The sequence below is a fragment of the Mesoplodon bidens genome (assembly GCF_964165515.1).
Source record: "Mesoplodon bidens genome assembly, chromosome: 2".
NCBI lineage: Eukaryota > Metazoa > Chordata > Mammalia > Artiodactyla > Ziphiidae > Mesoplodon > Mesoplodon bidens.
The window spans coordinates 55,869,625-55,941,713 of NC_138177.1; the positions used below are offsets into that span (position 1 = coordinate 55,869,625).

Here is a 72,089-nt window from a genome sequence, read left to right on the forward strand (position 1 = left end):
TGTTCATTATATTATACCCTGTAACTTTATACATGTTTGTAATATTTCATATTAAACATTTTAAAGAAAATAAGCTTTCAACTCAAGATTCTACAGAAAGAACAGAATAAACCAAAGAAATAAGAAGGAAGAACTTAATGAAGGCATACATTAATGAAAGAGAAAAAACTTCTAAGATAGAGGTTATTAATAAAATCAAAAATTGGTTCAATAAATCTGATGAAGAAAAAAAAGACTCCAATAAAATATGTAAGAATGAATTACGAACAATATGAGATCAAAAAATGTTAATAATACCACGGACAATTTTATACTAAATTTGAAAATGTAGATGTAACGGATACTTCTCCAGGAAAAAAATTTTAGCCCTTAAAAGGCACCACTTCCAGATGGCTTTAAAGATGAGTTCTTCAAAACGTAAGTAACAAATCATTCACATGCTATGTCTATTCCAGGTCATATAAAAAGTTAACCTGACTGATTCATTTTGAGACCTAGCAGAAACTGATATCAAAACTAGACAACTAAAGAAAACCATAGGCCAATCTCACTTATGAATATAGAAACAAAAATCCTAAATTAAATACACAGCAAATTGCATCCAGCAATGTAATGGAAGAACACATACTAGGATTGTAAGGATGGCTCAACATTAGAAAATCTATTACTGTAGTTCTATTATTGTAGAGTAATGGAGAAAAGCTGTATGATCATCTCTAAAACTAATACTGAAAGTATTTGGTAACTCTCAATACCCATTTCTGATTTTAAGAAACAAACAACTTGACAATCTAGGAAAATAACCAAATGCCTTAATTTTTTAGAGGTATCTACCACAAACCTTTAGAAAACATTATGAGCAAAACGTAGGATGCAATCCAAATAATTTCTGGAAAAAATAAAGTACACTTGAGGCTACTATACAGCGCTGTACTGGATTCCAGGAAAAAGCCCAAATTGTTATTAACACATAAATGCTCACCTACAAAATCCAAGAGAATTATTAAGAATACAGAGGTTCAGCGAGGTGACCACATAGATCAATATACCAAAAAACCAAATTATCCTGGGGTATAATAATAGTCCACTAGGAAGAGCAAACAAACGAGAACAGCAGCCAAACCGCTAGGGAAAAACCTAAAAGGAAATGTTGCAAAACACCAAAACTGCGAGCCTTCACCTGAATAACAAGGGAACACTTGAATTCACGGAGAAATAACCACCTTGCTCAATGGTAAGTCTCCATATTGCACAAGTATCAAATCTGGGCATATTAGTCTACCGAAAACTTTGCCATTTGGCAACATCTATTACAGAATTTGAAATGGAATCTCAAACACGTTGCGGGAAAACGCTGCCATTTGGTGACAATCTGTTACAGAATCTGGCCCTGGTTTGAGGTTCGTGATGTGCGTGGAAGCGCTCTGCGAAGAGTGAAGCCGTGACTGGAAGCCACCCCGCTACCCGCATCCCCCGCGGAAAACCGCGCGGCCGGAAGAATCACGTCGGCTCCGCCCACCTCTTGTGTCGCGGCCCGGGCGTTTCCGGTCGGCTGACGCGTACGCGCCCCGAGGCCCCGCGGGACCCACCTGGAGCAACAGGGCAGGGACGGGCGTCAGGCTCCGCGGCGCTGGCCGACCTGGTTCCTCAGCACCTGCGGGCCGGGGCTGCTGAGCCCTCCCAGAAAGGTCGTTTCCCTCGCAGTTTCCAGTAAGTGACGGTCCCAGTCGGAGCTGCGGCTAGAAAGAGGCCGCGCCGGCATTTTCTTCCCCTCCTCCCCTAACCCCCCTATGAAGTCCCTCCCTGGCGTCTGGGTGACTCCAGTTCTGTCCGCTACCACTTCCAGCGCTCGAGGTTTCCCCAGAAGATGTGTCCTTTCTCATGAGCTTCGTTGATCTTAAACGGGCGCCGACCTCTCACCTGCACACTGGAGGGTGTGTTCTTGGTCTGACATTCGTCTCAGCCCTTCCTCGTCCTGCCATAGTGACGGCCCCGCAGTTACACACCATGGTAATGCTCCCACAGTCACTTCTTCCCCACCTGCCTCGGGGATATACACTTGCTTTCTGCTTCAGAATCTTTCATCCTCTAACGAAAATCGGTTAAGGACCAGCCCTCTCAGCGCGGCGCCCCTCTTCCCCTCTAAAAACCCTTTTCTCATTAAATAATTGCAGCAGTTAAGGAAAAAAATGCGTTAAGAGTAGGACCCTGACGTAAATGACACGCATTCTTTTATTTAATCATCGCAACAATCCTTAAGTAGATACAAATGAGGAAACTGAGGCACAGAAAAGTTAATTTGCTGGAGGTGACGTAGTTTGCGTGGGATGGAGTTGAAATTTGAATCCATTCTGTAGCTCGCTCCAAAGCTGGTGCAGTCACCCCTTCATCCTTCCCCAATCCTTTGCATCCCCCTTTTCGTTGCTTCTCCTGAGGAATTTTTTTTCTGAATGCCGACTAGAACAGCGGTCCCCAACCATTTTGGCACCTGGGACCGGTTTTGTGGAAGACAGTTTTTCCAAGGACCGGGGATGGGGTGGGGGATGGTTTCGGGATGACTCAAGCGCATTACATTTACTGTGCACTTTATTTCTATTATTATTATATTGTAATATATAATGAAATAATTGTACAACTCACCATAATGCAGAATCAGTGGGAGCCCTTAGCTTGTTTTCCTGCAACTAGAGGTCCCATCTGGGGGCGATGGGACGGCCTCAGCTCCACCTCAGCTCTTCAGGCATTAGATTCTCATAAAGAGCGTGCAACCTAGATTCCTCGCGTGCGCAGCTCACAGTAGGGTTCGCGCTCCTATGAGAATCTAATGCCCTGCTGATCTGACAGGAGGCGGAGCTTAGGCGGTAATGCGAGGGATGGGGAGCGGCTGTAAATACAGATTAAGCTTCTTTGCCCTCTGCTGCTCACTTCCTGCTGTGCGGCCTGGTTCCTAACAGGCCACGGACCAGTACTGGTTTGGGGACCCCTGGTCTAGAAGATCCCTGCTTATGGAAATTTGACCTCTAAGAACTTTTTCAGAGCTTCTTCTCACTCAGACCCTTGAGTGTTCCATTTTATCAGGCATGTAAGCTCTGAGCTTAGTAATATTTTGCATCCCCAATGTGTGCTTATGCCTCCTTACTTTAAAATGTACTCTTAACCCAGTATGTACTCATTAATCAGCCTTTCTCCCCTGCCTCAGTATGACTATCATTATCATGACCACTGTTCTCAGCAAACATTTGAGCAGCTAGTTTTTGTGAGATAATAAAGATAATTGCAGTTTCAAAGAACTCTTGAGGTTTAGTTCCTGACCTCAAGGAAACATATGACATTTATTCATAAAAAGTCCAAGAAAATAGCAGATAAACACTAACTCATTTGCACAGAAAACAAATTCTACAGAAGTAACTTTGGACAAAAGAGTTTAAGTGCTAGACTTCTTTCCTCATCTGTAAAACGTTATGGTTAGGGGAGATTATTAAAAGTGTGTGAATCTAAATTCAGAGAAATGATTGTTCACTTTGTACTGAAGTGGGAACTGTTGGAGAGGCTATATAGTGTGTTCTTGACACATTATAGTAGAGACGGGGATTAGTTTGAAGATTTCTCTTAGCACTCTGAACATCTGATAATGGCTGTAGACCTTGCTCTGGAAATAAATTTCACATTTATACATCATTTTATACTCATTTTTTAGGAGATTCATGACCCACCTCTTCCCTCCAAAGCCTACGTGTTAAAAAACCCTGATTTAGGGAGATAAAATGAACTGCAGTTCAAAAGGCAAGGCTAAGCCAGCTGTGGAGGGCGTTTATCTTATAGGCAGTGTGGAACCATTGGAGGTTTAAGAAGATAAGTCTGGCAGCAGCATGAAGGATGAATTAAAGTGGAGAAAGGCAGTAAGACTAAGTAAGACCACTAAGGTGGCAGGTAGAATAATGTAGGTAATTCAGAGGTATTTAAGGACAGTGCCAAGCAGTAAGGGAATGGGGGAAATTGCAAGAAATGTTGGCAAAGACAAATCAAGAGGAGTTGGTATCTGACTGGATATGGAATTGGGTAAAGACAGGAAAGAGTCAATAATAACAAGGTTTGAGGTCTGTACAGCTGCAGATACATCCTTTCTCTACTTTGGCTTCAGTTTTTTATTATACTAGGTCATTCCTATAACATACATGCTCTAAGAGGAGATATCACTACTGATGATGGACACCAAAAAGCATAATGAGGGAATTCTACACACAACACTATACTCATAAATTCAACAACTCAAATGAAATGGACCACTATCAAAACTACCAAAACTCACTCAAGAAGAAATAGACAGGCTGAATAGCTGTATAACTTTTTTTTTTTTTTTTTTTTTGCGGTTCGTGGGCCTCTCACCGCTGTGGCCTCTCCCGTTGTGGAGCACAGGCTCCGGACGCGCAGGCTCAGCGGCCATGGCTCACGGGCCCAGCCGCTCCGTGGCACGTGGGATCTTCCCGGACCAGGGCACGAACCCGCGTCCCCTGCATCGGCAGGCAGACTCTCAACAACTGTGCCACCAGGGAAGCCCCATGAATAGCTGTATAACTATTAAAGAAACTGAATTGGTATTTAAAAACCTTAAAAAAAAAAAAAGGAAGCTCCAGATCCATATAGTTTCACTGGCGAGTTTTACCAAACATTTAAGAACAAAATAATAGCCATTTTACACAAGCATTTCCAGAAGATAGAAGAGGAAGGAAAACTTCCCCACTCATTTTATGAAGCCAGCATTACCTGATACCAAAACCAGATAAAAACAGCACAAAAAGAAAACCAAATCAATATCCCTCATGAGCAAAGATGCAAAAATCCTCAAAAAAAATTAGCAAATTGAATTCAGCTACATGTAAAAAGAAAAATACTTTGGACTGAGCTTCATTTATCCCAGGAGTTCAAGGCTTGTTCAACATTTGAAATCAATTAGTGTAATCCACCATATTAACAGACTAAACAAGAAAAACTACTTGATCCTATTAATAGATTCAAGACAAAACAAAACAAAAAACCAACTGACAAAATTCAGTACCATGAACCTGACAGGTTCACCTGTATTCCTTAAGAAAAAAAAAAAAAAGACATATTTTTTTCAGTTCAACCAAGATGAGAAAAATCATACTTTGAGCCCCAGAGTCTTATCCAGATAGAGGTCATTGGTTCTTTAATAGCTGTAGAAATGTCCTCCATCTGTGACCCAGAGGACTAGCTGGTGTGACTTGCTTCATAAGAGGACTCAGTGAGTGGAGTTCTGACTAGCCGAGCTTTGCCTGGCCTGATTTGGACTTGGTGAGCAAGCAGTCTTGCTTGCTCCCCATCAGAGAAACTACATTGCTGAAATGGCAGAGAGATGGTGAAGAGTGAGGATGGAAAGTACCATTTGATGTGGTCTTGGTAGTCTCTCCAAGAGATGGCACTCACTATTTATGCTTTTCTATCTTGAAAAATTTTGCACTTTGGGCTTCCCTGGTGGCGCAGTGGTTGGGAGTCCGCCTGCCGATGCAGGGGACACGGGTTCGTGCCCCGGTCTGGGAAGATCCCACGTGCTGCGGAGCGACTGGGCCCGTGAGCCATGGCCGCTGAGCCTGTGCGTCTGGAGCCTGTGCTCCGCAAAGGGAGAGGCCACAACAGTGAGAGGCCAGCGTACCGCAAAAAAAAAAAAAAAAAAATTTCACTTTTACAGAGAGCAAACAAATGGAATGTGTACATTAAGTTTCAGAAAGGATGTAGCTGTCTTCATATCAATGTTTAATACAAAACAAAACAAAACAACTCAGTGAACTAGGAGTAACAGGGAATCTGATAAAAGGCATCTACAACACCTAGAGCTAACATCATACTAAATGGTAGAAGGCTGAATGTCTCCAACCCCCAAGATTAGGAACCACACAAAGATTATGTTTTCACTACTCCTATTTCATATTTCACTAGAAGTCCTAACAATTGCAGTAAGGAAGAAAAATAAATAAAAGGCATTTTGATTGGAAAGGAAGGAATAAAATTATCCCTATTTTCAGGTGACATAATTGTCTAGTAAATCTCAAGAAATCTATAAAACTCTTAGTGCTAATTGAATTTAGGAGGTTGCAGGCTAAAAGGTTAACATACAAAAATCATATTTCTACACTAGCAGTAAACAACTGGAAACTGACCTTCCCTCCCCCACAGGTGTAATAGTTAGGTACTGTCTAAACCTAACAAAACATGTACAGGATCTATATGCTGAAAACTATAAAACACTGTTGAAAGAAATCAAAGAACATTCATACTGTGTTCATGGATTAAAAGAATCAGTATAATATGTCAATTCTCCTTAAATTGATACATGCATTTAATGCAATTGCAATAAAAAAACCCAGCAGAATTTTTGTAGATATAGTTGATTCTAAAGTTATAAGGAGGGGACTTCCCTGGTGGTGCAGTGGTTAAGAATCCGCCTGCCAATGCAGGGAACACTGGCTCGATCCCTGGTCTGGGAAAACCCCACATGCTGCAGAGCAGCTAAGCCTGTGTGCCACAACTCCTGAAGCCCGAGCACCTGAAGCCCGTGCTCCGCAACAAGAGAAGCCACTGCAATGAGAAGCCCGCGCACCACAACACAGAGTAGACCCTGCTCTCTGCAACTAGAGAAAGCCTGGGCACAGCAAAGAAGACCCAATACAGCCAAAAAATAAATAAAATTTAAAAATTAAAAAAAAATAAGTTGTAAGGAAAGGTAAAAGAACCAGAATAGCAAAAACAATTTTGCAAATGAATAGCAAAGTTGAAGAATTCAAACAATCTGATTTTCAGACTACTATAAATCTACAGTAATGAAGACAGTGTGGTATTGGTGAAAGCATAGACACATAGACCAATGGAACAGAATAGAATCCAGAAATAGACCCACACAAATATGACCAATTGATATTTTTCTTAAATAATTAACATTTATTTCTGACAGTCTAGGGGCTAGAAGTCTGAGAGCAGGGTGCCATCATGGATGGATTATGGTAAGACCCTCTTCCTGGTTGCACGTGACTGACAACTGACTTCTCACTGTGCTCCTTACTGGTGGAAGGGGTTAGGGAGATCTATGGGGTCTCTCTCTATTTTTCTTCCAGTTGTACTGAGATATAATTGATATACAGCACTGTGTAAATTTAAGGTATACAGCATAATGATTTGGCTTACATACATCATGAAATGATTATCACAATAAGTTTAGTGAACATCCATCATTTCATATAGACACAAAATTTTAAAATATAGAAAAAAGTTTTTTTCTGTGATGAGAGTTTGGGATTTACTCTGGTAACAACTTTCATGTATAACATACAGTGGTGTTAATTATGTTTATCATGTTGTATATTATACCCTAGTACTTATTTATCTTATAATTGGAAGTTTGTACCTTCTGACCACCTTTATCAAATTCCCCCTCCCCCTACTCCCACCTCTGGTAACCAGAAATCAGATCTCTTTTTCTAAGAATTTATTTGGTTTTGAAGAATAATTGACCTATAACACTACATTAGTTCCTGTTACACAGCATAGTGATTTGGTATTTCTGTACATTTTAAAATCACCACAATAAGTCTAGTTATAATATGTTACCATACAGAAATATTACATAGTTATTGACTATATTCCCCACAATTTACATAGCAATCGATCTCTGTCTACCCTATCTACCTATCTATCTATCATCTATCTGTCTATCATCTATGATTGTTTTAGATGGCTGACAGGTCCTAAGTTCAAATGAATTTTAACAACCCTACATTTTTACTCCCCCCACCCACGTTTACTGTTTTTGACATCATATTTTACATCTTTTTGTTTTGTGTATCCCTTAACTACTTACTGCAAATGATTTTACTACTTGGTCTTTTAACCTTCCTATTAGTTTTATACATGGCTGATTTACTACCTTTACTAATGAGATATTTCCTTTTGTAATTGTCATGTTTCTAGGCCTTTTCTTTTTCACTTAAGAGAAGTCCCTTTAACATTTCTTGTAATACTGGTTTGGTGGTGCTGAACTCTTTTAGTTTTTTCATGTCTGTAAAGCTTTTGATCTCTCCATCAAATGTGAATGAAAGCCTTCTGGTCAGAGTATTCTTGGTTGTAGGCTTTTCCTTTCCATCAGTTTAAATGTATTGTGCCACTCCCTTCTGGCCTGCAGAGTTTCTGCTGAAAAGTCATCTGGTATCCTTATGGGAATTTCCTTGTGTATAACTTGTTACTTTTCCCATGCTGCTTTTATTCTCTCTTTGTATTTAGTTTTTGCCATTTTAATTACAATATGTCTTAGTGTGGTCCTTTTTGGGTTGATCCTCTTTGAGACTCTGTGTGCTTCCTGGACCTGGATGTCTGTTTCTTTTCTCAGATTAGGGGAGTTTTCAGCTATTATGTCTTCAGGTATGTTCTCAGCCCCTTTCTCTCATCTTCTGGGATACTTATAATGCAAATGTTAGTACTCTTGATGTTATCCCAGAGGTTTCTTAAACTGTCCTCACTTCTTTTTTTTTTTTTTTGCGGTACGCTGGCCTCTCACTGTTGTGGCCTCTCCCATTGCGGAGCACAGGCTCCGGACGCGCAGGCTCAGCGGCCATGGCTCACGGGCCCAGCCGTTCCGCGGCATATGGGATCCTCCCAGACCGGGGCACGAACCCATGTCCCCTGCATCGGCAGGCGGACTCTCAACCACTGCGCCACCAGGGAAGCCCCCTTTTTTTTTTCTGTTTTCTATTTAGCTGCAGTGATTTCCACTACTCTGTCTTCTGCTGGCTGATCTGTTCCTCTGTATCATCTAATCTACTGTTGATTCCCTCTTAGCGTATTTTTCATTTCATTTATTGTATTCATTATTTCTGTTTGGTTATTCTTTATATTTTCTAACTCTTTGTTAAAAGCATCTAGCTTTTCAATCTGTTCAACCAATCTTCTCCCGAGTTCTTTGAACATCTTTACGATCATTACCTTGAACTCTCTATTGGGTAGATTGCCTGTCTTCACTTAGTTCTTCTGGGGTTTTATCTTGTTCCTTCATTTTTAACATATTCCTCTGTCACCTCATTTTGCCTGATTTACTGTTTTTATTTCTGTGTATCTGGTGGGTTGATTGTTTCCTGACTTTGGAGAATTAACCTTTTGTAGGAGACTTCCCATGCATCCCAGCAGCACACGTCCCTCTGGTTACCAGAGCTATATGCTCTAGGGGTGCCCCCTATTTGGGCTGCATGGGTCCTTCAGTTGTGGTGGGCTGACTACTGTGGGTGGTATGGTAGGTGTGGCTGGCCCCTGGTTCTGTTGGTTGCCAGGCCCTGCCTTGTGTGGAGGCTGCTGGCCATTGGCTGGTGGGGCCGGGTTCTGGTTTGGGTGTTTGCAGGGCTGGGAGTGCTGGATCTAGTGTTGGCCTGCTGGTGGGAGGGACCAGTTCCTGACAGTTCTGGCTGTAGGGTCTGGGGTGTCCCAAAGCTGGTATTGGTCTGCTGGTGGGCAGGGCTGGGGCCCAGGGGGCCCCAGGGCTAATGCCAGCTCACTGGTTGGTAGAGCCAGGTTCCCAGGTCTCTGGCTACAGGGCCTTATGGGTCCCAGAGCAGGTGTCAGCCTGCTGATGGAAGGGGCTGGATCCCAGAGCAGCTGGCTAAGGGGCCCAAGTTGTCCCAGAGCTGGTATTGGTCTGCTGATAGCTAGATCCAGGGCCTAGAGGGTCCAGGAACTGGTGCTGGCTTGCTAGTGAGTGGGCTGCGTCCTGGTACCACAGGCTGCAGGGCTGTGATGGTTCAGGGCTGGTGTCTGCCCACTGGTGGGCAGGGCTGGGGCCCAGAGGATCTTGGGGCTGGTGCCCACACACTCATGGATGAGGCTGGGTCTCATCCCGGCCCACACGTGGATGGAGCTGTGTTCTGGGGTCTCTGGCTGCAGGGCCCTGGGGATTCCAGAGAGTTGGTATTTCAGCCTACTGATGGGCAGGGCCAGGACCAGGGTTCCTGTGGCTAGTTCCTAGTCACTGTGTCTGCGTCTTCACCTAGCTAGTTGCTTGGCCTGAGGCATCCCCATACTGGTGCAGAAAGTTTGGTGGGCAGGGTTAGGTCCTGGCACTAATAGGCTAGAGGGAGGATTCCGAAATGTTGCTTGCCAGCACCAGTGTCCACATGGTAGGATGAACTCTCAAAAAGGGCTGCTGCCAGTGTCTGTGTCCCCAGGATGAGCTCCAGTTGCCTCCTGCCTCTCTGGGAGGCTCTCGAAGATCAGCAGGTGGGTCTGACCCAGGCTCCTTTCAAATTACTGCTTCTGCCCTGGGTATCGGAGTGAGTGAGATTTTGTGTGCGCCCGTTAAGAGTGGAATCTCTATTTCCCGCAGTCCTCCAGCTCTCTTGAAAGGAAGCCCTGCTGGCCTTCAAAGCCAAACTTTCTGGGGGCTCATCTTCCTGGTGCAGGACACCTGGTCTGGGGACCCTCTTGTGGGGCTTAGACCACTTACTCCTTGGGAAGAACCTCTGTATTGTAATTATCTATCCATTTGTGAGTCACCCACCTGCGGGTATGAGTTGACTATACTGTGTCTCTGACCCTCCTGCCCATCTCACTATGGTTCCTTCTTTATATCTTTAGTTGTAGAAGACCTTTTCTGCTAGTCTTCTGGTTTTTCTCATCAGTAAATCTGTAAACAGTTGTAATTTTGGTGTGCCTGTGACCAATTGATTTTTGACAGAGGTGCAAATGTAATTCAATGGAGAAAGGACAGCCCTTTCAATACATGGTGCTGGAAAAATTGGATATCCATATGTGAAAAGTGAACCTCGATCTACGTCTCACACCATATATAAAATTAACCCCAAATGGATCATAGACGTAAAAGTAAGAGTAAAACTCTTGAGAAAACACTAGGAGAAAATCTTTGTGACCTTGGATTAGGCAAAGAGTTCTTAGATACAACACCAAAAGCACTATCTATAAAGGAAAAAAATTGATAAATTGGACTTCATAAAAATTAAAATCTGGAACATATTTGCAAAGCGGAAATAGAGACACAGACGTAGAGAACAAACATATGGATACCAAGGGGGGAAGGGGGAGTGGGATGAATTGGGAGATTGGGATTGACATATATACACTACCATGTATAAAATAGATAACTAATGAGAACCTACTGTATAGCACAGGGAAATGTACTCATCATTCTGTGGTGACCTAAATGGGAAGGAAATCCAAAAAAGAGGGGATATATGTATACATATAGCTGATTAACTTTGCTGTACAGCAGAAGCTAACACAACATTGTAAAGCAACTATACTCCAATAAAGATTAATAAAAAAAAATTAAAATCTATGGCTATATGAAGGACACTACAAAGAGAATGAAAGACAAGGCATATTGGGAGAAAATATTTGCACACCACATACTTAACAAAGGATTTGTATCCAGAATATATAAAGAATTTTCAAAACCTGACAACAAAACAACTCAATAAAAAACGTGGAAAAGTTGAACAGACACTTCACTAAAGAAGATATACAGATGACAAAAAAGCACATGCAAAAATGTTCAATATTATTAATCATTAGGGAAATGCAAATTAAAATGACAAGAAACATTACAGACCTATTAGAATTTATTTTAAAAAAAATACCAAGTTCTAGCAAAGATGTGGAGAAATGGGAACCTTCATACATTACTGTACAGCCACTCTGGAGAACAGGTGTGCAGTTTCTTACAAAGTTAAGTATACATTTACCATATAACCCAGCAATCCCACATCTAAATGTTTATCCTAGAGAAATGGACACTTGTGTGAACACAAAAATCTGTACCCAAATATTTATAGTATCATTATTTGTAATTCTCCAAAATGTTCCAAATCAAAGCTGGCTCAACATTTCAAAATCAATCAGTGTAATCCACCATATTAACAAATTTAACAAGAGAAGCTACATAAACTAAATGCCCTTCAGTGGGTAAATGGAACCACACTGTGGTCCAGTCATACAGTGGAATAGTATTCAAAAACAAATAGGAACGGGGCTTCCCTGGTGGCGCAGTGGTTGAGAGTCCACCTGCCGATGCAGGGGACACAGGTTCGTGCCCCAGTCCAGGAAGATCCCACATGCCACGGAGCGGCTGGGCCCGTGAGCCATGGCCGCTGAGCCTGCACGTCTGGAGCCTGTGCTCCACAACGGGAGAAGCGACAACAGTGAGAGGCCCGCATACCGCAAAAAAAAAATAATAATAAATAAATAAATAAATAGGAACAAATGATTTGTATATGCAATAACTTGGATGAATCACAGAAGTGTTATCTTAAGCAAAGGAAGCCAATCTCAACTGGTTACATACTATACGATTATATTAATATGAAAGGCAAAACTGGGGAAGGCAAAACTAAAGGGGCAGAGAACACATCATGATTGCCAGGGGTTAAGGGTAAGGAGAGGGTCTGACTGCAAAGGTATTTTGGGATATTGTAATTGTTCTGTATAATGGTTGTTAAATAATCTATGCATCTAATAAAACTCATAGTACTATGTACACACACACACAAATTTTTTCTGTATGTAAATTTAAAAGAAAATTTTAAGTTAAAAAAAACCACCATAATTAGTTTAGAATCACCTTTTAAAATCCTACACTTGATCTCAATAATTCCTCCAAACACTATACCATTTTTCTGTTTTCAGAAAGTATAGTTGTTTATTGTCTCCATTTCCTTGCTTACCACTCACTCTTTAAAAAATATATATATATATATTTTAAATTTTGAAACATTCAGCAGCATAATGCACATGATTAAAAGATCAAGGAGTGTGGAAGGATTTATAATTAAAAACCAAAAAACAAAAAACAGTCTCCATCCCACTTGCTTTCTTCGCATTCTAGATCCAGCTCCCCAGAAACAAATGCTTTAAATCTTTTCTATGTTTAGTTTCTTTGGTGATTACAATAATATCTCTAAATAATATGCTTATATTTTCCTTTCTCAATTAATCAAATTTAGATGTTATCCTCTGACTTTCTGCTATGATAGATGAGGACCTGTATCACACTTCACTTCTGCTGGCCACCTTCTCCCTGGATTTGATAGTTTTAAGATGGTTTTGTTTTTTTGTTTTTTTTTTTTGTGGTACGCGGGCCTCTCACTGCTGTGGCCTCTCCCGCCGCGGAGCACAGGCTCCGGACGCGCAGGCTCAGCAGCCATGGCTCACGAGCCCAGCCGCTCCGCGGCACGTGGGATCCTCCCAGACCGGGGCACGAACCCGTATCCCCTGCACCGGCAGGCAGACTCCCAACCACTGCGCCACCAGGGAAGCCCTAAGATGGTTTTTATTTACTGTATTTTTTACCCTTATAATCTTAATATATTTAATCACATATTTCTTGTTCCAACAAGTCTTATCAGAATCTCTTGACTTTGTAGGTTATTAGCACTCCTACCTTTCCCTCTACCTTTTCTCTCCCTTCCCTTTTCATGTTCTGTCAGCTGTAACTTTACATTTCTAGCATTGCAATTAGATAAATTACTTTGTATTCTATAACTATGATTAAAATGTACATATTGTCTTCTAGAGTTGAATTTATAAGTTGAAACCAATTTAAAAAACATTTATATTATTGTAACTTTATAAATATTGTTCACTGAAAGTCCTAGTAATGTGCTTGGATTATATTTCTCTTAAGGTCCAGGATCATGTTTCTAGAAAATGTTGCTAGCATTAACTAATTATTGACCACATTTTTATTAGAACCCATTAACATTTTGTTCCAAATTGGACCAATTGCTTTTTAGTCCTTTGAATTCAGTTTTTTCATTTTACTTTTTCCTTTGAACTTCTGGGGTTTTCCATACCTTTGTATTCCTCACCTTCTGCTTTCTTTGTTTTCACTCTTATTTTGCTGGAGCACATACTCAAGTAACTTCTCAGAAAATATACATGTGAGATAAACTTTCCAAATATTTGCATGATTTGATTTTACCTGCCTATTTCTTGATAACTTAACTGAATATAGAATTCTAGGTTTAAAATAATTTTTCCCCAGAACTGCAAAGATCTTTTTCAATATGTCCTAACATTCGATGTTGGTGAAAAGATTGTTGCTATACTAAATCTTTCCTTGTGACCATTTTCCCTTTGGAAGCATTTGGGAATGTCTTTTGAAAATTTTACATAATGTGTCTAAGTATAGAGTTTTTTTGTTTGTTTGTTTGTTTTAATATTTATTTATTTATTTTGGCTGCACCGTGTCTTAGTTGCAGCCACATGGGATCTTCATTGTGGCATGAGGGATCTTTAGTTGCAGCATGCAGACTTCTCAGTTGCAGCATGCATGCAGGATCTAGTTCCCTGACTAGGAATCAAACCTGGGCCCCCTGCATTGGGAATGTGGAGTCTACCCACTGGACCACCAGGGAAGTCCCTGAGTTTTTTCCTTTGACCTTCTTTAGCAGTTAGGGGGTCTTTCAATTTGAAGAGTTCTTTTCCTGTTTAGCTCTGAGAAATTTTTAAATTTTTTATTTCCTCTCCTCCATTTTCTCTTCTTTCTTTCTGAAATTCTTATTGTTTATATATTTGGCCTCTTGGATTTTATTCTCTGTGATTCTTATTTTTTTTCTAAACTGATTTTATCTTTAATGCCCTCTTTTAAGTATTTTATTTCTGAATAATATTTTTAACTAAGAAGAATGTTCTTATTTTCTGAGAGTGCTTCTTTCTCAGCATCCTGTTTTTGTCTTATGAGTTCAGTATCTCCTAAACTTCTCTGAAAGAACATATCATAATTTTTAAAGTTCTCTTTTTTATCTTGATTGTTTCTATGTTTATCTTGGGTTTTATTATGCTGTAGATTTTCTTCAAATATCTGGTGCTCTTTGGTTGTGCATTCACACTGAAGAATGAGGGAATAAGAAGAATGACAAAACTTTTTATACATGGATGAAGATTGTTAACTTCAGGCTTTACTTTTTTTAATAAATAGATAAATTTATTTATCTATTTATTTATCTGTCTACTTATTTGTTTTTGGCCGCGTTGGATCTTCGTTGCTGTGTGCAGGCTTTCTCTGGTTGCAGCGAGCAGGGGCTATCCTTCGTTGCAGTGAGCAGGCTTCTCATTGCAGTTGCTTCTCTTTGTGGTGGCTTCTCTAGGCGCAGCCTTCAGTAGTTGTGTCACACAGGCTCAGTAGTTGTGTGAATGGGCTTAGTTGCTCGGCAGCATGTGGGATATTCCTGGACCAGGGATTGAATCTGTGTCCCCTGCATTGGCAGGCAGATTCTTAACCAGTGCGCCACCAGGGAAGCCCCAGGCCTTACTTTTAAGACTTTGCCACTTACTAGCTATGTAATCTTGGGCAAGTATTTAAGCACTCTGTCTAATGTGAAAAAAATGGAATGATAATGTTCTTTATTGTTTTAAGTATTAAAATGTAATGCATGTAAAGTGCTTAGAACAATGCCTAGGATATATCAAACACTTATGTAATGTTTAATATTATTAAGGAAGGTGGGCTGGCAGGAAGCTGGCTATTTTGCTTGGAACACAACCAAAAACGAGACTCAGGAAAGCATTATTCTGAGGCATCAAAACTTGTGTTTGCTGCCCTGGAGCCCTCCATGTTTCATTCATTTTCTTTAAAGAGTCCTTTGAATTTCTGCTTAAGAATAATCACTGGGTTGTATCATGGTACAAACAGATCTTCAATAATCCTCCTATTTTCAACACTGCTTCTTATTCCCATCCTCCATAGTCTCCCTCACAGTGCCTGTTCCAGGTTCTGCTAGGCAGACCACTCCTACTGTAATGTCTTTCTCAAGTACCCCAGACTACATTACTCTTAGTTTCTCATGTTGACACGCTTGCATCTGCTTTCTTGTTTTCAGATGTTTATTGAACCACATTTCCTTCTTGGATACTCTTTTATTTTTCCTATTATGAATTTATTAATTTTTATTGTTTAAATATCACTTTAATATGACTTCAGGACACTGTCTCTAAATATAGTCACATTGGGGGTTAGAGCCTCAATAAATGAATTTTGGAGGGTACAATTCAGTTTATAGCCTTTATCAATGAAGAAAACCAGTTTGACCCAATGTGATCCAAGAGTACTACCACATTAATACTAAATTCTTGTTCTTTCAGACTATAAAACAAAGTTCAACTAAAACAGGGTGTTTATTTTGGTAGAATCTGCATGAGATTTTTACCAAGGTTATGGAAATACATATTTGATTTTTCTTGTGATGACAGATACTCAAATTAGGTATATAAAAGTTTACTATTTAATAAAAATATAAAAACATTTTGTGGATAACTAATACCTTACCTTCTTTCCAGTCAGAATATGAAACATAATTTCTGTTTCTTTTGTCCAAAAAACATCACTTTCCTTTTTAAATTCTCTAGTAATTTGTCAACATTTTTGTTTTACAGACATGGCAGGCAGGTTTTATACATGGATAAGAAGTCCACAGAATGCAGAAGTTCTGAAGATGCCAGGACCGGCAGAAATGGAGGTAGAAATTTTACTTGCTTTAAGACCTTTTGTGTAATTTTAAGTGCATTTTATAAATTATTTTGTTTCTCACTCATTTGTTGCTAATATTTGAGAGTATGATTGTGTTACATTTTATATCATTCGAAGGTAAACACAAACAAAAGGAAAAAAAGCAAAAGCAAAACCACCACCAACCCCGACATAGATCATCAGCATGTCATTCTTCAGATGACTATGTGTTTCCTTCTCCTACATCATCTTCAGGAAGCCAGACGGATTCAACTGTCGAAGGTATGTTTATCACCCTGCTAGCAGTCTTTCCATTTATAAGTTAGATGATCTAGAAAAAAATTCATTAAAACTCCTTCATAACTTCTGTTTATTCAACAGAGTAATACCCACTATGTGCCAGGCATAATGGTAAGCATGACATGGTCCCTTCAGCCAAGGAACTTTTAAGATACTGGACAATAAAGACAAACTAATAGTCCATTACAATGCAGGTGAGTGCTATGACTTGGTAAGCACATGTTAAGGGGACAAGGAAAGGCTTTGGAGAGGAAATGATATCTGAATTGAGAATTGGAAGATGAATAGGCATTTTCTAGACAAAGCAAGGGAAGTGGAATTCAGGAAGATTTATTACAAGTTAAAGGAATTGCATGTGCTAACCATTGTTGACATATGCATTTCTGATTCTTTCTCAAGTAATATTCTCACACATCTATTTCTTGATTTATCAGTGGACTAATCAGAGTTTTTGGTTGTAAGCAAAGAAAACTGGCTCTGGCTGATATAAATGGAAAAGGAATTTATTGAAAAGATATTGAATAACTCACTCATAATTGCCAAGAAGCCTAGAGAACTAATCTCTGAATGTGAATAGGAACAAAGTGAAACTTAGCAGCTAGAACTGTAGGCAAAGTCAAACCACTGGTAAGGGCACACTGCCACTACTGAACCTGAATGCATCAACTTGCATTGTCCTGGTCACTACATGCTGCCACTGAAGAATGGATTCTTCACCATCTCTGCTTCTTGGTGTCACTAGCTCCTAGGCAGTATTGACTGAGCCTAGACCACATGACCATGTGCTAGCTGCCTAGGAAACTGGGAAAGCAAGTATTGACCTTTTCAGCATTGATGGCAATAGGCATTTAGAGAAGTATTCACCAGACATAGGAGGGAGAATCAGATGCTCGGCAGTCAAAATACAACAAATGTTCTCCACATTCAACTCTAGACAGTATCTATCAACTAGCTCACAAATTACTCCTTTGTCTCACCTACCTTTATCTTTTCAGTGTTCGTTAGTTGTATTATAATTAATTTTTCTATTAGTTAATTTGGTATCAATAAATGTTATACCGGTAATTCTACTTTTTGTTTCATCAACTTTAGTCCATTATTTTACTCTCTTTTATATAGGTAACACTACCCTTTCCTCCATCTTTTCTCCCCGTTGTCTTTTTTTTTTTAACATTTTTAGTAGTTAACATCTATAACCAAAACAAACTTTCATTTTTTCTCCATAGATTTACTTTAAAGTTTCCAAACCAGTAATCAGCATTTAAATTATTATCACCAAATAAATATTATTACTGCAGTGCCAAGTCATGTGCTAGGATTACATTTCCCTTTCATGAGTCTAATATCATGATTACTGGAATTCTCAAAGGAATGTTTCTAGATGTAGGTACATCATCAAGTACATTTATATTCCACCAGTTGCCTCAAACCGTGCCATGTCTTAGTATTGCTTCATATTGGAACCATGACTTTCTTGTACAGTCTTTTTCTTAGACTTTCTAGTCCTACCATTTGTTTTTTTTTAATTGACAGAAGGATAATGTGACTACACCATAATAAAAAGATTTTGCATCCTTTCAATCATACTGTTCCATGGAGTTCATTTTTTCGCCTGGAGATGTTCTTGCCTGCCTGTTGCAAATTGGACTACTTTGTACCCCAGAGGCCTGACAGATAGCTGTCACCCTAGGATTTCCTCTCACTTCTGGGTTGGATTTATTGTTTATTAGATCCATGTCTTCCTATCTCTTGGTTTTCTGCATTAACTGTTAGAGTACACTGTCAAATAACTTTTCCAAAATATATGTCTAAAAGGTAAACTGAGTCTTTGCGTATCTCAGAATGTCATTATTCTCCCCTACACTAGTTTGAAAACAATTACCCCTAATTCTGGTTTCCAGAGGCAGTAACTTCATTCTCTCTCTTTTTTTTCCCAATATTTTTTACTGTGATAAAATACACATATAAAATTTACCATCTTAACCATTTTTAGAGCGCAGTCCATTCTCTCTCTTAACAGTATGTTTTTTGGGTTTTTTTAACATCTTTATTGGAGTATAGTTGCTTTACAATGGTGTGTTAGTTTCTGCTTTATAACAAAGTGAATCAGTTATACATATACATATCTTCCCATATCTCTTCCCTCTTGCATCTCCCTCCCTCCCACCCTTCCTATCCCACCCCTCTAGGTGGTCACAAAGCACCGAGCTGATCTCCCTGTGTTATGCAGCTGCTTCCCACTAGCTATCTATTTTACATTTGGTAGTGTATATATGTCTGTGCCACTCTCTCACTTTGTCACAGCTTACCCTTCCCCCTCCCCATATCCTCAAGTCCATTCTCTAGTAGGTCTGTGTTTTGATATCTATCTCCAAATCTTAAAATAACCTTTAAAGAACCGGTTCATTTTTCAGTTTTAGGTTCTATGGAAGATAAGAATTTAGCTACTTCTTTTTACTTCCCCCCCAAATTCACTTCCTTTCTCCCATCCTTCTAAATAGGATTTCATTATCATAACTGATAATTTCACTATTCAAGAATTTCATTATTATGACTTTTTAAATGCTGTTCACAGCTGAGCCATATAATGGTTTCCTTTCTAGCACAACTTTTTGTTTATTTTCACTTAATAATTATCTTTTAAAAAATTTGTTTCATTTTCTGTGTTTGTGACATATAATAGTAGTCTAAATTGCCTTTCAAAATGTGCAAACACATTAGGTACACTGTTAATTTCAGTTTGGGGATTCTGTCCTGAATCCTTTTAACATGCTCCATCTGAAATTACTGCTCTCTAGGCCTGTTAAACAGCTGTGAAGTTAGAATCTTTCATCTTCCTTCTGAGATTTCCTTTACCTCTCTCTTCAGTTTGTTCACCTGTTTTCTGGATTCTGTGGGGTTTTTTCTTCCTTTGTTTTCTACTTTATTTTATTGGAACATCTCTCCTAGTAACTTCTAGGAAAAAGAAGGACATTTAAGTCCTATCTGTCTGTAGTTGTGGGTTTATGCCTGTAAATGAATTTCCTTTATTGACTTCTGCTTCCACTGAGATGAGAGGTTAGTAGCAAACCAGTGCTTCCACCATAAACAACTAGATAAAATGAAGAAAATTATCTGTTTAAAGGAATGAAGAGCTGCTAAGGCAATGAGAACTAGAAGGATTAAGAATCTAGAGAGGAAAGAACTATGGAGAGGTAAAATGATACAAAGATTAGAGTTTGGGACTCACCAGGGGCTGGAGAATACAATAAGCCCTCTGTTGAAAACACAGGAGGGCAAGGATGAATCAGAGGTAAATTGAGCCTTACCAGGATTGTAATATCATCTCAGTACAGCCCCTGACTGGGTTTAGATGATCATCCATCACTCTGTTTGCCTAGTGGAAGAAGGGTGAATCTTCCTGGGAGGAAGATAACATCATCTAGAGCCTCTAGAATTTTGTAACGCAAAATACCTTTCAGCAAAAAATGATAAGATATTCTAACATGACTAAAGAACAAGATTAGGCTACAGGTAACCCAGATATTTGAGTTATCTGACAATGATTTTTACATAATTATGATTAATATGTTCAAGAAAGTAGAGATTTATAAACTATAAAAATAATCAAATGAATATTTTAGAATAACAAGTGCATTATTTAAAATTAACAATTTAGATAGATTTGCCAGCAGATTAAACAAAAGACAGAATTAGCAAACTGGAAGTCAAATCAAGAGAAAGAAAAAAGAATAGAAGATACAGAAGAGAGCATCAAAAGCATGTGAGACACATGAAAAGATCTAACGTAGAATTGGAATCTAAGAAAGAGAGAAGAATGAGGAAAAAGAAATATTTGAAGAGAATAATGGCCAGATGTTTTCCAAAACATGAAAAACCTCAACTACAGATTCAAGAAACTTTGAATCCCCAAAGCTGGATAATACAAAAAGAAAATCACATAGAGAACTTTCATTTCTAATCAGGAATATGGTTGTCTCTTACAGCATGGAGTGGTTAATATGGCAAGCAGGCTAATAGTCTCCTTTCCCATTTTCTCATTGAAATAATTCACTTTTTATCTTTCCCTATAAAGTATTGATATTTAGTAGATGCATTCATGTAGTTCTTGTTGATAAGCATACCACCTATGCTTTCTAGATTAAATAGAAGTTGGATTCTAGTGGACTCACAGGAATATTTTCCCTCAGATGGGCTCCTAAGTGCCACATATTTATAATACTGGGATACAATTGAAATTAAATAATTAATTTAATTTTTTAATAATTAATTTTAAATTTAATAATTCATTTGTATCTTGCAAGATTTTTCCAACCAGCATAATAAAGTTAATTAAACTATCAATCTTTAGTTTGGATCAAGATAGTAGGAGGATGTGGAGCTCACCTCTCCCCACAAACACATCAAAAATACATCTAAATGTGAAACAACTTTCACTGCAGACTAACTGGAAACTGGCAGAAGGACTCCTGTAAACCAAGGTTTTAAGAAAGATACACATGTAACCTGGTAGAAAGGGAAGAAATATAATTGGGTCAAGACTTGTGCCCCTTCAAGGGAACTCAGAGGCAACAGGAGATTACACAGGAAGACCCCTGCCCTGGGGAGTGAGTAGTTCAAGTCACAGATTTGGTGCCCCAGTCCTGGGATCCTATGTGGGGGAGACAAGCCCCCTTGGCTGGTTGGAGCACTGCTGGGACTAACAGAAGGGTGGTGGGAAGCTTGGATTCTGCTCATGAAGGGTGCATATGTGTTGGCTTGCTTGCAGGGTAAGGTTCAGAGAGGTCTGCTCTAGAGTCTATAGAGTTTCCCACAACCACCTTGCCATGTGCTTGCCAACTCAAGCAAGCACTTTGGCTCTGCTGAGTCCATGTCACAGTGCAACACTGGATCTGGGGCAGCCACGACCAGGGAAAAGACTCGCCCATGGGACACAGAGGTGACCCAGTCCCAGAGCTGAGCCTGGGTGAGGTAGCGGAGGCCGTTTTTGGCACTGACTCAAGCAGCACCTCAGAAGCAGCCCAGATCTCTGATGGTGGTGGCTCTACCACAGCCCTATATATGCTGAAAGTCTACGTGGAGCCCACCTGCCTGGCAGAGTAGTTCCACAACAGGGCGGTGGCGGTGGAGGCTGGTGACAGTGATTGGCTGTAAGGGACAAGGAGATTTTCACCTGAGGCCACGTCTGAGCAGAGCCACAGGTGCATGCATATGCAGCGCATTGGACCTCTGTCTGTGGCCAACTCAAGCCAAGAGACCACACGAATCCCACTCGCTTCAGCACTAACCCCCCTGGGGCAAGCGTCCTGGTCCAAGGAGAGGGAAAAAACACACACTTAAAGGGAACAAAGCCAGCTTGGGCCTAGCCCTCAGGGCTTCTGTACCAGCAACTTGGAATCCGACTCCACCCCCAATAGGGCAGCGACAGTCACGAAGCAGAGGTGAAGTCCTGCCTCATACCTGGTATCAGCTTTAGCCCCTCAATCTCTAGCCTCACCCCCTACCAAGGTGATAGCTTGGTACATCCAGCACACCCAGGAAAGACATAACTTGCATACACATCAAACCCAGGTTTCCCACCAAAGGCATTGGGCACAGGCAGTCTGTATAGGAATGCTCTCATATAAGAACACTCTCTCAAGATCACATAGGTAACTGTTTTGCCTAAATTCATAGAAGTAGAGAAAGTTAATCAGAATGAAAAGGCAGAGTGATTACTCTCAATTTAAAGAGTAAGAGAAAACCCCTGGAAAAAAATAAATAATGAAATAGAAATAAACAATTTACCAGGTAAAGAATTCAAAGCATTGGTGATAAATGTTAACTGACCTAGAGAAAAGAATTGATGTATACAGGGAACACTTTAACAAGGAACTAGAAAATATAAAAAAGACCCAATCAGAAATGAAGAATTCAATAGCTGAAGTAAAAAATACACTAGAAGGAATGAATTGCATGCTAAGTGGTACAGAAGAACACATAAGTGATCTGGAATATAGAATAATGGAAATCATCCAATCAAAATAGCAAAAAGAATAATTTTTTAAAAATGAATAGTAAAAAGAATAATTTTTTAAAAATGAAGACAATTTAAGAGATCTCTGAGATAACATTAAGCATATTAGCATTTGCATTTTAGGGGTCCCAGAAGGAAAAGAAAGAGAGAAGGGGATCAAAGATGTATTTGAGGAAATTATGGCTGGAAACTTCTCAAACCTGAGGAAGGAAACAGATATCCAGGTACAGGAATCTCAAAGCGTCCCAAGCAATATGTACCCAAGCAGACCAACACCAAGACGTAGCATAATTAAAATGACAAAAGTTAAAGATAAAGAGAGAATTCTTAAGACACCAAGAAAAAAACCCAAAGAGTCATATACAAGGAAACCTCCAAAAGGCTGTCAGCTGATTTCTCTGCAGAAACTTTGCAGGCCAGGAAGGAGTGGCATGATATATTCAAAGGGCTAAAAGTGAAAAATCTGCAACCTGGGATACTTTACCCAGCAAGATTATCATTTAGAATAGAAGGAGAGATAAAGAACTTCTCAGACAAGCAAAAACTAAGAATTCATCAATACTAAACCTATCCTAAAAGAAATGTAGAAGAGTCTTCTCTAAGTGGAAAAGAAGAATCTATAGGAAAGGTAAAATCCCACTAGGAAAGGTAAATATACAGTAATGACTGAGGATAAACCACTTAAATACACCAGTATGAAGATTGAAAGACAAAGAATTGTAAAAGCAACTGTAACTACAGTAAACAGTTAAATGTTGGGGAGGAGTGTAAAAATGTACGTCTTTTAGAATGTGTTTGAACCTAAATGACTACCAGTTTAAAACAAGACATATATAGTTATAGGTCAAAATAGAGGGAAGTTTATCGAGATACAGGCCTTCCTCAAGAAACAAAAAAGAATCTCAAAGAAACAACCTAACTTACCACCTAAAGGAATTAAAAAAGAAAAGGCCAAAGTCAGCAGAAGGAAGGAAATAATAAAGATCAGAGAGGAAATAAAATAGAGATAAAAAATAGAAAAGAGCAGTGAAACCAAGAGCTGTTGTTTTGAAAAAATAAACAAAATTGATAGACTTTTAGCTAGGTGCAGGAAGAAGAGAGAGGACCCAAATAAACAAAATAAGAAATGAAAGAGGAGAAATAAAAACCAATACCACAGAGATACAAAACTCATGAGCGAATACTTTGAACAGTTACATGCCAACAAATTACACAACCTAGAAAAATTGGACAAATTTCCAGAAACGTACAACTTGCCAAGACTGAATCAAGAAGAAACAAACAATTTGAACACACTGATCACTAGTAGTGAGATTGAATTTTTAATAAGAAAAACTCCCAAGCAAACAAAAGTCCAGGACTGGACAGCTTCACAGGGGAATTCTACCAAACATATAATGAAGAGCTAAACCTATCCTCCTCAAAGTATTACAAAAAAATTGAAGAAGATGGAACACTCCCAAATTCATTCTATGAGGTCACCATCACCCCCCAAAACCAGACAAAGACACTACAAAAAAAAAAAAGATTAAAGGCCAATATTTCTGATAAACATCGATGCAAAAATCCCCAACAAAATATTAGCAAATCAACCCTCTAAGATCAGGAACAAGGCAAGGATGCCCACTGTTGCCACTTATATTCAACATAGTTTTGGAAGTCCTAGCCATAGCAATCAGAGAAGAAAAAGAAAAGGAATCCAAGTTGGAAAGGAAGAAGTAAAAGTATCACTGTTTCCAGATCTCATGATACTATGCATAGATAATCCTAAAGATACCACCAGAAAACTACTAGAGCTCATCAATAAATTTGATAAAGTTTCAGGATACAAAATTAATATACAGAAATCTGTTGCATTTCTATACATTAACTATATAGTGAACTATCAGAAATAGAAATTAAGGTAACAATCCCATTTACCATAGCATCAAAAAAAGAACAAAATACCTGGGAATAAACCTACCTAAGGAAGCAAAAAACATATACTACAAAAACTATAAGATGCTGATGAAAGAAATTGAAGGCAACACAAACAGATGGAAAGATATACCATGTTCTTGGATTGTAAGAATCAATATTGTTAAAATGACCATACTACCCAAGGCAATCTACAGATTCAATGTAATCCCTATCAAAATACCAGTGGCATTTTTCACAGAGCTACAACAAATAATTATAAAATTTATATGGAAACACAAAAGACCCCAAATAGCCAAAACAATCTTGAGAAAGAGGAACAGCACTGGAGGAATCGGGCTCTTTGGCTTCAGACTATACTACCAAGCTACAGTAACCAAACAGTATGGTATTGGCACTAAGACAGACACATAGATCAATGGAAAAGGACATAAAGCCCAGAAATCAACCCGCACACTTATGGTCAGTTAATCTATGACAAAGGAGGCAAGAATATACAGTGGAGAAAAGACAGTCTCTTCAATAAGTGGTGCTGGGAAAACAGGACAGCTACATGTAAAAGAATGAAATTAGGACATTCTCTAACACCGTATACAAAAATAAACTCAGGAATTCCCTGGCAGTCCAGTGGTTAGGACTGTGTGCCTTCACTGACAAGGACACCAGTTTGATCCCTTGTCAGGGGACTAAGATCCCGCAAGCTGCACAGTGCAGCCAAAAATGAAACAATAACAAAAATAAACTCAAAATGGATTAAGGACCTCAATGCAAGATCGGATACTATGAACTTCCTAGAGGAAAACATAGAATACTCTGACATAAATCATAGCAATATTTTTTTGGATCCATCTCCTAAAGTGATGGAAACAAAAGCAAAAACAAACAAGTGGGACCTAGTTAAACTTAAAAGGTTTTGCACAGCAAAGGAAACCATTGACAAAATGAAAAGGCAATCTATGGAGTGGAAGAAAATATTTGCAAGTGATGCAACCAACAATGGCTTAAGTTTCAAAATATACAAACAGCTTATACAGCTCAACATCAAAAAAACAACCCAATCAAAAAATGGGCAGAAGACCTAAACAGACATTTCCCCAAAGAAGATATATAGATGGCCAACAGCCGCATGAAAAGATGCTCAACATCACTAATTATTAGAGAAGTGCAAATCAAAACTACAATGAGGTATCACCTCATACCGGTCAGAATGGCCATCATAAAAAGTCTACAAATAATAAATGCTGGAGAGAGTGTGGAGAAAAAAGAACCCTCCTACACTGTTGGTGGGAATGTAAATTGGTACAGCCACTATAGAAAACACTATGGAGTTTCCTTAAAAAATTAAAAAGTAGAGTTACCATATGATCCAGCAGTCCCACTCCTGGGCATATATCTGGAAAAGGTGAAAACACAAATTCAAAAAGATACATGAACCCCAATGTTCATAACAGCGCTATTTACAATAGCCAAGACATGGAAGCAACCTAAATGTCCATGGACAGATGAATGGATAAAGAAGATGTGGTATGTATATACAATGGAATATTGCTCAGCCATAGAAAAGAATGAAATAATGCAATTTGCAGCTACATGGATGGACCTGGAGATTATCATACTAAGTGAAGTAAGTCAGACAGAGAAAGACAAATGTCATATGATATCACTTATATATGGAATCAAAAAAAATGATACAAATGAACTTATTTACAAAATAGACATAGAGTCATGGGCATAGAAAACAAACTTATGGTTAGCAAAGGAGAAAGTGGGGGGTGGGGGGGATAACTTAGGAATTTGGGATTAACAGGTAAACACTACTATATATAAAATAGATAACAACAAGGGCCTACTGTATAGCACAGGGAACTATATTCAATATCTTGTAATAACCCATAATGGAAAAAATCTGAAAAAAATACATACATATAACTGAATCACTTTGCTATACACTTGAAACATTTTCAACAACTATACTTCAATAAAAAATTAGCAAATTGAATCCCACAGTAAATAAAAAGGATTGTACTCTATGATTAAATTGGGTTTATTCCAGGGATGTAAGGATGGTTCAACATCAACAAAAGGAAGGATAAAAATCACATGGTTATCTTAATAGATGCAGAAAGAGCATCTGACAAAATTTCACATCCATTCATGATAAAAACTCTTACCAAAGTGAGTACAGAGGGATATATCTCAACATAATAATGAACATTTATGACAATTCCAGAGCTAACATCATACTCAACAGTGAAAAGTTGAAAGCCTTCCCACTAAATTCAGGAGTAAGACAGGGATGCCCACTCTCACACTTCTATTCAACATAGTATTGAAAGTTCTAGCCACAGCAGTTAGACAAGAAAAAGAAGGAAAAGTCATCAAAATTGAAAGAGAAGTAGAACTGTCATTATTTCCAGATAGCATGATAGTTTATATAGAAAAACCTAAAATCTCCACCCCCAAATTATTAAAATAAATGAATTCAGCAAAGTTGCAGGATACAAGAATACACAGAAATCTGATGCTTTTCTATATAATAATAATGAACTATCAGAATGAGAAAGTTTTTTAAAATCCCATTTAAAATCGCATCAAAAAGAATAAAATACCTAGGAATAAACTTAATGAAGGAGGTGAAAGACTCTGAAAACTATAAAACATTGATGAAGGAAATTGAAGGTTATACAAAGAAATGGAAAGTTATCCCATGCTCTTGAATTAGAAGAATTAATATTGTGAAAATGGCCATACTACCCACAGCAATCTACAGATTTAATGCAATCTCTATCAAAACACCCATTACATTTTTCACAGAACAAGAACAAATAATCCTAAAATTCATATAGAACCACAAAAGACCCCAAATTGCCAAAGCAACCTTGAGAAGAAAGAACACAGTTGGAGGTACCACCTGCCCAGACCTCAGACTATAGTATAAAGCTACAGTAATCAAAATACATGGTTCTGACACAAAAACATATATAGATCAATGGAACACAATAGAGACCCTAGAAATAAACCCACACACCTATGGTCAATTAATCTATGACAAAGGAGCCAAGAATATACAATGGAGAAAAGACAGTGTCTTCAGTTGGTGCTGGGAAACTGGATAGCTATATTTAAAACAATGAGATTAGAATATTTCCTCATACCATAAACAAAAATAAACTCAAAATGTGTTGAAGCCCTAAATTTGAGATCTGAAACCATAAAATTCCTAGAAGAGAACATAGGCAGAACACTCTCTGACATAAATCGTAGCAATATTTTTTTGGATCTTTCCTCTAAAGCAAAGGGAATAAAAGCAATAATTAACATATGGGACCCAATTAAACGTAAAAGTATTTGCACAGCAAAGGAAACCATTGACAAAATGTAAAAACAAAACAACATACAGAATGGGGTAAAATACTTGCAAGGGGTATGACTGACAAGGGGTTAATATCCATAATATACAAACAGCTCATACAACTCAATATCCAAACAAACAAACAAACAAACCCAATCAAAAATGGGCAGAAGACCTGAATAGACATTTCTCCAAAGAGGACATACAGATGACTAACAGGCACATGAAAAGATGCTCAACATTGCTAATTATTAGAGAAATGCAAATTGAACAATAATGAGATATCAGCTCACACCTGTCAGAAAAACTATCGTCAAAAAGTCTATAAATAACAAATGCCAACATTCCATTGGTGTAGCCACTATGGAAATCACTATGGAGGTTCTTCAAAAAACTAAAAATACAACTACCATATTATCCAGCAATTCCACTCCTGAGTTTATATCTGGAAAAAACAAAAACACTAGTTCAAAAAGATACAGGCACCCCAATGTTCATAGCAGCACTATTTACAATAGCCGAGATATGTAAGCAACCCAAGTGGCTATCAACAGATGAATGGACAAAGAATATGTGATATATATATATATATATATATATATATATATATATATATATATATATATATATATATATATATATATACACACACACACACACACACACAATGGAATATTACTCAGCAATAAAAATGAAATTTTGCCATTTGCAGCAATGTGGATGGACCTAGAAAATATTATGCTTCGTGAAATAAGTCAGGCAGAGAAAAAAATACTGTATATCATCACTTCTAAGTGGAATCAAAAAAATAATACGAATGTATATAGCAAAATAGAAACAGAGTCACGGATATAGAAAACAAACTAGTGGTTACCAATGGGGAAGGGGAGGTGGGAGGGGGCACATTAGGGGTATGGGGTTAAGAGATACAGACTACTGTGTATTAATTAGTTAAGAAACAAGGCTGTATTGTATAGCACAGGGAATTATAGCCATTATTTTGTAATAAGTTTAATGGATTATAATCCGTAAAAATACTGAATCACTATGCTGTACACCTGAAACTAATATAACGTTGTAAATCAACTATACTTCAATAAAATTATATCAGTCTTAATTCTAATTCCTCAGATTCTTTAATCAATAAAAATGACTTGTAATGATATATCTAAAACTTCCAATTCTTTTAAAAAGTTTTATCTCCTACCAAGGGAAGAATTAAGACAGAAGAGAGAAAAGGAGTAAGTGGAGAAAAGAAAGAAAAGTAGGTAATAGTGAATAATTTAATATAAGAATAAAATTTGGCTATTAGAATAATCTGCTCTTCCTAATTAAGGAAAATCTACCCAAACAAAATCTATACAGGGAACTTTGAAGAGATATAAGGGAAGGAGTGGTTAACATGGTAGTTAACATGGAGCTAACCTAATATAATAGTGTTCTTTTTCTTTTCAAATACTCTAATCACCCCTTATCTGAAGTTTCACTTTCTGAGGTTTCAGTTACCTGCAGTACACTGTGGTCCAAAATACTAAATGGAAAATTCCATAAATAAACAACATACATTTTAAATTGTGTGTCCATTCTGAGTAGCATAATGAAATCTCACACTGTCCTGCTCTGTCCACTCCTCGATGTGAATCATCTCTTTGTCCAGCTAATCCACGCTGTATTTGCTACCCATCCATTAGTCACTTAGTAGCCATCTCAGTTATCAGATCTTCAATCCACGCTGTATTTGCTACCCATCCATTAGTCACTTAGTAGCCATCTCATTTATCAGATCATCGACTGTTGCAGTATTACAGCGCTTGTGTTCAAGTAACCCTATTTTACTTAATAATGCCCCCAAAGCCAAAGAGTAGTGATGCTGGCAATTCAGATATTCTCTTACTGTGCCTGATTTATAAATTATACTTTATCATAGGTATGTATATGTAGGAAAAGACACAGTATATATAGGGTATGGTACTATTCCCACTTCCGGGCATCCACTGGGGGACTTTGAACTATCCCCTGCAGATAAGGGGGGAATACTCTACTTAGAAAGCTATACAGATAGTTAAAATACATTTGCAATTCTTTTGATTTTTTGATGTTAGCATAGTTACAAAAATAGCATATGTGCTTTGAAAAATTCAAATAATACAGAGATAGATAAAAGGTGAATGGCCACACTCTTTATTCCACTTTCCTGGGGTTATCCTTCTTAAACATTTGTTACATATCCTTAGGTTCTTTCTCTAGCAATTGCAGAAAATGAAATAAATGAAATCGATATGTATATATGAATGTATAAGACTACAGTCTTATGTTACAGAAATAGATCACCAACTTCTCTAAATTTAATGTATTTAATATAATAACATGCATACAAAAGAATATGTATAATATACATAAAAGTTAGACATGTAATAATAAAAATAACACTATGAACCTGTTATTTAGCTTAAGAACTAGAACATTACCAATATATCTACTAGTATTATTCAAACTTCTTGCATTTACCTGACTCCCTATCAGAAGTAATACTATCCTAAACTTTGTCACCTCTTCCCGTACATTTTGATAGTAGCTTTTTTTTAACAAAATATTTATTTATTTATTTGTTTACTTGGTTGCACCAGGTCTTAGTTGTAGCAGGCAGGCTCCTTAGTTGTGGCATGTGAGCCCCTAGCCGCGGCATGCGTGTAGGATCTACTTCCCTGCCCAGGGATCTAACCCGGGCCCCCTGCATTGGGATTGCAGAGTCCCAACAACTGCGCCACCAGGGAAGTCCCTTGATAGCAGTTTTATTACAAATGTATGTATTTATAAACATTATTATGTTTAGTTTGCCTAGTTTTGAGCTTTATAAAAATAGTATCATACCATATATAGTTTTCTGTGTCTAGATTTTTCACAAAATATTTTGTTTCTATGATTTATTTATCTTTTCATATAGCTGTATTTCATAAATTTATACTGCTGTATAATATTTTATTGTTTGAATAAAGCACAATTTATCCATTGTCCCATGAATGGACATTTAGGATGTCTCTGATTTTTTTTTATTGCAAACAATTCTACTATGAATATGTTATACATTTTTCCTGGTGCTCATGTGTAAATTTCTTTAGATTACATATCTAAAAATGAAATTGCTAAATTGTAAGGTACGCGCAATGTGATACGCACAGTGTTGTTTGTGTTAAACACAATGTGTGTTCAAACTGCTGAGATTCTAGGGTTGTTGCTATTATACTTTAATACAACTTATCCTTGTCTAACACATTTAATTTGGTTGTTCAAATCATTTATTGTCTTACTGATATTTTATCTGCTTTTTCTACCAATTACAAAAGGTGTTTTTAAATCTTTCATTATGATTGTGGATTTGTCTATTTCTTGTACTTTTTTGCAATGTTTGCTTCTTATATTTTGAAGCTGTGTTATTAGGTATATTTAAATTTTGAATTATTAACTCTTCTGGTGAATTTTACCTTTTATTATTATGGATTTACTTTCTTTATCTCAAATAATATTTGTTACCTTAAAGTCAGTTTTATCTGATAATAATATAGCTACACCAGATTTTGGGGGGGATTAGGGGTTCATGTTTGTTTGGTACATTTTTTTCCATTCTTTTACTTTCAGCTTTTCTGTATTTTTAATTTTAGATGTCTCTTGTAAACAGCATATAGTTGGGTTTTATTTTCTCATCCAGTCTGGCACTCTTCATTTTTAAAAAATCTGGCCATTAAGAATTAATATAATTACTGATATATTTCTGTTACACCTACCATTATACTATGTACTTTCTATTTCTCCCACTTACTCTGTATTTTTTTTCTTTTTAATATATTTTATATTTCATTTTTCCTTTAATTTGGGTTTCTTTTAATATTGGTTATCCTATAAATGATAACATACATCCTTGATTTATCAAAGACTCATGTTAGTTGGTACTTTTAACTTCCACTTAGATGAGGGAAGGATCTTAGAACACTTTGACTCCCTTACCTTCCTCCTGACTTTCACACCATTGTATCATATATTTTAATTCTACATAACTTTCAAATTCCAGAAAACAGTATCCCCCTAAGTCAGAAGCTAATTCATTAGAGTAAATATTTTTATTTTAAAAATGAAAGAAATGAACTTTCAAGTCAAGAAATTAGAAAAAGAACAACTAACACACAACTGAAAGGAATATAGGAGAAAAAAATAGTAAAGATAAAACCTTTAGCGACTTTTAAGAGACAGGAAAAATAGACTGTAGGTAAATCCAAGAGCTGAATTTTTGAAAAATGCCAATAAAATGGTCAAACCTTAACAAACCTACTAAAAAGAAAGAAAATACAAACAAAAGTAAAATGGGGATATATAGATCAATAGATACATAGCTCTAAACACTTAAAGAGAATAATATGAACAACACTATGCTAAGGTATGAGTATTGATCTGTCCACAACACAGTTACACAGGAAATGTAAGTTTATTTTTCTATAATTCATCTCATTTTCTTCTTGAAGCCCTAGCTTATTGGAGAGTATGGAAACCTGATCTCAGCCAGTTTGGAATTTCTTCCTTTGAGTCAAGGAAGGGGACAGGTAGAGGGGTGAGGAGGTGGGAGGTGGTCTTTGTGTTTCCAAGGCATGGGTGAGGGGAAGATACTTACCTGGTCCTCAATGTTATCTGTTCACACAGGTATCTTCTGAGATGTCCATCATTCAGTCTGGTCCTCAGTCATTGATCCACACCATTTGCAACTGAGATGTCTTCATTCCTGTCTGCCTAGTCCTTTCAGGTATGGTGGCTCTCTCCCTGTTACATCCACGTCACATGTAGGAGCGTGGGCATAATTCTGCTTCTCACTGCCATGCAGGGGTACTAAACGCAAGCCTATTTAAAGCCTGTTCAGTATAATCTCCTCTCCCAGTCACTTCTTCTCTGATATCATGTGACTACCGCAAGGCTCAGAGTACAGCTTCTCTCTTCCCCTGCCTTAGGTTACTCATATTTGTGTGGATTTTTACTACTTCCCTGGTACTCTGTGAATCAGGATACAGGGCCTATCTTTTGGGGATTTATCAATGTCTATATTCTTATTACTTCCCCACAATATCCTCCTCTTCCTTAGCCTGGGGGAATTTCTTTCTAGTCTTTTTGTAGCTCAGGGTGGGGTTCTAGGGAAGTGAGATTGAGTCTAGTTCTTTCGAGTTATATTTCTCCCAAATATTTTATCTCTATATGGAACCTTCTCTATTTCCATAATGGCTTACATTTTTAGAAATCAAGTTCAAGAAGACTTCTTTTTTTCTGTTTACTACCCTGGTTTATCCCTTCCCTAAAACAACAAGCTCACAACTGCCTAGCTGCTTAAAAGGAGTATGGGAGGAGGGATAAGGAAAAAAAATGAACTAATAGGTGAAAAAAACTTAATATTTCAAAAATATCCTGTCACATAAAAACTTGTTGATATGACAAATTTGTGGAATAATATTTGCTAATATCAAACACTTACTATGTACCATTGTCTTAAGAACTTTACATCTGTCAATCTAATAATCACAATAATAATTAAATAGGTATCATTACTATTCTGATTTTACAGATAAAGGAACTGAGATACAGAGATGTCAAGTAACTTAACTAAGTTTTGTTCAGTAGTGTCAGAGCTTGTACTCAAACCCAAGAAGTCTGACTCTGTAGTCCACTTTCTAAACTACTATGTCTTTGGTTCTCAAATGACTCCTTAAGAAACATATGGAAATGCATAGGGGGTATGATTTAGTTTTTATAAAGACTGAGGAAAGTTACTGGCATTTAGTGAATAAAGACCCAAAATGTTAAATGTCCTGTAGTGTGAGGATGGTCCTGAACAATAAAGAATTGACCCATCCAAAATGTAGATAGAACTTCTATTGAGAAACACTACACTGTACTGTACTACCTCTAAATTGCCAAGATTGACTCAAGAAGTTAAAAAAAAACTCATATAGATGACTATTCATGATAGAAGTTATAAATGTTATTAAAAAGTTGATAGGCAGATTTTCTACTTAGTTTTTCTTTAAGGTTTTCAGGGAATAAGTGAGTTTCATAATATATATAATAATCTCTTCTAGAATATGAAAGGATATAGAATGCCTCTTTTTTAATTTTTTTATTTCTTTTAACATCTTTCTTGGAGCATAACTGCTTTACAATGTTATGTTTCTGCTGTATAACAAAGTGAATCAGCTCTATGTATACATATATCCCCATATCCCCTCCCTTTTACGTCTCCCTCCCACCCTCCTTTATCACACCCCTCTAGGTGGTCACAAAGCACCGAGCTGATCTCCCTGTGCTATGCGGCTGCTTCCCACTAGCTCTTTACATTTGGTAGTGTATATATGTCAATGTCACTTTCTCACTTCATCCCAGGTTACCCTTCCCCCTCCCCGTGTCCTCAAGTCTATTCTCTGCGTTTGCGTCTTTATTCCTGTCCTTCCCCTAAGTTCTTCAGAACCATATTTTTTTTAGATTCCATATATATGTGTTAGTATACAGTATTTGTTTTTCTCTTTCTGAATTACTTCACTCTGTATGACAGACTCTAGGTCCATCCACTTCACTACAAATAACTCAATTTCATATCTTTTTATGGCTGAGTAATATTCCATTCTATATATGTGCCACATTTTCTTTATCCATTCATCTGTCGATGGACACTTAGCTTGCTTCCATGTCCTGGGTATTGTAAATAGTGCTACGATAGAATGCCTTTTAATTGATTTTATGAAGCTTATAAAACACAAATTAGATTTTTAGAAATATTGCTAGAGACAAAGGGGGACATTTCATTATGATAAAAGCATCAATATATATCTGGAAGATACAACAGTTATAAATGTATTCACACTGAAGTGGGTTGAATAGTATCCTCCCCAAAATTCAGGTCCACCCAGAACCTCAGAATGTGACCTTACTTGGAAACAGAGTCTTTGCAGATGTAATTATTTAAGATCATACTGGAATGGGGTAGGGGGAGGGACCTAAATCCAATGACTGGTGGTGTTATAAGAAGAGGAGAAGGAATACATAAATGAATAAGGAAGAAGACCATGTGACTGCCAAGGCAGTGATAGGAGTTATGCTTTGCCCAAGCTAAGGAACATGTGGGGGCACGAGAGGCTTGAAGAGGCAAGGTAGGGTTCATCCCTAGAGCCTGCAGAGGGACTACTGGCTCTGCCAAGTCTGATTTTGGACTTCTAGCTTCCAGAACTGTGAGAGAATAAATTTCTGTTGTTTTAAGCCACTTAGTTTTTGATAATTATGACAGCCCAGGAAACTAATACACCTAATAACAGAGCCCCAAGATACATGAAACAACAACTTACAGAATTGAAAGGAGAAATAGACCGTTCAAATTGTTGGGAAATATCAGTATCCTACTTTTAATAATTGATGGAAAAAATAGAAAATCAGTAAGGATGTAGAAGGCTTGAACAACACTATCAACCAGCTTGACATAAAAATATATCTATATAACACTTCACCCACAGCAGCAGAATACAAGCTCATAAATTTATTCTCCATAAATGTAAAAGGATTGAAACCACTCAAAGTATGTTTCTCTGATCACAATAGAATTAAATTAGAAAAATCAACAATAGAAAGAAATTTAGGGGATCTTCAAATATTTGGAAATTTTAAAACACACTATAAAGTAACCCATGGGTCAAAAATGAAATCACAAGGGAAATTAGAAATTATTTTAAGCTTAAAAGAATATAAAAATTTATGGACTGCAGCTAAAGCAATGCTAAGAGGGAAACTTATAGCTTTAAATGCCTATATTAGAAAAGCAACAGGTGTCAAGTCAACAATCTAAGTTTTACCTAAGGAAACTAAAACAAAAAGAGCAAATAACCCAAAGCAAGCAGAAAGAAGAAAATGATAAAGATCAAAGAAAATCAGTGAAACCAAAGGTCATTTCTTTGAAACAACAAACTGATTTTTGAGTAACAAAATTCATAAACCTTTAACTATTCTGATCAAGAAAGAAAGGAGAAAAAAAAACACAAAATAAGGAATGAAAGATACGGCATGATTACTGACCATATAGAAACTAAAAGTATTATGAGAATATTATGAATGACTTTGTGCCAACAAATTAGTTTAAATGGAGAAATTTTTATCAAGATGCAAATAACAAAACTAAGTCAAGAGAAAATAGAAAATCTGACTAGAACAATAGCAAGTAAAGAAAATGAATTGGTAATTAAAAATCTTCTCACAAGGAAAAGCGCAGGCCCAGATGGCTTCCCTGGTGAATTCTACCTAACATTTAATGAAGAAAGGTTACCAGTCCTACAAAAATGTTTTCAGAAAATAAAAGAGAAACAGTTCCCAATGCACTTATGAGACCACTATTACCCAGATATCAAAATCAGTCAAACACATCACAAGAAGATTGCAGAGCAATTATTCCTCATGAATGTATACACAAAATTTGTTAATGAAATACTAGGAAACTGAATCCAGCAGTATTTAAAAAGGATTATACACTGTGTTCCAGGAATGCAGGTTTAGTACCCTCAAATCAATTAATGCAATATACCATATTAATCAAATAAACAACAAAAACCAGATTATCGTGCCAGTAGACACAGAAAAAGAATTTGATGAAATCCAACACCCATTAATGATAAACACTTTCAACACACTAGGGATAGAAGGGAACTGCCTCAACCTGATAAAAGGTATCTACATGCTTAATTATACTTTTTGAGGAAAGACAATGTTTCCCCCGCAAAGATGCTTTCTCCCTTAAGGTTGGGAAAAAAGTAAAGATGTCTCACATTTCAATATGTGCTTGTGGTTCTAGCTAGTGCAGTGAAGCAAGAAAATTAAGTCATGCATATTGGAAAGAAAGACCTAAAACTTTATTTGTGTATATGTTCCTGAATATAGACAATCGTAAGTAATCTAAAGAAATAAATAAACTACTGGAATAAACGAGTTTAACAAGATCAATATAAAAAAATCAATTGTATTTCTATATGTTAGCAGTGAATTGTACAACAATAAAATTTAAAAAACAATTCCATTCCCATTAGCATCAGAAAGAATAAAATATATAGGAATAAACTTAACAAAAGAAGTGCAAGACATGCATTTCTGAAAGAAATGAAAGAAGATCTAAATAAATTGAGATATTCTATGTTCATAGATTAGAAGACTCAATATTGTTAAAATGGCCATTCTTCCCAATTTTATCTATAGATTCAATGCAATCCCTACTAAGCTTCCAGCAAGACTTTTTGTATAAATTGACAAGCTGATCCTAAAATTTGTATGGAATTTCAAAGGACCTAGAATAGTTAAGATGACCTTGAAAAAGAACAAAGTTTGAGAACTATTCGATTTTAAAACTTATGAAGCAACAGTAATCAAGATAGTGTGGTACTGGCATAAGGATAGACATATAGATCAATGAAACAGAATTGAGTCCAACAATAAACCCTTACACTTATGGTCAGTTGATTTTTGACAAGCATGCCAAGGTAATTCAATGGGAGAAATGACATGTTGGTTCTGGGATAGATGGTTCTGGGACAATATCCATGTGCAAACAGATGGTTCTGGGACAATATCCATGTGCAAACAAATGGTTCTGGGACAATATCCATGTGCAAACAAAACAAAGCAAAACAAAGCTTAAATCCTTACCTCATGCCATATGCAAAATTTAACTGAAAATGGATCATAAGTTTAAATATAAGACCTAAAACTGTAAAACTTCTAGAAGATGACAAGGAAAAAACTTTTGTGACTTTGAATTGGATAAATATTTGTTGGATATGACAAGAAAAACATGATACATAAAAGAAAAATTAATAAATTTGACTTCATAAAAATTAAAAACAACTGCTCTTTAAAAGACACCATTAAGGAAATGAAAAGACAGGCCACAGACTGGGAGAAAATATTTGTAAATCATATATCTGATAGAGGACTTATATCTGAATATATAAAGAGCTCTTACAATTTTTTTTTACAAATTTTATAATAAGAAAAATAATCCAGTTTTTTAAATGAATGAAATATTTGAATAGACCTTTAACCAAAGAAAACATACAATGGCTAATATGTACATAAAAGATGCTCCACAACATTAGCTTTTAGGGAAATGCAAGTGAAAACAACAATGAGATGTCACTACACAGCCACTAGAATGACTATCATAAAAAAGATTGATGATACCAAGGGTTGGCTGGTGAGGAAAGGGAGAAACTAGAACCCTCATATTTTGCTGGTGGGAATGTGAAATTGTGCAGCCACTTCAGTAAACAGTTTGGCATTTTCTTAAAAAATTAAACATAAACTTACCATTGGGCCCAGCAATTCTACTCCTATATATCCATCCAAGAAAAACATAAATATATGTATACACAAAGACTTATATGTGAATGTTCACAGCAGTGTTACTTATAATAGGCAGAGATTGGAAACAATCCAATTTCCCATCAGGGGACAATGAGGGAAAAACACTGTCCTTCCACATGCAAAAGACATTTTACCCCTCTCAGCTTTCATTGTTTTCTTTTTTTTTTTTTACCCCTCTAAGTTTTAGTTTCTTCATCTGAAAAGTAATATTAGAAACTTCTGCCTGAGATCTAAAATATCTGAGTAGAATTTCTAATATTCCTGGGTCCAAATACCTGGTTTTAGTGAAAGTAGAAACAAAACTCAAGTTCATAATATTTCCTTGTTAGCATAGGTACAAGTATGATGGTGACATTGATTAAAATACAGAATTAAACTACTGTATTTTCCAACTAATGGGGCACAATATTCTTGTAAAAACGAAGCAAGCTTTGGGCAGTTCTGTTGTCCTAGGCTTTCTTACTTTTGTTTTTTAGCAATTGCTGACTAGGAAAGTAGAAACCAACATAGAGAGGGGAGAAAGAATATCTAGAGTGTGAGTGTAAAGTATGATTGGGATTGTAGAGATACAGGGATAGAGAACAACGTGTATGTCCAGCCCCTCTGTATTCCAGGGTGTTCACATACATGCCGTGAACTGGGAAACTGGCATATTCCATAAATTGAGGGGTTTATATTTTTATTCTCATTTTCTAAATTGAGTATGCTGTAAATACGTTATAGAGGTGGTCATTTTAAAAAGCCATCCCATGGATTAGATTTTTAAATGCCTTGTATGGAATTAGCAGAGCACTGTTTATGTCATTGATAACATTTGTTGATACCATCATCTCCATTTTTCAGCTGAAGAAACAAATTCAAAATGGTTGTGGGTTCAGGACTGAGTGATGCACCCAGAGCTGGCAGCACTGGAAATAAAAACCCAGAGCACCTTTACTATTTTCTGATTCTCTGCTGACACTCTTCTTAAATGAAATTCACAATTTCTAATAGGGAAAGCAGAGGCTGTAGGAGGAAGAACGTGGACCAGATGGAGTCTTTACATTCTCTCTCTCTCTCTCTGATTCTGTGATCTGGGCATTCTGTTCTGTTCCAGGATCATAATGACTCCTACAACAGTCCAGCCCCTCTGGGATTTGAGGAGACTACAGCTTTTAGGTCCTGATTTCTTGATCAGTGCTTGACTGAACATTAGAATCACCTGGGGAATATTTTAAAAATCATCCCCAACAGGCCACACCTGAAACCAATGAATTAAGCTAGGCTCTCCTGCAGCGGGACCCAGGCATCAATATATTTTAGCGCTCTCAGGTGATTTCAATGTGCAGCCAAAGTTGAGAACCACTTCCTCTAGGTCAGTGCTTCTCAAACTTAAAATATTACTCATCTAGGGATCTTAAATGCAGGCCTCAAGATGGGGCTCAAGATTCTGCATATCTAGCAAGCTCTCAGATGATGTCTCTGATGGTGGTCTGACTACTGCACTTTAGGTAGCAAGAATCGAGACTACAGGGCTTCCCTGGTGGCACAGTGGTTGAGAATCTGCCTGCCAATGCAGGGGACACGGGTTCGAGCCCTGGTCTGGGATGATCCCACATGCCACAGAGCAACTGGGTCCGTGAGCCACAATTACTGAGCCTGCACGTCTGGAGCCTGTGCTCTGCAACAAGAGAGGCCGTGATAGTGAGAGGCCCGTGCACCGTGATGAAGAGTGGCCCCTACTTGCCACAACTAAGAAAGCCCTCGCACAGAAACGAAGACCCAACACAGCCATAAATAAATAAATAAATAAACAAATAAATAAATAAATAAACAAACACATACATACATACATACATACATACATAAAAAAAAAGAATCAAGACTACAGCAGTGATTCAAAAGCCATCAAACCACTAGGGAAACTTCGAATAAACAGAGACATCAGTGCCTCACTCCAACCCATTACAAACAACTTCCTCTGTTGGGTATAATTTTTGTTGTTTATGGACGTCTTGAGATGAACAAATCACCACCACCAAATTCCAAGTAATCCAGGCAACCTGAGGATGGATGATACATGTGGCCCTACTGCCTCCTAAGATGTTTCAAGCCTGTTTACCCTGTGTGTGGCCATGACATCTAAGAAAGAGCACTTACTTCCTTAGCTGAGGGTGATCCATAACCTGATCCACATAGGATGAAGACATCTCCTTCTGGACTTGGGAGAACTGAACTATGTAATTTTGGACAGTACTCTTGAACTCTCCATGCTTTAGTTACCTTCTCTTTTTACCTCCCCCCTCCCCCCAGCCCCTGTGTCTCATGGAGGTACTATGAGAGTAAATGACACAGGACAAGGAGATGGGGTGGGGGTGGAGGGCAGAAAGAGGAGAATCACATGACAAACGATGTGATGAGAGTTCGTTGCCCGGACTGTCTGGCTCTGGTTTGGCAGTTCCGTACCAGCACAACTTCTGCACTGGATCCACTTTCCCGCCATCTGACCGTGCTCCTGGGAGAGGCCCCACCTCACTGTGACTCGGAGTTTTGAGGGGGCCAGATGTCCAAGAGGACTGAGGTTTGCTTGATACGTGGCATATGCGAGACTCCTGAGGATGATTCCAGAACCGTGGGCCTCTGGCATCCAGGTCATTGAGGGACTGGAAGACTTCAGACTACATTCCCAAATCCATTGCCAGCTGGTCTAAGTATGGGATTTATTAAGATATCTACCCAGGAGTGGAATTGCTGGATCAAACGTCCCCTCCACCAGGAAGCCTACACAAGCCCCAGAACCAACCTTACCCACTGGGGGCAGACACCAAAACCAATGGGAACTATGAACCTGCACCCTGTGAAAAGGAGACCCCAAACACAGTAAGTTAAGCAAAATGAGAAGACAGAGAAATAAGCAGCAGTTGAAGGAGCAAGGTAAAAACCCACCAGACCAAAAAAATGAAGAAGAAATAGGCAACCTACCTGAAAAAGAATTAAGAGTAATGATAGTAAAGATGATCCAAAATCTTGGAAATAGAATGGAGAAATTACAAGAAACGTTTAACAAAGACCTAGAAGAACTAAAGAGCAAACAAACAATGATGAACAATACAATAAATGAAATTATACACTCTCTAGAAGGAATCAATAGCAGAATAAATGAGGCAGAAGAACAGATAAGTGACCTGGAAGATAAAATAGTGGAAATAACTACCGCAGAGCAGAATAAAGAAAAAAGAATGAAAAGAATTGAGGACAGTCTCAGAGACCTCTGGGACAACATTAAACATATCAACATTTGAATTATAGGGGTCCCAGAAGAAGAAGAGAAAAAGAAAGGCTCTGAGAAAATATTTGAAGAGATTATAGTTGAAAACTTCCCTAACATGGGAAAGGAAATAGTCAATCAAGTTCAGGAAGCACAGAGAGTTACATACAGGATAAATCTAAGGAGAAACATGCAAAGACACACATTAATCAAACTATCACAAATTAAATACAAAGCAAAAATATTAAAAACACCATGCGGAAAGCAACAAATAACATACAAGGGAATCCCCATAAGGTTAACAGCTGATCTTTCAGCAGAAACTCTACAAGCCAGAAGGGAGTGGCAGGATATATTTAAAGTGATGAAAGGGAAAAACCTACAACCAAGATTACCCAGCAAGGATCTCATTCAGATTCAATGGAGAAATTGAAACGTTTATGGACAAGCAAGAGCTAAGAGAATTCAGCACCACTAAACCAGCTTTACAACAAATGCTAAAGGAACTTGTCTAGGCAGGAAACACAAGAGAAGGAAAAGACCTACAATAACAAACCCAAAACAATAAAGAAAATGGTAATAGGAACATACATATTTATAATTATCTTAAATGTAAATGGATTAAATGCTCCAACCAAAAGACATAGACTGCCTGAATGGATACAAAAACAAGACCCATATATATGCTGTCTACAAGCGACCCACTTCAGACCTAGGGACACATACAGACTGAAAGAGAGGGGATGGAAAAAGATATTCCATGCAAATGGAAATCAAAAGAAAGCTTCAGTAGCAATTCTCATATCAGACAAAATGGACTTTAAAATAAAGACTATTACAAGAGACAGAGAAGGACAGTACATAATGTTCAAGGGATCAATCCAAGAAGAAGATATAACAATTATAAATATTTATGCACCCAACATAGGAGCACCTCAATACATAAGGCAAATGTTAACGGCCATAAAAGGGAAATCGACAGTAACACAATCATAGTAGGGGACTTTAACACCCCACTTTCACCAATGGACAGATCATCCAAAATGAAAATAAGTAAGGAAACATAAGCTTTAAATGACACATTAAGCAAGATGGACTTAATTGATATTTATAGGACATTCCATCGAAAAACAACAGAACACACTTTCTTCTCAAGTGCTCATGGAACATTCTCCAGGATAGATCATATCTTGGGACACAAATCAAGCCTTGGTAAATTTAAGAAAATTGAAATCATATCAAGTATCTTTTCTGACCACAGCACCATGAGAGTAGATATCAATTACAGGAAAAAAACTGTAAAAAGTACAGACACATGGAGGCTAAACAATAGGCTACTAAATAACCAAGATATAGCTGAAGAAATCAAAGAGGAAATCAAAAAATACCTACAATCAAATGACAGTGATTTGACCGAAAACCTATGGGATGCAGCAAAAGCAGTTCTAGGAGGGAAGTTTATAGCAATACAATCTTACCTCAAGAAACAAGAAAAATCTCAAGTAAACAACCTAACCTTACACATAAAGCAATTAGAAAAAGAAGAACAACAACAAAAAAAAAAACCCAAAGTTAGCAGAAGGAAAGAAATCATAAAGATCAGATCAGAAATAAATGAAGAAAAATGAAGGAAACAGTAGCAAAGATCAATAAAACTAAAAGCTGGTTCTTTGAGAAGATAAACAAAATTGTTAAACCATTAGCCAGATTTATCAAGAAAGAAAGGGAGAAGACTCAAATCAACAGAAGTAGAAATGAAAAAGGAGAAGTAACAACTGACACTGAAGAAATACAAAGGATCATGAGAGATTACTACAAGCAACTATATGCCAATAAAATGGGCCGCCTGGAAGAAATGGACAAATTCTTAGAAAAGCACAACCTTCTGAGACTGAACTGGGAAGAAATAGAAAATATAAACAGACCAATCACAAGCACTGAAATTGAAACTATGATTAAAATCTTCTAACAAACAGAAGCCCAGGACCAGATAGCTTCACAGGCGAATTCTATCAAACATTTAGAGGAGAGCTAACACCTATCCTTCTCAAACTCTTCCAAAATATAGCAGAGGGAGGAATAGTCCCAAACTCATTCTATGAGGCCACCATCATCCTGATACCAAAACCAAACAAAGATGTCACAAAGAAAGAAAACTACAGGTCAATATCACTGATGAACATAGATGCAAACATCCTCAACAACATACTAGCAAAAGGAACACAACAGTACATTAAAAGGATCATACACCATGATAAAGTGGGGTTTATACCAGGAATGCAAGGATTCTTCAATATACACAAATCAATCAATCAATGTGATACACCATATTAACAAATTGAAGGAGAAAAACCATATGATAATCTCAATAGATGCAGTAAGAGCTTTTGACAAAATTCAACACCCATTTATGATAAAAATTCTCCAGAAAGTAGGCATAGAGGGAACTTAACATAATAAAGGCCCTATATGACAAACACACAGCCAACATCATTCTCAATGGTGAAAAGCTGAAACCATTTCCACTAAGATAAGGAACAATACAAGGTTGCCCACTCTCACCACTGTTATTTAACATAGTTTTGGAAGTTCTAGCCACAGCAATCAGAGAAGAAAAAGAAATAAAAGGAATACAAATTGGAAAATAAGAAGTAAAAACTGTCACTGTTTGCAAATGACATACTATACTTGAGAATCCTCAAGATGCTACCAGAAAACTACTAGACCTAATCAATGAATTTGGTAGAGTAGCAGGATACAATATTAATGCACAGAAATCTCTTGCATTCCTATACACTAATGAAGAAAAATCTGAAAGGGAAATTAAGGAAACACTCTCATTTACCATTGCAACAAAAAGAATAAAATACCTAGTAATAAACCTACCTAAGGAGACAAGTGACCTATATGCAGAAAACTATAAGACACTGATGAAAGAAATTAAAGATGATACAAACATATGGAGAGATATACCATGTTCTTGGATTGGAAGAATCAACATTGTGAAAATGATTATACTACCCAAAGCAATCTACAGATTCAATGCAATACCTATCAAACTACCAATGGCATTTTTCACAGAAATAGAACAAAAAATTGCACAATTTGTAAGGGAACACAAAAGACCCCAAATAGTCAAAGCAATCTTGAGAAAGAAAACCTGAGCTGGAGGAATCAGGCTCCTGGACTTCAGACTATACTACAAAGCTACAGTAATCAAGACAATATGGTACTAGCACAAAAACAGAAATATAAATCAATGGAACAGGATAGAAAGCCCAGAGAAAAACCCACGCACATAGGGTCACCTTATCTTTAATAAAGGAGGCAAGAATATACAATGGAGAAAAGACAGCCTCTTCAATAAGTGGTGCTGGGAAAACTGGACAGTTACATGTAAAAGAATGAAATTAGAATACTTCCTAACACCATACACAAAAATAAGCTCAAAATGGATTAAAGACCTAAATATAAGGCCAGAAACAATAAAACTGTTAGAGGAAAACATAGGAAGAACACTCTTTGACATAAGTCACATTAAGATCCTTTTTGACCCAGTTCCTAGAGAAATGGAAATAAAAACAAAAATAAACAAATGGGACCTAATGAAACTTAAGAGCTTTAGCACAGCAAAGGAAACCATAAACAAGACGAAAAGACAACCCTCAGAATGGGAGAAAATATTTGCAAATGAATCAACAAAGGATTAACCTCTGAAATATACAAGCAACTTATGTAGCTTAGTATCAAAAAGCAAACAACCCATTCCAAAAATGGGCAGAAGACCTAAATAGGCATTTCTCCGAAGAAGATATACAGGTTGCCAACAAACACATGAAAGGATGCTCAACATCACTAATCATTAGAGAAATGCAAATCAAAACTACAATGAGCTATCACCTCACACCGGTCAGAACGGCCATCATCAAAAAATCTATAAATGCTGGAGAGGGTGTGGAGAAAAGGGAACCCTCTTGCACTGTTGGTGGGAATGTAAATTGACACAGCCACTATGGAGAACAGTATGGAGGTTCCTTAAAAAACTAAAAATAGAACTACCATAGGACTCAGCAATCCCACTACTGGGCATATTCCCTGAGAAGACCATAATTCAAAAAGAGTCATGTACCACAATGTTCATTGCAGCACTATTTACAATAGTGAGGACTTGGAAGCCACCTAAATGTCCATCGACAGGTGAATGGATAAAGAAGATGTGGCACATATATACAATGGAATATTACTCAGCCATAAAAGGGAACGAAACTGAGTTATTTGTAGTGAGGTGGTTGGACCATAGAGTGATGTAAGTCAGAAAGAGAAAAACAAATACTGTATGCTATCACCTATATATGGAATCTTAAAAAAAAAAGATTCTGAGGAACCTAGGGGCAGTACAGGAATAAAGACGCAGACGTAGGGAATGAACTTGAGAACACAGGGAAGGGGAAGGGGAAGCTGGGACGAAGTGAGAGAGCGGCATGGACATATATACACTACCAAATGTAAAATAGATAGCTAGTGGGAAGCAGCTGCATAGCACAGGGAGATCAGCTCTGTGCTCTGTGACCACCTAGAGGGGTGGGATAGGCAGGGTGGGAGGGAGGGAGACACAAGAGGGAGGAGATATGGTGATATATGTATATGTATAGATGATTCACTTTGTTATACAGCAGAAACTAACACACCATTGTAAAGCAATCAGACTCCAACAAAGATGTAAAAAAAAAAAAAAAATGCTGTGATGAGCTCTGTGCTAGTAACAAGAATGGGAGCTCCAAAGTGCCAGGAAGTCCAGACACTGCTAGGGGGGACAAAGGACGAATAGTTGCCCAGGACAAAGCTGAGGAGTCTATTTGTCTTTGAGCTCTGATGCCTCCCCTTATATTCAGTGCCCCTCATGCTCAGGCGCTTCTCCCCCATGATTCCCCAAGGACCAAAGTGACCCCTCTCATAGTCCTTCCAGAATCCCTTCACTTGATTTACTTTATGGAGGTGGATGCCTCCCAGCCTGTCCCAGCCATTTGCATTTGACAGACGTATATTAGTGGTACAAGATTGAGCTATGAAATGGAGCAGGTCTTTTATGTGGCTGCAGTCAGATTTCAGTTGGGGCTGTAGTCGTCTGAAAGCATGATTGGGCTGGACCACGAAGATGGCTCCCTCACATCGCTGACTGTTGAGGCTGGCTGTCATCTGGGAGCTCATCTGGGGCTGTCAACCAACATGTGACCTGTCCATGAGACTTGAGCTTTTCACAGCATGGTGGCTTATTTCTGAGGGAGAGAGAGTGTTCCAAGGTCAAGCATTCCAGGCAGAAGCTACAAGGCTTGTGATGACTACCTTCGGAAGTTACAGGATGTCACTTTTGCTTTATTCTATTGATCAAGTCACTATGGTCAGCCTACTTCAAGGGGAGGGGAATTAGACTCTATTTCTTGATGATGTGTGACAAGACCACTTTGTAAAACAGCATGCTGGATGGGTGATATGGTTGTGACCATCTTTGGAAAATGGATAAAACTCTATAGAACCCTACCGAAAAACGTCAGCTCCCTGCCCTGATGCTTCCCATGTCCCTTTCCTGCTTTATTTTTGAAATCTCTAAGAATACATAGCAAATAGTAGGCACTCAATATGGCAACTAATTCCAAAATGTTTTGAATGAATCATCAGTCAAATAATAATATCTCAGGTGCTGTAATCAGCACAGGGACTGTGCACCTAGTACAGTGCTTTGCCCTTTTAGAGCCTCAATACATGTGTGATGGATTACCAAACTTAAAAATGTAGGGGCTTCCCTGGTGGCGCCGTGGTTGGGCGTCCGCCTGCCAGTGCAGTGGACGCGGGTTCGTGCCCCGGTCCGGGGGGATCCCGCGTGCCGTGGAGCGGCTGGGCCTGTGAGCCGTGGCCGCTGGACCTGGGCGTCCGGAGCCTGTGCTCCGCGGTGGAAGAGGTCACGACAGTGAGAGGCCCGCGTACCGCAAAAAAAAAAAAAATGTATAGCAAATAAAAACATCTCACTGCCTAATAAAAACCAGTCACTGTCAAGAGCTTAGACTATAGCAGCATTCAATTTTCCTACAGTCCAACATTTCATACATTATACAGCCCTAAACCACTGTTTGTTTGAAGAACTTGGTCTTTCATACTTTAGCTGAGAGCCAGTGACTTTGATCTGTCATACAGCGGCAGAGCCACTGGGAAAAATGGCCTGTGCTCAGACAAGGCCACAAAGCAGAGTGTTTGCGGACCAAGGTCTATGGCATCAAAGAAAGCTAGGTGGTCAGGTTGGGGTCCCCCCCCCCTCAGCTCAGTCCTCTTAGCCCTGAGGGACTTGGGATGGGTATTGGGAGGTAAAGCACCTCTTTGTGCCTCCCAGTTCCTCACCCTTTTCTCAATGGACTTTGGCTATGGCCTTTGGAAGCTAGGTCTTCCCATTGGATTCTGCTTTTGTATGTTTAAGTAGAAAAACTTTTCGCATGTTGTGTTCAAAAACATATTATCTTTATTCTTAACTTAGCTTATGGTTTAATTTTTAATATTTAGATCAGTAATCAGTTTGGACTTATTTTGATATACACTGGATGAGAACTTTAAAAATCTTTCCCAAATGTTTACCCAAATGTCCTGACACCATTTATTTAATAATCTGTCCTTTCCCATTGATTCATGATGCCATTTTTATCTTATACTTTTTAGTGGTTTTGAAGCAAGAGAACAACAAATCTATGTTTTAGAAAGAATACTGATTGCAAGAGATAGGAGCAGAATACTTGCTGCTAGAGCCACATCAGATGTTAATTTGAGAAACACAAGGTGTTAGTCGGTTTGGAGCATCTCCTCTGGGGGCGGGCACTGGTTCTAGGGTGGAGGAGCAGGGGAGGTTCAAGCAGAAAAGCTGAGCTCCAAGTGTGGTCTGTGGACTTCCAGGGTCCAAGGCGCTTTCAGGGGCTCTGAGAGATCAAACATATTTTCATAAAAATGCTAAGAGGTTATTTTACTGTTTCACTGTGTTAACATTTGCACTGATAGTACAAAAGCAGCAGTGGGTTTTTACTTACCAGCAGTTTTCTGCTGATAAGTTAGCATGAATCAAGGCAGTGGTACCAAACTGTGCTGATAATAGTCATTGTGTTCTTCACTGTCATGCACTCACAGTAAAAGAAAGAAAAAGAAAGAAAGGAAGAAAGAAAGCCAGTTTCAAGAAGAATGCTCTTGATGAGGCAGTAAAAAAGCATTGATTTTATTAAATCTCCATCCTTGAGTATTCATCTTTTTAATATTCTGTGTGACAAAATAGGAACTACACATAAAGCACTTCTGCGTGCTGAAGGACAATGTTTTCTCAGGGAAAAGCACCGTGTGTTTGTTTGAGTTTCAAGCTGAAATAGCTGCTTTTTCGCGGAACACCACACTTAACTTCAGGGAAGGACTGACAAACATGGTTACCCAGCCTTGAGTATTTGGCAGATATTTTCTCTTAAATGAATGAAGTGAGCTTGTCACTTGAAGGAAATAATCTGACTGTATTTGTTGCCACTGACAAAATATGAGTGCTCAAGAAAAAATCAGAATTTTAGAAAACCTGTATCCACTACTCATTTTCCTCCTTTTTCTTACATCATGAGTTTGACAGTTTCCCCAAACTTAATGACTTTTCTGATGAGATTAATAGTGATATTAATGAATGTGGATTTTTAAACATTGTATAATTGAGTTAACTTTTTGAAGATCTGTGTAATTCAGTAGACCAGTATTTTTCAGATAATTGGTGCATGATGTTACAAAGTCATGCATGGGTAAAAGCCATTTAAAGTGCAAGATAGGCTAATGGATTTTAGCATAACAGAGTATGATAATTGATATGATTTCAGGTTCCACATTGCAGCTAACATTTTTGTTATCTGAATTGTGGGCAATTTATTTGTTTTTAACTGTAAAATATGCATAACATAAAATATGCATAACATAAAATTTATTAACCATTATTAAATGTATAGTTGAGTGGCATTAAGTACATTTACATTGTTATGCAATTATCACCACCCTCCATCTCCAGAACTTTTTCATCATCTCATACTGAAACTCCATTCCCATGAAACAATAACTCCGTATTCCCCTCTCCCACCAGGACCTGAAAAAGCTATTAAAAAATGTCCACCTTTTCTGGGACTTCCCTGGTGGCACAGAGGTTAAGAATCCGCCTGCCAATGCAGGGAACATGGGTTCGATCCCTGGTCCGGGAAGATCCCACCTGCCGTAGAGCAACTAAGCCCGTGCACCACAACTACGGAGCCTACACTCTAGAGCCCGCGAGCCACAGCTACTGAGCCCGTGCGCCACAACTACTGAAGCCCACGCGCCTAGAGCCCGTGCTCCGCAATGAGAAGCCATCACAATGAGAAGCCCACGCACTGCAACGAAGAGTAGCCCCCGCTTGCTGCAACTAGAGAAAGCCCTCGTGCAGCAACGAAGACCCGACACGGCCAAAAAAAAGAAAAAAAATGTTTCCCTTTTCTAATTATATGTCTGTGTGAGGCTGGATTTTCTTCATATACTTCAGTTTAGACAACTTATCACAACAGACTGAATGCAGAACCTGATATAAGGAGTGATCTGCATTAGTTTCCCATTACTGTGTAACAGATATCCACAACCATAGCAACTTAAAACAATACGCATTTATCAGTTTCCAGGAGTCAGGAGTCTGGGTTCAGGTGAGCTTCTCAGGGTCTTTGCTCAGGGTCTCACAAGGCTAAAATCAAGACATTACCCAGAGGTGCAATCTTACCTGAGGCTCAGGGATCCTCAATCAAGTGAGTTGGTTATTGGTCGAATGCAGTTGGCAAAATTTGTAGCACCAAAGTCCCTGGCTCACTGTTGGCCAGGGACTGCTCTCATCAACCAGAGGCTACCCACAAGTCCTTGGCATGTGACAACATTGGTCCTTGCCTCTCACAACACTGCAGCTCACTTCTCCAAAGCCAGCAGGAAAATCTTACTCCAGGGATTTCCCTGGAGGTCCAGTGGTTAAGACTCCGCACTCCCAACGCAGGAGGCCCGGGTTCTAACCCTGGTCAGGGAACTAGATCCTACATTCTGCAACTGCAGATCCCACATGCCACAACTAAGACCTGGCACAGCCAAATAAATAAATAAATATTAAAAAAAAAAAACTTCAGTCTGCTGTGATGGAGTCTTGTATAACATAGTGTAATCACGGGAGCGACTATATCCTCACCTTTGCCAGATTCTTTTGGCAAGAAGCAAGTAACAATAAATGGAGTATAACCTTTAAAAATTGTGAATCACTAGGTTATACCCCTGAAACTTAAGTCATATTGTACATTGACTATACCTCCATAAAAAAAAGAAGCAAGTAACAGTTTCTCCCTCATTCACTTGACTCATTGGGGTCACCTTAGGGTGTGTCCATCATTCCAGACATTAAAGATACATGCAAAAAAGTAAAACAATGCCACTCTTCTTCCTATTTAAAAAATGTGTAATTAAAAATATGTTATTCATGCTAATATGTAATGAGTTTCTAGTTGTTATTTTAAGTCAATTAGTAAAGCATTATACTTTTCAATTTAGTGTCTAATAAAGTAAATATTGATAGATATAATCCACAGCTCTTTGGGCTCTTTAATAGATTTTAATAGTATAAAGTGTCCTGGGAGAACTGTTAATGTAATTAATCCTAATGGCAAACATTATGAACACCAAATAGCTGGAGTTTTCCAAATGCTTTTGCTGACCCACAGAAATACATTACGTTGTGACCCAGTATACATATACATATATACACAGATGCATAACCAAGGCAAAAGTTTCATGAAGTAATACTTATTCTTATGTGTAGTGCACATTTCTACTGATTGTTTGTCTTCTAAAAGTTCCTGGTCACAGTCCAACACATTGATTTCATAAACCACTCAATAGGTCAGGACCTGAAGTCTGAAAATTCTGACTGATCATTAGAACCACTTGAAAAGCATTTAAAAATATAGATTTCCAGGGCCAACAACTATTTATATGAACAGTCAAGGTCAAGGAAAGAGTGAATCTATGTTTCTCCTCTCTTGAAACACTGCTGTGAGAACAAGCCTGGGTGGTTATTTTTCTGATGATTAACTGATTTTGACCACCAAAGGACTGAGCCATGAGAGTACACATTCTGTGTTATTCAGCATCAGACAATAAATTCTAAGCAGAAGTGTCTCCAGGCAAAGAGAAGAGGTTACTGAAGTGTCCAGGGCTGTGCTTCTGGCAGCTCTGAGTTTGCTGCATTGTTCCTGGTGGGTAGGATCCTGCTGGGAAAGAATCAGTTTTCCAGGAATCTAGAGAAGTAGGTTAAAGTCACTGCCACAGAGGCGGGAGGCCTCTGCAGCTGATGAGAAAGGGGTTCACGTTCTGGTATGACCTTGGGAAAGTCATGAATGATCTAAAACTCTGCCTCCTAATCCACAAAGTGGGAAGAAAAGTGCCTATCTGGCTGTGTCATTTGTGAGGGTCAGTGAGGTGCTGGTGCCTGGCACACGCTGTAAGTGTCCCAAGACGGCAGGGGGCTTCCTTGCTGCCCTTGGCGGTGGTTTGCCGTTTGAAGTTGGCCAAGTCACTGAGGTCCCGGGCACACTGGAAACAGTGCTGCTGGCTCGTCTACCTCCCAGGGTTGGTGTGAAGGTCAAATGAGGAAATGGACGGAAGGAAGAAAATGTGATGTGCTGTTAAGAGGAGGCGCCCAGAACAGAGCTGGGGAACAGAACCTATGCCGTGGCGACAGGCCCTGAGGACCCAGAGGTTAGGTGAGCAGGTGCAGAGCAAGAGCACACACGTGCCACGTGTCCCAGCAAGGAGCCTCTGAACACGTGGGGTGGGACGCAGGGAATAACCCCCTTCTGGTTGCAGGCGCTGCGTGTGCCTTAATCTCAACTCATCCCACCACAACAACGTTATGGAAATATTATTACTCAAATGAGAAAACTGAGACTCAACCAGGGTGAATAACCGGCCAAGGTCACGCAGCTTGTAGATGACACGGTAGATGCCCCACTTGTGCAGCTGGGAGAGGATGGGATGCTACAGCAGCTGCTGCCCAAACTTGCCATTGGGGGTGCCCTGGACGCTTGGGGCTGGGAGAACCAGTGCACTGCTCACCCGTGGGGACCCGGCAGCCAGCTGGATGGGCCCTCTAGCTGAGCCTCCCATGACCACCAGGGGGCATTCATGGCACCTTCTGCAGATGAGGAGCTTGGTTCCCAGGACTGGCTTGTGTCTGAAGACTGCCCAGTGTATCAGAGTGTGACACCAGTGACAGCAGCTCCACCCTCCCACTCACCTTTGCCAGCCGCCTCATGGTCATGACACTAGTCACAGGAAGGGAAGAAAGGGTCAGTAGCTCCCCTCCCCAGCCACTCCCGCCCGCCTACTGGATTCCAACTCTCTTTCTCTCTCTCTCTCTCTCATACAGCCTCATGAATAGTTTCTACGACACCAGATAATTGTCATCCTACACAATTGTATTCTTTCAGGTTTGTAACAAACAGCGCTGATTCCATCATCTTCTCCACCTTTCCAGCTGCTATAAAATGGTATTTGCAGGACTCTTTACAAGATACATCTCATCTCATCTCCAAGCATCTCCTGATGCTGCTAAGCAAAGATGATAAACATCTATGGATAAGCAACCTTGCAACCATCTGTCTCTAACATAAGATAACATAGGTCATAGTAATTTCTCCAAAGTGCATCCATCCTCTATTGAGATGAAACCATTCAGGCATGTGGTAAATTCAGATAGATTCAAGATGTGACACCAGAGAATTTCCTGAGTCCCCCAGAAAGAGTAACCTAAAACAGTGGTTCTCAGCCTTGGCTGCACAATGGAATCACCTGGAGAGCTTTAGAAAAACTGATGCCTGGGTCCCATCCCGAGTTTCTGATTTACTTGCTCTCGAGTGCAGCTGGGTGCCAGAGTATTTAAAAGCTTCCTGGATGATCTAATGTGCAGCCAAGCTTGAGAACCACAGATCTAAAAGATTAGGGAAATTGGGCTCAAGAACAATGATTAAAGGACCGGATCTGGTTATTCCAGAGGAAGGAAGGTGACAACTGCTCTTCAGTGTCTCCCATCGACTTTCTGGTATTTGTGCTAATTGAAGGGAAGACTGTCATGAACACCTGTCAGATCTTACATTTGAAAGTTCTTTTATAGTTTGCAAAGCATTTGATCTTATTTTAACCTCTCCACATTCCCGGGAGGTAGGCAGGGTAACCATGCTTACATGAGAAACAGGAGCCTCAAAGAGCTGAGTGATTTGCAAAGACATAAGTGGGAGAACCATTTTGGGAGAACCATTATCCAGAATTTCTGGCAGCCCAAAAGTCCAAACAATTTTATTTGTACTATTAAACTCCTTTGTCCTCCCTGAGGCAGAACAAAATCTGTTCATGGGTAAAAGATAGGAAACCTTTTAAGAGAAGATGAAGTGACAGAGAAAAAACCAACCAAAATGAAAAGTTCCTCAGAAAGCAGATAACAGGGAGCTGTCTTCATATGAGGGACAAAGAGCAGTGGTTATTGCTGTATTTTTTCCTGTGTATATAGGGCAGAAGATTAATATGGCAACAGAAGGTTAGATAAGCGAAGGAACTTTCTAGCTTTCTCATCCATGAGCCCTTCAGCTGGAACCTTGTATGTGGCCCTTGAAACAAGAATAAAGTGGGAGAGGGGACTCTGAATTACCTCAGTGTGGGATTGAAGGTAATATTAAGTTCTTTGAAAGAACCAAAATGATTTTTACAAGAGTCAGTAACAAGGAAAACCATTTTAATATTAAGCTTTTCATATTTGCAAAGAATAGGTCTCTGAGAGCTTTGAGATATTAGGTTGCTCTCATTCACAGCTAGAGTAAACTTTGGAAGCTGTTGTTTTTTCTTTTCTTTTTTTTTTTTCAGTATGCGGGCCTCTCACTGTTGTGGCCTCTCCCGTTGCGGAGCACAGGCTATGGACGCGCAGGCTCAGCGGCCATGGCTCACGGGCCTAGCCGCTCCGTGGCGTGTGGGATCTTCATGGGCCTAGCCGCTCCGTGGCATGTGGGATCTTCCCGGACCGGGGCATGAACCCGTGTCCCCTGCATCAGCAGGTGGACTCTCAACCACTGCGCCACCAGGGAAGCCCTGGAAGCTGTTTTTTTGCAAGAACATCTTATGTGTTTTCCCATCCACTTTCTTTTAGCAACAGCATCCCCCCTTTTCACTTCACGGGATCCTAGTGGAGCTGCATTCTGGTGCTCCAGGCCCTCAGGTGGGCTCATGAATCACCAGCAATGGTAAATGGTCCAAGGGTGGCATGCATCCCAAGCAGGTGCTGTCACGGCATGTGTTGGTCACAGATCAGTAGCCCTAGCATCTGCAAAGAAAACCCCCAAATCTCAGTGGTTTAACAAATCAATGTGTATTTGTAATTCACATAAGTCCAATGTGGCCTTCCATGTGGTCATTCAGGGACCCAGACTCCTTTCATCCTGTGGCTCTCCTCTCTTTGGGAGCCTCAGAGCCCTCTCTATTCAGCTAGAAAATGGGAAAAGAGGACAGAGAATCACTTTGGGGAGGTTTTTATGGACCAAACGAGAAGTGGAGCCTTCCACATCTGCTCATATTCCATTGGCCAGACTCACTCACATGGCAGGGGAGGCTGGAATGCCATCTAGTTGTGATCCCAAGAGAAGGAAGAAGCAGGCTTGGTGACCTGCTAGCCAGGCTCTGCCACAGGGCCTTTCTCTGGGATTGGTATATGGAGGTTGAGGTGCTAAACTGGGGTCATGTCAGCCTGGAGCACCAGCAGCCGTCTTTCCTGGATGCAGAGGGGAAGTGTGACCTCCTAGAAGAAAAGTAAACCACCACACAGAGGGAGGCAGAGCTAGGAGAGGGAGGGCAAGAAAAGAAGCAGAAAGGGGTCAGGGAGGAGGAGGGGAGGGGAGGAGAGAGAATACATTCTGCTGCATGAACTCCCCTGGTCACTAACAACCCTGGAATTCTCAATTATGGATGCCATCAGGACCAGCTACATGATTTGCAGCTATATAAGTGCAAAATTAACCTAGGAGCCCCTATTAAAAAATTATGAATTTCAAGGCAGTGACAGCAATGCATTAAACCAAATAAGGGGCCTTTCTGCGTGCAGGGACCCGTATGACTGCACAGGTCACACACCCACAGAGCTGGCCCTGGGGGTTACAGATCCCTTTGGTGCTTCTGCCAGTTTGATCGGGGTTTCTCTCACCATCAACTAAAACTCCTGATTGCCCTAGACTCTGTTCCCAAGAGGCTGTAAGCTCTCCAGTTTTGGAAATGATAAGAACTCTGCAGTGTGTTCATAGTCCTAGGGTGGAGCTCTGTATACAGTGATGTCACTAGATGCTGATTGCCTGGAGGCAGTCCGTAGGCAGGGCCCAGCTGAGCTCTGGAGCTTTCTTTTGGTTCTAGGATTCTATGAATCTACCTAGAGATGTATATGTCTTTTGGCAAGAGATACGTTTCCCAAGTTTGTGTATACTTTAGTTCTTTGTAAATTAGATTCTACTTTCAGTACTTACTCTTTAAGGAACTCCATGGGGAATCGTTTTGTCAGGCCAAGAACCATTCCTTTCAAAAGCACAGATTCTCCTAAATCGCATTTGCCTAAAGTGGAGCACACGCGTGCTGTTACCTAACCCCCTGCTCTCAGTTCCACAACCAATGCACGCTCCGAAGAGCCGTCTCCAAAGGCTCCAGCTCTGCCCCAATATCTCTGCATACCACCCAGCCCTCACCTCCAGACAAAATCAAGGTTTCACCAAAGAGGTTGAATCACACATGTACCCCTCTCTCCGACCCCTAATGGAGGTGACTGGATTACATGGCACTCTGTGGCTTCCCTTAGGGAAATGTTCCTGGTCATTTCTGTGTCATCTTCTGGCTCCCAGAAAGAATTAATGTAAGCATTTATCTGGTCAACCTGACTAGAGTTGATCTAGACCCGAGCACAGGGAAAGGACAGTATTTCTAGAGTCCTTCCCTGATCCTGTCTCTCCACAGAGAATCTGTTTCTAGGAAGGTCAAAATGTTTAGTAGAAGTATCTCTCTCAAGACCCACATTGAGCAAGGAAGGGCACTGGCAAAATAAGGGATTACAGTCGTCCCCCAGTTTCCCCAGGGGTTGGTTCCAGGACCCCCAGGAATACCCAAATCTGTGGATGCTCAAGTCTCTTATACAAAATGGCATAGTATTTGCATAAAATGTAACACACTTTAAATCATCTCTGGATTACTTACAATACCTAATACATTGTAAGTGCTATGTAACTAGTTGTAAATGAAAGGTAAATGCTGCATAAATAGTTACCAGTGCATGGCAAATTCAAGTTTCGCTTTTTGGAAATTTCTGGAATTTTTTCCCCCAGATCCATGGTTGGTTGAACCTGGGGATGTGAAGCCCATGGATCCAGAGGGCTGTCTTTATAGCACTCTGGATTCATTTTAAGACCACACACACCTAGATTATTTTGATCAAAAGTGCCCTTGGGAAATCTCACCTCCTCCAGGAAGCCTTCCAGAGTAATTCAGAGAAGAGTCAAAAGCTGTTTCGTCTTGTCTGTCTGGAACACCTACAGGTAACCACACCCCTGCCCCGTCTCCTTTATGGTGACTACACATAGAGGCGCTCAGTAAATATTTGATGAATGAATGAATGAATTCTTAAGAAGTGTATTGACCTCTTACTATGTGCCTGGCATATCTTGGGAGATACAAACTCAAGTCAGACATGGACCCTGGCCTCACAGAACAAACAATCTAATGAATGATGTCGATACATCATAAACCCCTCAATTCTCACTCACAGCTTCACTCAGCCCCTGTCCTGTGTGAGCTCCAAGTTGGTGTTCACATGCACCCACGCATTAAGGCACATTTTAAAGTACATACTCTGTGCCCAGAAGGTGGTGGAGACCCAGAAATGAAAGACCTGGTTCCTGCACTTAAGGATTTCACAAACTATTGGTGGCAGTGGCCTGGCAGGGAGGGGGAGGAATGAACAGAAAACCACATACATTTCCATCACTGTGTGGTAAGTACAGTGATGAGGATTTTGGGGCTGTTCTGAGTGCACATAGGATCTATAACACTGAGAAGCAGTGAGGCATGTGGAAGGAAGCCTGGCTTCCAGCCCACGTGGGCCCCTTGCTTGTAACCTGAGATAAAACATAATGCACCTCACCACAGGGTCACGAACAAATGAGATAAGGTGGGTAAACTGTAAAGGACCATTCAAATGTTAATTTTTAAAGGAATTTTCTTGCTGACAAAGCCATTTCTGTCCATAGCAATATTGTTGGACTGGCTCATTTGAATAAAAGATGTATTTCTCCCATCCCTGAAGCTGCATTTTGGAGCAGCTTAATTTCCTACTGGCTTGATTTCTTTTCTACTAAGGAGAGGCTAACCTCAATCCACTCTGCCCTGTGTTCCAGAGCCTGGATACTTAGAGCCTCGCAGAGGCCCACAGCCCCAAGCAAGGGCCAGAAGTAGTTCTAAGCAGTTAGCTTCAGGACTTGGCTACACGGAGAGGAATGACTTGTTCCTGGAATGGAATTCTCCCCCACACACCAGATGCTAGCTGGGAGGGGAGACCGGGCTAGGGAACTTCCAAGCTTGACTGCAGGGCTTTGGGAATGTTTCATTTGTTCCAGCAAGGGATTTGTAACTGGAACACAACACAGTCAAATGTGCTAGAAAACACTACAACTTCTCTTAGCTTTTGAATGCCTTTCTCTGTAATACAAAAACTCTTGGACATCTTTAGAAACTTTAAAAAATCATTTTGCTGTTTTTGCCTTGATTATGATAAAGTCATGATTTTTAGTCAGTGTTTTTATTTTTAGATTAGCATCTTACGAAATATAATAATGCTAATTTAATACAATAGGTAATAATATTCTTAAAGAAACAGATGCCAATTTCTCTATTTAACAAATGAAGCGAGGTGTTAAACTGATTTAAAATAACTGTCTAAAAATGATGACTAAATTTTCAAATCACCTATTGTGTTTCATTGGGGAACCACATGAATATTAAGACAGACTGAAATTTCACTACGTGTTGAATGATGGCATCAAAAACAGATAAAGTTTTTTCACTACCTACTATAGAATTCTTGAGATTTCTCTCGAGTTATTTTGATAAATTTTAGTGTTTTGTTTCTAAATGGCAAGAAAAGAGGAGAAGGTTTTTCAATTGCTGTTTGCATGTGTGTCTCAAAAAAGAAGACACATAGGGCTTCCCTGGTGGTGCAGTGGTTAAGAATCTGTCTGCCAATGCAGGGGACACGGGTTCAAGCCCTGGTCCGGGAAGATCCCACATGTCACGGAGCAACAAAGCCCATGCGCCACAACTACTGAGCCTGCGCTCTAGAACCCGAAAGCCACAACTACTGAGCCTGTGTGCTACAACTACTGAAGCCCGCACGCCTAGAGCCCACGCTCCACAACAAGAGAAGCCACCGCAATGAGAAGCCCACGCACGGCAACGAAGAGTAGCCTCAACTTGCCGCAACTAGAGAAAGCCTGCACACAGCAACGAAGACCAAACACAGCCAAAAATAAATAAATTTAAAAAAATAAGACACATAGATGTGAAGAGTATTTTCACCAAATGAAAAGTCAAATTAGATATACTGTCTATATTGATTTTTTTTTTTTTTTTTTTTTGCGGCACGCGGGCCTCTCACTGTTGTGGCCTCTCCCGTTGCGGAGCATAGGCTCTGGACGCACAGGCTCAGCAGCCATGGCTCACTGGCCTAGCCGCTCCGCGGCACGTGGGATCTTCCCCGACTGGGGCATGAATCCGTGTCCCCTGCATCGGCAGGCGGACTCTCAACCACTGTGCCACCAGGGAAGCCCTATATTGATTTTTGATGTTACTTTTCAGGGTATTAGAGAATTTTGCTTGCTCTGGAAGAACTTTAATCAAATGAAAAAAACAAGGATCTGAGTAAAGAGCATCCTTAGGCTAATTTGCAGAATTGTTATCATTTATGTGCAGCCATTAACTTATTGCATACTAACACTCATGTTTCATAAGCACTCTTTTAAAACAACATTTTATTATGGAATTAAATAAACACTATATGACCAAGAATAAAACAGACTACAACTTTCTTGTCAATATGTGGGGCTTGATTAGATCCTCATTCAAAGAAATAAACTACAAAGATCATTGGTTGGGAATAGGGAAATTTGAATATGGTTTGGGTATTAGATGATACTAAGGAATTACTGTTAATTTTGGAGGGAGTGATAGTATTGTATTGTAGTTACACAGGAAATTTTTCTTATTTCTTTGCAGTGTATCCTGAAGTATTCAGGGGTAAAGTATTATGATGTCTAGGATTTATTTTAAAATACTTCACCAAAAAATAGAAAAGCAAATACGGCAACATGTTAATAACTTTTAAACCTTGTGGATGGGCATATGGAAACTCCCTACACTTTCCCCTCTACTTTTCTGTGTCTGAAAATGTTCATAAGGTGAAACAAGTGAATAAAAAATAAACCACAAAGCAAAATAAAATGTAATTATGGAGTGGTCTCACACCCACTGGCTCCCTCTAGTGGCCAGTGGTGTTGCGCTGAGTGCAAACAGACTACCCAGTCTGGAACGCTCAACATATCCCCTCCAACTGCCACCAGCCACTCTCACACTCACAAGGAGGCTCTCAAACTGCTTTGTTCTTTCATTTGTTGTTATTGGGCTTGTAAGACTAGAAATTGAGGCCTCATTACTCCCTTTAATGACCTGAGTCCAGAGGAGTAACCTCATGGGTTTGAGTGCCACCAGCTGGGATTCCCTGCAGTAGGATGACTGGGGTCTGAAGCTGGTGGGAGTCTGTCTGAGTTGACTGAGGTGGGCAGGAAAGGCTTTCATGGGAGGCCAAAATTTGTTTATACCAGTTGTTCTTGTTGTTACAGTACTTTAAGTACACACCAGCCAATAAAACTTAAGTGCAGAACTCCTGTCAGACAACCCACACATGTCACCAAAAAAGTGAACACAGCTTGCACCTACATTAAAAGTTTGGCAATTGAATGAACTTATTTGTGTCTTAGAATATATAAGATGTTTAAGGTGTGTATGTTTATTTAAGTGATTCTCAACTTTCACCGATCGTGTTAATGAGCCAATCAACTCCCTCATCATGATGGCGCTGGATGAGAGGTTTTCCACCATCCTATGATTCTCTGTCCAGATATGAGTGAAAATATCCAAAACAAGATCATTAAAAAAAATTTTTTTTTCCCACTAAGCTTTGTCAGGGAATATATAGATTTTACCCCTGTTGATTTGTCTCCTCCTGGCATTTTATTTAGACTAACATTAAGACTCACTTGCATTTTCTGAGCATGCACTGAGAGTTGGGGGCAGACATGTCCGCACCCATCCCCCCACACCCAGCTTCAGCCCAGAGTGTGTGGGGATGCTGCTTGGTCCAGGTTTGCCATTGTTGGTCCACACATTGGATAATCCACATGCCCATCATCAAGATCTAACCGGTTAGGGGTTCCCTGGTGGCTCAGTGGTTAAGAATCCATCTGCCAATGCAGGGGACATGGGTTCGAGCCCTGGTCCAGGAAGATCCCACATGCCATCGAGCAACTAAGCCCGTGCACCACAACTACTGAGTCTGCACTCTAGAGCCCACGAGCCACAACTACTGAGCCCACGTGCCACAACTACTGAAACCCACGTGCCTAGAGCCCGTGATCTGCAACAGGAGAAGCCACCACAAAGAGAAGCCACCGCAGTGAGAAGCCTGCTCACCGCAACGAAGTGTAGCCCCCGCTTGCTGCGAAAAAAGATCTAACCAGTTAGAAATGGAAGGACAGTGAAGCCTGTAAGGAGGTTCCAGACATTTCACTTCTGTGCCTTGAGGTCATTAGAGCTTTGGGCATCGCTTTCTCTGAAGAAAGTCAAAGAGCAGGCACAACCAGATAGAGAAGGGACCCTGGAGTCAAAGACTTGGCTCTCTGGAGCAGTGAGTCAGAAGGCCTTGAAGCTTAGCTTCTGGAAGCAGCTGCTGGGGACTGGCCACCTCCCATGTGATGACACTGTGGAGTGGGGTAATGGCAACCCACCTCTGTCCCCAGCTACTGCAGACCTCCACACCAGTGCCAAAGAGAGAGATGGGTCAGACCACAGGCAGGTGGAGATTAGCCACTGGACCTGTCCCATCAGAGCCCAGGACTCAAGGACTCAGGAGCAGAGACTTACATGTATGGGAGCAGTCTCACCACCCATGGGGATCGGCCTGCAGTTATGGTGGCAGAAGCCTGACCCTCTCTGAGCCTCAGTTTCCTCATTCACTAATTGAGGAGAGTGGACCTGTGATCTCTTTCAACTCTGCCCATCCACCAGGCTGTGACCCACCTGCGGCAGTGAGACAGACCAGTCACCAGCAGAGAATGGACACCAGCCAACAGGTCCCTCATCATTACCCAGGGAGAGGGGGTGAATGGGACATCCCTAAGTTGGGGTAAGAGCTCATGACTTGGCAAAAGACAGGACAACTCTTCCCATTACAGACAGAAGCCGAAGATGGGGAGCGGGTGGTGGTCTGTCTCCCCAGACCCTGAATCTCTGCAGGGCGGGGAAGGGTCCGCTCCAGCCGACTGGTGCAGGGAAGCAGGAGATTGTTGCTGCAGCTCCAAGCCCTGACTCTAGGCCTCGTGGTCCGTGGGAGAGGGCGGGCGGGGAGAGGTTGCTCCGTCTTGAGGGAGTGTCCCGGGACAGGGCGGTCTCTTTGGCCCCGCGTCAGGGGCAGGGCGATGGGGAGGTTGCAGGACCCGGGATGACCCCGGCTTATCATGCCCCGCCCCACCTCCCCCGCCAGGTGGCTCTGCTCCCGGGCAGGAGAGGCGGGGTCAGTCCTCTTTTTGTGCCCGGAACTCGGGCATACTCCAGGTCCGGGGCGGCGGCGGTGCGTCCCGCTCCACGTCCTGGGAGATGGTGCGGATGTCGCTGGCGAAGGGGGTGATGCGCGCGCGGCTCCTGAAGGTGGCCAGGCTGCCGCGGGGCCGCAGGCTCCACTGCCGGGTCAGCTTGTGCGCCTCCTCCTCCTGCTTCATCCTCTCCAGGACTTCCTGCAGCACCGAACGGAAGAGCCAGGACACCTCCTGCACCTCGGGCTCCTGCTCTGCCATCAGCTGCCGGAACCTGGGTGCGGAGGCGGGGAGAACAAGAAGGGGCGCGGTGGGGCTATCGCCCGGGCGTGGCACATGGCCGGCGTCTCACCCCACGGGCGTCCCTGGGCACCCCCGTGGACAATTCCTGTTCCCTCCACTTCCCCACTTCCTGTGAAGTGGATCAGAACCCACCCCACCTCCCTCGTGCTCCAGCCCATCCTGAGTTCCAGCTCTTCCACTTCTGGCCTCCATGAGGCTCCTTGAGACTCAGCTTCCTCGTCTGTAAACTGGGGTATTCATAGCTAACTTTTTGTGAGGTTTAATGCGCTAAATCTGTAAAGATCCTGGCAGTCGCCTCGGGTTATCGATGCAGTAGTAGCGACGGACGCCCACTGCTCTCTGGGACTTTTCTGGCTAACACTCTCCCACCCTTCTGCCCTCACTGGCCAGCATGATCTCTCTGAAATGTATGTCCGATTACGTCACTGCCCTGTGATATTCCTTCTGTAGCTTCCCGCCACCTCCTGGCTGAGGGTGAGCTGTTTGGCCATGCACACCGGGCTCCCTGCTACTTCCCTTGTCTGTGTTGCAGCCAGGAGTGTAGCCCCAGGTTCTCCTGGATGCCAAGCTGTTTCCTTTGCCAAAAATGTCTCTGGCTTGGAGCTCCAGAATGAAGGATAGCTAGCAAGTCCGTGTGATACCTAATTTCCTCCACCATATTAAGAGTCAGGACTTCTCAGACCTTTCAGCAGTGAGACAGGAAATGTGATGGGACAATCATCATATGAGCATCCCCAGCCTCCCCCTCATGTATGAGGTTTGGTTGCTTTGCCAGCCTAGATTCTCTCAGCACCACTCCCATGACCATCCCCACCCCTGTGTCCAGGGTGCTTCTGGAACTAGATACATTTGGGGGGCTTCCATGGTGCAGAATAAGAAAAATGGGGGAGGGTAAGATTCCCAGCCTGGAGGAAGAAGCGGGGGGTGGTAAAAGACTACAAAACCCAAAGCGGTATGAATAGGACTGAAGAAGGAGCAGTTTTTAAGGGGAATTTTGAAGAAGAAGGTGTACAATAGATGCATTTGTTGGTTAAAGAGATGGGTGAGGGAAGATTTGGGGATACTAAGGGGGACTTTAAGATGTTTTACTGTGGATCTGTATTCCTTTACTAGTGTTCAAGAAATGCAGGTAAAGAACTTTAGTTTTGAAATTACTTTTGGCTCTTGGACTCTGCTTCCTTGATTTCAACACACATCCAACTGAGACTGGACCGTGTAGGTCACAGCTTTTCTAAGGTTACACTGATATGCAGGAACGTGATTGTACTCAAGCTCTAAATGTCCAGTGCCCTAGGGCTCTGAAACCTTCACACGCAAGCGCACGCACACACACGCACACACACACACACATCCCTTAGACAAGCTAGTGTGAAATAGGATAATTGAGAAACCAGTTTTGGAGAGCTTATATGGGGAAACCTCTCTCAGAAGGTAACATGGAAGATGAAAGAGAAAAGATGAAAGAGAGGGAGCCAGCCACATTACAACCAGGATGATAACAGTCCAGGGTGGGAGAACAGAAAGCTAGAAGGCCTGGGGTTCTCTCCTATCAAAACTCACATGTTGTTTTTGTTTGGGAAACATATTGGTTTGGTTATTTTTTGCACTGTTGGAAGCAGGAGGGGAGGCGAGCTGGGCGCAGGCTGGGATGTGGGTGTTTTGGCAGGAGATGGGACGCCCTCTAGCGGGGCTTCGGACCTGTGGCCTGAGATTAGCTGTGAACACTTTGGGGCCCGACGCATGCAGGTCAGGGATCTGGGGGTTCTGAAGCTAGTGGTGACCCCAAACAGAACACAGACTGTACATTTACCAGTAGGTTTGTTTTTTAGACCACGGTTTCTACTGAAAATAAACCTGAGTTCTTTTCTGCAAACAAAAACAAAAACAAAAACCTCACGTGCCTCCGGGAGCTGCCTCCCACCTCCCTCTGAGCCCCACGCCCTGGCCTGGGCTTCCATGGCCTCTTTCAGATTCTTCCCCCTGTCTTGTTCCTTTTAACAGATACCTGTGCCACCCAGGCCCCAGGCTCCAGTCCTGGTAGCCTCAGGCCCCTGTCACTGCTGCCACCCTCCCTGGAGCCTGCAGCCCAACCGCTGCTCCCTGTCCCAGTGCCAGGAGTTACCTGAGGATGGCGGGCCCACAGTAGGATGGGTGGATCTTGGCGCAGACGTCCTCTAGTTGCAGCCTCTCCCCGGGGCTGAGGTCGTAGGTGGGCCGGGGCGCGCTGGCCAGCCAGCTGTAGTCCACTCCGGTACAGACCTTCCTGACGGCATTGCTGCGCTCCCACTGCTGCCTCTCAGCCTCTCGCATCTGCCCCTCCAGCTCCACCATGAGCGTCTCCAGCACCATCTGAGCCGGACTCCGAGACGACAGCCGTGGCGGAGCCTCGTTCCACCGGAGCCAAGGGATGAGGGACATGGCCCCCCCAGGCCCTGCCGAGACAGGGCAGGAGTGTGTCTTCCTTGGGCCCCTCTGTCACTTAGGGTGTCAAGAACAAGGGGGAGGGAGCTGAGACCCGAGTGAGAAGACTGCTCCCCCCTCACAGCTGGGTGGCCTCAAGTAAGTCATTTAACCTCTCTGAGCAGTCATTTCTAATTCTGTAAGACAAGGTAATCTTGCTGTGAGAAGCAGTTGTGAATAAACTCGGGAAGTTCCAAGCACCACATAAAAGTAAGATAATTTCATGGTTATAAAAATCCATGAAGCATCCAGATGATTGAGACTCCTGAATCCTTGCTAACTCCAAACAAAGACGGAAACAAACTGTTAAAAACAAGACAACAGGCCCAAAATGGAGTCACTTATGCTAAGCCCCACATCACCAAACCAAGACTTAATTACAGTTGCGGCTCTTCCAGAAATGGAATCTCAAACCAGTCAATCAGGAATCACCTGATCAACACTAGTTAAGTAATCTGCCTGATAGACCTCTGCCATCCCCTAAAGGAAAGCAACAACCAACCTGCTTTTTTTTGCCTAGTATAATGTCCTTGTTCTCACTCCCTTCTGCCTATAAAACTGTCTCATTTTGTACAGCTCCTCAGAGCTCCTTGATATATGCTAGATTGGATGCTGCCCAATTCAAATAGATTTTTTGCTCAAATAAACTCTTAAAAATTTTTTAATATGCCTCAGTTTACCTTTTAACAATAGTGTATGGCTGATCATAATCTTATCTCTATGATTTAAGGGGAAATACGTACACACACACACACACACACACACTCAGAACATATGTCTACATCTTGTATCAACATAACAGGAAAACACCCTAAGTTTCTAAATGTCCCCAACCTGTTGCTGAAGGAAGCTTAGGATATTATCCTGTAAATGATACAACTTAGCCACCATTCGTTCATTCATTTATTCATCATACATCAATCAGAAGCATGAATTAAGCACAGTGTACATATCTGTGGAGGAACACAAACGTGAAATCATGTCTGGACCCTGCTCTACAGCAGACACAAGACTTGATGTGTAGAAACCATAACATCAGTGGAAAGAAAGAAATGTGACTGGTGAAGCATAGAGTCAGTATTGCTGGGGTGGGGGAGGGGAAGGAGTGACTCTGGATGATGAAAGGGGTCCTAGAGGGCTTTGTGGATGAGAGAAGGCTGATGGGTAAGTGCAGGCTTCAGACACATGCACTGATGGAGATGTCCCAGGTGGAGGATCCAGCCATGGTGCAAGGTGAGATGTGTGCAAGAAGCATCAGGTGTGACTGCAGGGACCCTAACTCATCATAGTATTCCCACAGGGTCTTGCTCAGTACAGGTTTTGTGAATGACTGATTGACTAGATGAATGAATGAGTGAATGGATGGATGGATGGATGAACAGGTGAGCGAGTGAATGGACTGCCATCTCAGGCATGCCCTGCTGCCTGCCGGAAGTGGGTTTGTGCCTCTAACAACAGGCAAGCTCCATTCCTGGGCTAAAACCTGAAGTGGGTCTTTGAGGTGGTCCCCCTCCCCCTCCTATACCCTTCCCCCCTTCAAGCAGCTCCCCCTTCCATGAGCCAATGGTCCTCTTCCTGCCTAGACCCTCCAGTTGCAGAGAACAGAGATTCAATGAACTCAGTCTCAACAACATGGCCATGAGGCACGTGTCACCTTCTGGGGACATATGTATTTTCAGGCAGCTCTCCCACCACCCTGCACCCATGATGCTTAGCCCAGAGAAATGAATTGTTAAATGCTGGAGAATCAGACACAAATGGGAAAATTATTATGAGGTAGCAGTAGCCTTCTGGAGTGGCACAAATCAAGCTTCCGACTTACACATGGAGACTTGAAAACAACCAGTTTCCTTAGCAACCATGGTACTTAGAAAATCTAATAAGGTTCATCCTCCACTTAGTCTGAGCATATCACCAATGGAGGCCTCAGATTATACCCCGACTCCTTTCTGCGAGGTTGGGAGGGAAGGACAGACCATCAGACCCTGCTATTGGGGTCAGGGGCAATTAGGACCTTTTCTTCTCAGCCTTCACTGCTTCATGGGTCCAGAATAATGTATTTGGGCAATAATGTGGGGAAGGGGTTGGGAGATGGAGGTGGGTTCTGTCTCGTCCTGAGAGCCGTGAGCCCCAGGAACCTCTGCCTAAGGCCAAGGGATCCAATCAATCAGGCAGAGAGATGTTGTAACTGAATATGTTGTTTCTCCCGGACCATGTGTGTTTTTAAAAGAACACAAGTCAGGTGGATGCTTGACACCAAAAGAGTGAATGGTGTAATTTCAGGTGTTCATTCAGCTCCACTGACGGCATCTCAAAATATGGCTCATGGTCTCAGCAGGGGCTGCTGCCTATGCTGGGCCATTTCATAGCTCCATGCCTTGGTCAGTGCCCCTCCTTAGCATAGACATTTAGTTTTAGGGTCAACTCCCCTCTGAAGCCTTTTCTGATACTCCCACCTCACAGGTAGATATGACTACTCTCTACCTTGCACCCTGACTGAGTTTGGCACAGACATATTTCATAGCACCAGGAATACTTTATGGAGTGTGACTATCTACCTCCCCTGACACTGTGTGTCCTATGTAGGCAGAGACTGTGCTTCAATCACCCTTCCATCCCTGGTGCTGGGTACATAGGGCAGTAGGTTCTTAATAAATGCCAAATGAATGAGTGAATGCATGCATATCAAAGAGCAAGCCCCATGGCTCTGACCTACCCCAAATAAGAGAGCATTTGTCAGGGGTCAAGGGAAGACAATCTCTCCTCTGGCCCTCATGGCTCCACATTCTCCCCAACACCTGGAGATTCCACCAAGATCTTGTGAATACCTGATGGGGGCCTTGGGCAGCCCTGTGACTTAGCTATGGGGCCACACTCCTTGGTCTACCGGCCACGTTGATTCACTTCCTGGAGCCACCGTCTCGGAACTCGTGTGGGTGCCCTACCCCGGCCTTCCTTGAGTTGTGGCTGTTTGCTGGGGCTGTGTCAGAGGTGGTCTCCTCATTTTAATGACCCTCATCCTCTCACATGTTTCCGATTACTACCTGAATGTTGAGAGTTCCCAAATCAAAATCCATAACCCAGTTGTCCTCCAAGCTCCAGGTCAGGGTCTCCACATGCCTCCTGGACACCTCCCCTTGTAGGTTCCACTTGCATTTCAACACAAGCTCCCCATCTCCCTCCCCATTGGCTGATGCTTCTCCCCGGTTGCCAGCTTGGTGGGGGGCATAGCTTAGTTGCCCAAACTGATGCACCATCCCTGCCATGTCCCTTTGCCTCATCTGTCAAATCCTCTATCCAATTCCTACTGATTCTCCCAAATCTGTTCACTCTCCCTTCATTATTTCAAGCCTTGACCATCTGCCAGATATATTTACAGCTGCCGCCTAACTAGAAACCCAGGGCTGATCCCCCCAATCCAATCTCCACTCTATTTTCTTTTCACTATGGTGAAAAAAAAAAAAACCATAAAATTTACCAGCAGAAGCATTTTTAAGTGTGCAGTACAGTAGTGTTAACAATGTGTTTGTTGTTGTGCAGTAGAACTCTGGAACTTTGTCACCTTGCAAAACTGAAATCCTATACCCGTTAAACAGCAATTTCCACTCTTTTCTGAAGTGTGATCTTTCTAAATCATAAAACTGATCATGTCACAATTTTGTTTTCATTTGATACCATAACACAGTGCATGGGATCTGTGAGCTGTATAAGGGCCCCCTATACAGCTGCCCCCTACACCCCAAAAGTATCATTGGCTTCAAAATAGAAATAGAAATCTACAAACTTGAAATTAATAAATTAATAGTAATTCCAAATCCGAGTTATAAAACTCCTTTCAACTTTTTTATTAAAAAATAACTGTAGGGCTTCCCTGGTGGCGCAGTGGTTGAGAGTCCGCCTGCCGATGCAGGGGACATGGGTTTGTGCCCCGGTCTGGGAAGATTCCACATGCCGCGGAGCGGCTGGGCCCGTGAGCCATGGCTGCTGAGCCTGCGCGTCCGGAGCCTGTGCTCCGCAACGGGAGAGGCCACAACAGTGAGAGGCCCGCGTACTGCAAAAAAAACAGAAACAAAAACAAAAAAAACTGTAATGTGGGTTCATTTGATGATGTTTGATGCGACGTGGAGCAAGGCCTTCAATAGTAAAGGCGTCTAGGGCCTGTGAACATCTTCACATCATCCTGTATTTAAGCCCTGGGATGCTTAAAGGCTTTCAATGATTCCTGATTATCCTCAAGATTAGACTCAGACCCCTTAAGTGGCTTCAAGGCCCTTTATCATGTGGCTCCTGTTTACGTCTTCAGCTTCACCTCTCAGCAAACTTCCCCTCCCCCAGTCTCCCCCAACATGCTCTCGCACCCCACCCTCCATTCCCCTAATGCACCCAGCTCTCTCTTGCTTTCAGGCCTTTGCACATCCCTAGAACACTTTCGGTCTCAATTACTGAATAAATCCTAGCTCAGCTCTTAGCTCCTACTCTGCTTCCTGTAGGAGACTTCCCAATCCTCCCTGACCAGGCTCCCAGGTTGCTCTGTGCTCACCCCATCATGGCACAGTCACAGTGAACCATGATTGCCTGTGTGTCCATCTCCCTCTCCAGCCAGAGCAAGGAACCAGGTCTTGAGCAGCATCCTGCCCAGGCCCCAGCACCAGGCACAGGGTCTGGCCTATAGCAAGTGCTCAATGGACATCCATAAATAAACGGAGTGATACTTATTTTCTAACTTGTTTGGATAAATACCAGAGTGATGGATAATGTTGCCATGTGGTGCTTTAGTCCTTGCTCTGTGTGTGTGTGGGTGTGGGTGTGTGTGTGCAGCTGGGCCAGAAATCTACCTAGGCAATCCCTTCCCATTCCAAAATTTCTCACCCTTTCTAAGACCATTTTGAGGGATTCATCTTTGGGTCAAGTGCTGCCCTCTTTAAGGACCTTTATTTCTTCTTAGTCTGGAATTGCATTTAAGCTGAAAGGAGGCAGAAAGAGAATGGTTTGGTGTTGGAGGGTCTTCCTGCAGCTGGGAGAAATATAGAAGAAAGAGGAAGTGGGAGGCCTGAAGACAACTTTTGTCTCTAGGAAACCTGGTGTCCTAACATCCACTCCAGGCCTGGCAGGGGGTACTGGGCTTGAGTAGCAGGCCCACGGCTCACACGTGCGAGGGACCTGGAGCAGTGCTGTAGATGGAGGCTCACGTACCATATATTTAAATATTTGTAAGTTACAAATTAAGCTAACAAACTATTCAATAAAATACCTTCTGCTTCCTTCCTTGTTAAATACACCTTTGTAAACTGGGAGGGTCTGATTCAAGCTGAGAATTCTTGGATGCCAAAGGGTTCTTCACTGGTACATGGAGGTGTGTGTTGAGCCAGCTGCTGGCCCTCAGCCTGTCCCCTCTCTCTAGTCACACCATGAGGGGCCTTGCAAATATGCAGAGGGTGCCCCAGCTTCACGTCCACGGCCCACCCACACCCCTACCAACGGTGTCTCTTTGGCCCCCTCAGGCCTAGCGTTGCTCCCACGGTGATGTCATCCACCCTCAGAAGACTGGGCCCAGGGAGGTGGCCTGCTCTGGCTCTGGAAGTGGGTGGGCGATCGTCTGGGCAAGGAGCTCTGGATCTCAGTACCTAAGACCTGACCTGGAGGGCAAGTGACCTCAGGGTGGGCACATCTCTGTAATACCCCAGACTCCTCTTCCCTGCAGGTGGGGGAAGCCAGAGAACAGCCAGGGGTGGGAGACGGCCTCTTCCCAGGTGGAAGGCTGTGTTCTTCACCCGAGCTGGCCTCTGATATGGGTGACCAGCCCACAACAGATGGCAGAGCCTGGGGCGGTGATCCCACCTGAATCCTGGGCTCTGTAGGCTCTGAGCTTCTCTGGCCCGGGGCCGTGGGCTCTCACAGGGGCCGGACGGGGGTGTGGTGTTTGAGATGTCTCCTTCCCCCAATCCCTGCCTCCCAGCCCAGGCTGGAGGCTTTGACAGAGACGAGGTTTCTGCCCGAGCTATTTCTGTCTCTGGTGCCAGCTGTTCTCACGGAGGCTCTTCAGCAGGTCTGATTAAGTTCTTAAGGGCCAAGGAGGGAGGGAGAGATGGAGGGAGGGAGAGAAGGAGGGAGGGACACAGGGACAGAGAGGCAGGTGGGCCAGATGATGCCAGGGGTGGTTGGCTTATCCCAGGGCCTCCTCAGGACCTAAGTGAGACCGTGTGAGTCTGTGTTGGGAAGCACCTGATGGGGGTGTGTGGTCTGATTAAGACTCAAGACGCCCAGAAGGTTCGTCAAAACTGCTGTTGGGTGGTCTCCTCTGGGTGCTTTGCACAGTCGGATTCTGCCTTTCCCTTGCGTTGGATTAACCCTTGTGGCAGAGCCAAACTCCTCAGTTTAGCTAAGGCCCCTCACTCCTGCTCACCTCCTGGCCACGGTGACTCCAGGACCTTCCCATTCAGGCAACAGCACCTACAATCTGCCTCCAATACATGAACATTGATTGAATCCTTATTTTTAAAAAGTTAGGACATTTGGGGAAATATGAATATGAGCTGTATGTTAGGGAATGAGTGTTGATTTTCTTGGGTATAAAAATGGTATTA

At 40.9% G+C, this 72,089-nt stretch overlaps 1 protein-coding gene and 1 long non-coding RNA gene across 4 annotated transcripts; one reads left to right on the forward strand and one right to left on the reverse strand.

Annotated features, from left to right (window-relative positions):
* The first annotated feature begins 1,348 nt into the window (after window positions 1-1,348).
* On the forward strand, window positions 1,349-51,284 carry LOC308612902. Of its 3 annotated transcripts, XR_014015163.1 has the most exons (5): window positions 1,349-1,710; window positions 16,438-16,520; window positions 16,649-16,792; window positions 32,785-32,884; window positions 49,896-51,284. It is a non-coding gene; the product is annotated as an uncharacterized lncRNA (long non-coding RNA). The 3 variants fall into 3 exon arrangements; XR_014015164.1 differs by lacking the exons at window positions 32,785-32,884; window positions 49,896-51,284 and adding an exon at window positions 18,344-18,753; XR_014015165.1 differs by lacking the exons at window positions 32,785-32,884; window positions 49,896-51,284 and adding an exon at window positions 16,892-17,761.
* Window positions 51,285-62,724: 11,440 nt separating this feature from the next.
* RD3 (RD3 regulator of GUCY2D) lies at window positions 62,725-65,463 on the reverse strand (the record flags this gene model as incomplete). Its single annotated transcript, XM_081225024.1, has 2 exons — window positions 62,725-63,016; window positions 65,168-65,463. 2 exons carry the CDS (start codon window positions 65,461-65,463, stop codon window positions 62,725-62,727), a joined length of 588 nt encoding a protein of 195 aa, XP_081081150.1.
* Between the last annotated feature and the right edge of the window lie 6,626 nt (window positions 65,464-72,089).